Below are 72089 nucleotides of genomic sequence, written 5' to 3' on the forward strand. Positions count from 1 at the left end.
CTATACAGGCAGTTGCTATTATAATTGGTTGGGTTTTTTTTAAAAGAGCAAAGAATAATTCACTAATGGTAGTTATTGGTTCAACTGATCCAAAAGTAGCCCCCTTGATTTTTCCCCCCAGACCTTATATTCTTTGGAATGGTGCAGCAAAACCAGTACGAGCTTACTGTGCTAAAGGTTTTCAAAAAGAAGACGATTTAGATGAGCACGGGGCATTGTATGGAAGTGTTGAATCATTATATGGTACACCTGAAACTAACAGTACATTGTATGTTAACTAACTGGAATTTAAATAAAAACTTTTTGAGAAAAGGCAATTTATTGTGATTTAAAGACAGTTTTTCAAGTGAAATAAACCGTGGCCTAAGCTGCTTCCTTTTTTCTTTTCTCACAGAGCAAGACAACTCTGAACCAAAATTCTAAAAACCCACATACTAATTCACAACATGCTTACCCTTTAAAATGACAATGCTCGCATTTGACAAGATATTCGCAGAGCAACAAATGGATTTATAGAAAGTCCATGGACATAAGCGAACCATGTGCATTACTGTTAGTCCAGGAACTAGAGCGAAAGAGGAAATAGAAAATGCTGGTCACTCTTAGAGGCAGAAGTCTCCATTGTCCAAAAGCATGAAATACGTGTGGCAACAAAGTGGGCATTTAACTAGCAATGAGAACAGTAAGCAAGCATCCTCTGTTACATGGTAGTCCGTCATAGCATTGCCATGGGAAGCAAGAGAGAAAACTCATCTTTGCTCATGTATAAAAGCATAGGGCATGAGATAATCCATTATCTTCTGCCAATTAGCAGAAGATCCTTGTTAAGGCAGAGCAGGAGAGAAGCAAGCAAAATACAAGATGACTCCCTTTTGAGCACAAACACCATGATGTATGGCATGGGGATGGGCTGGAGCTGTTACTTTGTCCAGGAAATTCAAAAAAAGGAAAAATCCTTTTAAAAATTATCTCAAACATTTTTTCTTTTAAATTTAAGCTCCATTGTCATTCTGATTCCAATCCATTCCCTGCACGCTTTTAAAACTCCTCAGTTTTTTTCTTTTCTCTCTCATTCTTTTCTCTTTTTATTGTGAAGTTTCCCACTTGTTTTGTTACATTTCTTTTCTGCCGTCTCTCCACTTTGAGGATGAACTGACAGATGGTTTTCAGAGCCACAGCTTTTTTAAACAAACTATGATGATTAAAATTACTTTATTTTCAACACCACCGAAATGCTGTGATACATCATCTGAAGAGACTGGCAGACCTCTCCCTCGCTTGTCCATTCTTACATTCCCACAGAAGCTGCCAGCCCTGACAGTCAAGACTCAGACAGAAAAATTTACAATTCTAAGCGAGGATAGTTCCTCTGTCAGCCAATCATGTCAATGTCTGCTCCCAGTCGACTATTTTACTATGGTAACAAGCAGGTGGCAAACGGCAAGACATCTTGAACAACCTGCCTCTTCTACTTCCCGGAAGAACCTGCACCACCAGGTGCACGTGGCTATTGACCACGCCCCCTTGGGAAGGCACGAAACTCCTTTGTGTCCCTGGACTGGAGGGGTCTCTGGCCTTTCTGTGAGCCTCCAGAACCCCAAACTTCAAAGATTGTGGTCTGCACCCCCGCATGCCTGCCCTTAGGGCTCAGGTAAGTGGGCCATGCCCTACGGATCTCACCCTACGCCCATTGCTCCTTTTGAGGCACTCTCCTCCCCCAGCTCATAGGGTTCACTAGATGCTGGAAGAGACTCAACCCCATGGGGCTGATTCTGTTCCCCTCATTGTCTTAAATTCCATCATGCCAGCCCTATAACTGATTGCTCCCACAGGCCTTCCAGAATTAGGCTAGCATGCTTTCACCTCTTCAAATTATTTATATAGGCAAGGGCCCTGCAAAACATATTTGCACACCCCTCTAAACACACACACACACACACACACACACACACATCCTAACAGCAGCCTTGTACGGTGATGCAGATAAAACCTGCATGGTACCTACTTCCTCTTCCAGGCGGTGACAGATCCCAAGAACTTCTAGTGTTCTAAGTCCTTCTAAGTCCTTCTAAGACTCAATCTAGCTGTGTGCTTAGGTCTGATCTAGGACATTTGTGGCTGAAACTCAAGGAATCTTCTCAAAGGTTGATAGTAGCACCAAGACACCACATCAAGTAGGGAAAGGGCCACTAGGCCTCTGGTGAGGCCACAGGAAACACTAGGAGCCCCCAGGCCAAGTCTCAAAGTCCACTACAGTCTGACCCAGGAGCTCACCCTGGGTCTCTCCAATGGCAGCCCTTGAGTAACAGCAGCTGACTCCTTCCCCCCCACACCCTTGTTTGTGATGAGAAAGATGCAGTGCTCTAAGGTGGACCAGGCATGAACAGCAAGTGATGGCCCTTACCTTTCTGCAATTCGCATCCCTCAATTTCTCCACTTTATTGTTCTTTATTCGGCAAGAATCATAATCCTATTTTCTCTGCGTGGAAGATAGCACACTTTCTGCTTGTGTGATCCGGACTGTACATACACTGCTCTGAGACAGCCAGTCGTTCTAATTCAGCTTTGCCAAATGGCCTTCCACTGAACGTGTTCCACCAGAGTGAATAAAGTATACCCTATGCAGCAGTGGTCTCTACCACGGGACCATTGCTGGCTGGAAGAAAGCCAGAGAAAGAAAACCTATTACAAAAGCTGCCTGCTGTTTGCACCTATTGAAGTGGAATTGGGGCCATAATTCCCCTTTTGTCTGGCTAGCTCTTTCATTGGGAAATATCACTTTAACAGGCCTTACGACTTTGCAAAGGTAGTGCCCAAGGCTTTGTCAGACAGGATGAGTAGAGAATGTAGAGACCATCGGGAGCTGAACTGTTGTGCATAATAATGGAAAGGCTTCCTTTTTCAAGAACAAGGTGACTGGAGTAACATTACCAACATGGTGACAGAAGTGGTTTCTTTTTTTTTTTCAAAGTTTATTTATTTATTTTGAGAGAGACAGAGGGTGCAAGCTGGAGGAGGGGCGGAGAGAGAGGAGGACAGAGGATCCAAAGCAGGCTTTGCACTGACAGCACAGAGCCTGATGCAGGGGCTCAAAGTCACAAACCGTGAGAGATGACCTGAGCCAAAACCAAAAGTCAGACACTTAACCGACTGAGCCACCCACGCACCCGGACATAAGTTGCTTCTTACTTTGCTGCCTCTCACAAGAAGAACAAGTAACATCTATTCAAGAACAAAACACCATTGAGAGAATTCTAGAACATAAGGGTGAGGCTGAAGTAGCTCCCTGCACCTCAAAGCCCAAGATGACGCCTTAGAAGGGTAAGAGAAATAGCTACATGTTGACTACATCGCCTCTCCCCCAAGACAGGGCAGCACCATGTGCAGAGATCTCCCCTGAGAACCCAGCTTCCCAGCGCTGTGAGTCACTTTGTAGGAGACTCTACCCTAATATCGTACCACAGGGATTGTAGAGGAATCTGTAGGGCCCAGCCCCCAAAATCTGACCATGATGGAGAAGGAAGGTTGGGCTGGCAACAAGCAGCACACAGATCTTGGGAGACCAAGTTCATGCCTGCAGTACCCAAGTAGTAAACTCAACCAGAGGCTTTGTTCATCTACAGAACCAAGTTGGGCCGCACTCTGACCAGGGAACTCTGGGGTGGCGGGGGCAGGGAGGAGGGGTGCAGATCTGTCTGATTCAGATCCTCCAACAAATTTTGTCAGCCACAGAGCTGTGTGGCCCACGTCCAGGCAAGATGCCGAGTCATAGCCCCACCTGCTGTGGAGAGTGCCTTCCAGCCCCATCTGACGAAAAAAGCTGATAAACTCCTGGAGGCTGTGCAGCCCAGTGGCACTGGAGCCAAGAGCCAGGTGGACAGAGCTGATCTCCCCCAGGGCAAAGCCAGTACCAAGTGTGAAGGCTTCCCGGGCTATACGCTGGTGGATGAATTAATTCATAGCCAAGGCTGAAGGTAGCTCCCGGCTCCTCCCAAATAGACAACCTATTTGGGAAATTGACAATGGCCTGGGGTGGCTCCTCCCCTCCCACCCAGGCAAGGGGCTGAGATTTGGCCCCACCAACTGCAGAGAGTGTCTTCTGGACCCATCAAATCAGAAGGGCTGGAGAAAACACCTGAAAGGTGTGCAACCTAGTGGTGCTTGAGTCAAGAGCAGAGCAGACAGAGCCAGTGGTTTGCACCGCAAAGTCAGACAGGCCAGCTTGAGTTAAGACAATGAACAAAGAGCTTTACTGGCTTTAGAGCTGCTTGCACTATGCTTGGGCAGGGAATCTAATTCATAGCCCTACTCATCACTGAACACAGCCTTCAGCCTGTCTGACAAGAAAACTTAACCAAAGCACACACGAAGCCGCAGCCCTACGTACAGTGGCACTTGAACCGAGAGCACAGCCCATGGCTTCCCCCATCTGCACAGCAAAATGGGTGGATTCCCCTGACTGGAGAATTCAGGACACACTCAGGCCGGATTCAGGTCCCCAAACAACAAGCTGTACAAGCTCTGGGCCCTGGCCCACTGCCCTTCCAGGGTAGGGAAGCTCATCCATAGCTTCAGCTACTACTAAAGACAGTACCCAGTCCCAACCATCTAGTAAGCCTGGCCAAAGAATTCCCGCCACTGTGGAGCCATTCTTACAGCCTCACTTGGGTAACGAACCAAGCCAGTAGTCCCATCCAACTATTCTCAGCCAGTGGCACAGCCCCATCTCCATCATCAGAGCTCAAACAGTTGCCTCAGCCAAAAACAGACAATAGCAGGTCTCACCTGCCCAAAGACATCACCAGCAGACACACCCAGAAACCCAAACTGAGCTAACTGGTGAAAAACTGCCTCTGCCAAAGCAAACCTATAAAGTTCAGAAAAGAAGGCCCATGATTCAAATGCACTGATACCAACAAAAGGAAAGAAGGATAATATAAAGATCAGGTAAATATGACACCACCAAAGAAACTGATAAAGCTCTAATAACTGGCCCCAAAGAAATGGGTATCACTGGACCACCTGGATGGCTCAGTCGGTTAAGCGTCCAACTTTGGCTCAGGTCATAATCTCATGGTTTGTGAGTTTGAGCCCTGTGTCAGGCTCTGTGCTGACAGCTCAGAGCCTGGAGCCTGCTTCAGATTCTGTGTTTCCCTCTCTCTTCCTCTGCCCCTCCCTCACTCTCTCTCTCTCAAAAGTAAATAAACATTATTTTTTTTTAATTACAAAAATGAAGGAGGGATAAAGACTTCCCTGAAAAAATAAAAGCTGAGGGAGTTCATTACAACCAACCTGCCTTGCAAGAAATGCTAAAGGGAGCTCTTTGAGTGGAAGTAGAATAATGCTAATTTAACAGCATAAAAATACAAAAAGGTAGTGTAGATTTCACTGGTAATAGTACATAGTCATAGTTAGATTTTGCAATATGGTAATAATGGTGCATAACTCATTACTCTAGTTTAAAAGTTAAATGAATGTAGCAAAACGACCATAAGTACAATAAACTGTTATTAGTTACACAATATAAAAACATGTAAATTATAATAGCAATAGCCTAAATGGGAGGGGGATAAGAGGTAAAAATGTAAAGTATGAAAATTCTATTGAAATTAATTCATTATCAAATTTAAAAAAGGGTGTTAGAAGTGTAAGATATTTTACATAAGCCTCATGGTAACCACAAGGGGAAATCTTGTAATAATTATGCAAAAGGACATGATAAAGATGTTAAAGCATATGGGTACCAAAAGATATCAAAGCATTCGCAGGGGTGCCTGGATGGCTCAGTCAGTTAAGCATCTAACTTTGGCTCAGGTCACGATCTCATGGTCCATGAGTTTGACTCCCACGTTGGGTAAGCATGAGCCCCTTTTTCAGGTGAGCACAAGCCCTGACCTGGGTGAACCCCGCTTCCCCCACCCCTCTCTCCCTCTCACTCGCTCTCTCTCTGCCCCTCCTGGGATTTTCTCCCACTCTCTCTCTGCCCCCCTGCTCACTTGCACCCTCTCTCTCTCCAAAAAAAAAAAAAAAAAAAAAAAAGCATACACAAAGGGATAAGAAACAAGGAACAATGGATCTACAAAGCAACTGGAAAACAATTAACAAAATGACAATAGTAAGTCTTTACCTATCAATAATTATTTTAAATGCAAAAGGATTAAATTCTTCAATCAAAAGACATAGAATAGCTGAATGTATAAAACAAGATCCAATAATATACTGCCTACAAGATACTCACTTTGGCCTTAAAGACACACATACACTGAGAGTAAAGGGATGGAAAAAGACCTTTCAAGTAAAAGGTAACCACAAAAAGCAAGGGTAGCTATACTTGTATCAGACAAAATATACTTTAAAAATAGTTAAAAGAGACAAAGGTCATTATATAACGATGAAGGTGTCGCTACATCAAGACAACATAACAATTGTAAATACTTATATACCCAACATTAGAGCACCTAAACACATAAGGCAAAAACTGACAGAGCTAAAAGAAGGAATAAACAGTAATGCAATAATAGTTGGGGACTTTAATACCCAACTCTCTACAGTATATAGGTCATCCAGACAGAGAATCAATAAGGAAACAGCAGACTGGAACAACACTATAGATCAAATGGACCTAACAGACATTCTATTCAACAATAGCAGTATATATTCTCCCCAAGCACACATAGAACATTTTCTAGGATAGACCATATGTTAGGTCACAAAACAAGTCTTAGCATACTCAAGAAGATTGAAAGGATATCAACTATCTTCTCTGACCACAATGTCATGAAACTAGAAATCAATAACAAGAGGAAAACTGGAAAATTCACAAACTCACGGAAATTAAACAGAACTCTCTTGAGCAACAAATGAACCAAAGAAGAAATCAAAGGGGAAATAAAAATTTTCTTGATACACAGGGTGCCTGGGTGACTTAGACGGTTAAGCATCCAACTCTTTTGGCTCAGGTCATGATCTCATGGTTCAGGAGATGGAATCCCACATTGGGCTCTGCGCTGACAGTGCACTGCCTGCTTGGGATTCTCTCTCTCTCTCTCTCTCTCTCTCTCTCTCTCTGCCCCTCCCCTGCTCATACACTGTTGCTTGCTCTCTCACAATAAATAAATAAACATTTAAACATTTTTTTTTTCTTGGGACAAACAAAAATGGAAATACAACATGCCAGAACTTAATGGGATGCAGCAAAAACAGTTCTAAGAGGAAAGTTCATAGCAATAAACACCTATGAAACAAAGCAAGAAAAATCCCAAATAAAGAATCTAACTCTACACTTTAAAGAACTAGAAAAAGGACAAACTGAGCAGAAAGTTAGCAGAATATAGGAAATAATAATTATAGAAGAAAAAAAGTGAAATAGAGAAGAGAAAAACAATAGAAAATATTAACCAAACTTAGAGTTTGAAAAGAGAAAATTGACAAACCCTGAGCTAGACTAACCAAGAAAAACAGAGAAAATACTTAAATCAACAAAATTATAAATAAAAAAGGAGACATTACAACTGATACCACAGAAATTCTAAGGATAATAAGGGGTATTATGAAGAGGCTGTAAACCAATAAACTGGACAACTTAGAAGAAATGGAAAAATTCTTAAAACATACTACTTACCAAGACTGAATCAGGAATAAGTAGAAAATCTGAATAGAACAGTTGCCAGTAAGCATACTGGGTCAATCATAAAAAATATATATATCTCAACAAAGAAAAGCCCAGGACCAGAGGGCTTCACTTGTGACTTTCACCAAACACTTAAAGAATGAACACCAATCTTTCTGAAACTCTTCCAAAACAGTTAAAGAGGAGGGAAGAATCTCAAACTGCTTTCACAAGGCCAGCATCATCCTGATAACCATAAAAAGGACACTACTAGAAAAGAAAACAACAAACTAATATCCCTGATGAACTGGGATACAAAAATTCCCAATAAAGTGCTAGCAAACCAAATTCACCAGCACATGAAAAGGATTATTCACCATGATCAAGTGGAATTTATCCCTGGGATGCAGGGATAGTTTAAATCAACAGTGTACAAATCAGTGTGATATGTCACATTAATTAAAGAACAGGATCATTTGATCATCTCAATACACACAGAAAGAGCAAACAAAATTCAGCATCCATTCATCATAAAAACTCAACACATTATGCATAGAAGGAACATATGTCAAAATAATAAAGGCCATAAATGGCAAGCCCACAGCTAACATCATACTCAGTGATGAAAAGATGAAAGCTTTTTCTCTAAGATCAGGAATTAGACAATTGTGTCCACTCTCACCACTCCTATTCAACATACTACTGGAAGCCCTAGCTAGAGCAATCAGTTAGGAAAAAGAAATAAAAGGTATCAGAATTGGAAAAGAACAAGTAAAACTATCTGTATTTGTGGACAACATACTTTTACGTATAGAAAATCCTAAAGGCTCAACCAAAAAACTGTGGATCTAATCAATGAATTTGGTAAAGTTGCAGGATACAAAATTAGTAGTGTTTCTATAAACTGATGACAACATTTCTAGGAAAGAAATTAATCCCATTTATAATAAAATACTTAGTAATAAATTTACCTAAGGAGGTAAACTAAAAACTACACAACTTTGAAAAAAGAAATTGAAGGAGACTCAAATAAATGGAAAGGTATTCTGTGCTCGTGGATTGGAAGAATTAGTATTGTTAACATAATCAGTACTACCAAAGCCATCTATAGATTCAATTCAATCCCTATCAAAATTTTTACAGTAGAAAAAACACTCCTAAAATTTATATGGAAACTCAAAAGACTCTAACTAGCCAAAGAAATCTTGAGAAAGACCGAAACAGGAGGTATCATACTTCCTAACTTCAAGCTGTACTATAAGCTATACTCATCAAAACAGGATGGTAATGGCATAAAAAGAGACAGACCACTAGAATAGAGAGCCCAGAAATAAACCCAAGCATATATGGCCAACTAATATTTTTTAATTATTATTTCTGAGAGAGAGAGAGAAAGAGAGAGAGAGAGAGAGAGAGAGAGAGCACAAGTGGGGGAGGGGTAGAGAGAGAGGGAGACACAAAATCTGAAGCAGACTCCAGGCTGTCAGCACAGATCTCAACGTGGGGCTCGAACCCACAAACCATCAGACCATGGCCTGAGCCAAAGTCAGATGCTTAACCAACTGAGCCACCCAGGCACCCCATGGTCAACTAATATTTGACAAAGGAGCCAAGGATACTCAGTAGAGAAAAGAAAGTCTCTTCAATAAATGTTGCTAGATAATTAGATATTCACATATGAAAGGATGAAACTGAACCCATATATTAGAAGGTGGAGGAGGAACAGTAAGTATCTTCCAAATTAAGAAGGCACTTTGAGACCAAAAACCAAAGTAAGCCACTACATACTGTTTACAGAGTTTTTTCAGAGTAACTTACTGCCAGTGGGATCGGTCATCTGTGATGACCCAGGCATTATGGAGTTATTCTCCACAAAGCTCAGACCTTAATCCACAGGTTTTACAGAGGGGCATTATGATGAGGTCGAAGGGTAGTTAACTAAAGCTGTGCCATCTGTGTGCTAAAGGATCTCTACTAGCTATCTAAAGTGATGCCATCTGTGTGCTAGAGCGAAGCTCAAAACAAGCCTTCCTGCCTTCTGGTCAGGACGTACATTAACCTCCAAAGGGCCTGGAACACATAGCCCTGAGGGAGGTCATTGTGCCGAAAAGTACAAGATGGAGGGCCAAAGATGGAGTCAGTATTGTCAGCACTCCTACGCTGTATCTTTTACCACCCACAAAAATTAATTTGAAATAGATTAAAGACCCATTTTTGATTGGATTATTTGTGGTTTTTCTGCTCTTGAGTTGTGTAAGTTTTAGTAATACCGAAAACCATGAAACTCGTAGAAGAAAACATAAGGACAAAACCTTCTTGACATGAGTCTTAGTAATGATTTCTTGGATATGACATCTAAAACACAAGCAACAAAATTAAAAATATATGTGGGGCCAAATCAAACTAAAAAAGCTTCTGCACAGCAAAAGAACCCATCAACAGGGGCACCTGGATGACTTAGTCAGTTAAGCGTCCAGCCCCTGATTTCAGTTCAGGTCATGATCTCATGGTTCATGCGATCGAGCCCTACATCAGGCTCTGCATTGACACTGTAGAGCCTGCTTGGGATTCTTTCTCTCTGCCCTTCCCCTGCTCTCTTGCTCACTTGCTCTCTCTCTCTCTCTCTCAAAATAAATAAATTAACTTGTAAAAAATGAACCCATCAACAAAGTCAAAAGACAAACCTACAGAATGGGAAAAAAAATACATCCAAACCATATATCTGATAAAGAGTTAACATCCAAAACATGTAAAGAATTTATACAACTCAAGAGCAAAAAAAACAAATAATCCAATCAAAAATGGGCAAAGTACCTGAACAGACATTTCTCTAAAGATGATATATAAAAGGCCAATGGGTACATGAAAAGATGCTCAACATCACTGGTCACTAGGGAAATGCAAATTAAAACCCCAATGAGATATCACCTCATCCCTGTTAGAATAGCCATCCGTCAGCAAAAAGATAAGAGATGACAAAAGCTGTAAAGATGTGGAGAAAAGGGAACTGTGTGTACTGTTGGTGAGCATGTAAATTGGTGCAGCCATTGTGGAAAACAGTATGGAGGATCCTCAAAAAATAAAAAATAGAACTACCCCATGATCCAGTAATTCTGAGTATTTATCTGCAGGAAATGAAAACAGTAACTTGAAAAGATATCTGCACCCACATGATCATAGTATTATTCACAATAACCATGACGCAGAAACAACCTAAGTGTCTATCTCTTGATGGATGGCTAAAGAAGTTTGGGTGCATATACACGCAATAAAATATTATTCAACCAAAAAAAACCCCCAAAAACCAAAAACAAGGAAATCCTACCATTTGGGACAACATGGATGGACCTTGAAGGAATTATACTAAGTGAAATAAGTCAAACAGAGAAAGACAAGATCTCACTTATAAGTGAATCTAAAATAAACAGGGGTGCCTGGGTGGCTCAGTCAGTTAAGCATCTGACTTTGGCTCGGGTCATGGTCTCACAGTTCATGGGTCGAGCCCCACATCAGGGTCTGTGCTGTCAATGCAGAGCCTCTGCCTCCCTCTCTCTCTGCCCCTCCCCCACTCATGCGCATCTTCCCTCTCTCTCACAAATAAATAAACATTATTTAAAAAAAAAAAAGCAAACTCTAGAGAAAGAGATCAGACTTGTGGGTACCAGAAGCAGGGATTGGGGGAGGAGGAATTGGAAGCAAGTGGTCAAAAACACAAACTTCTGGGGTGCCTGGGTGGCTCAGTAGGTTAAGTGTCTGACTCTTGATTTCAGCTCAGTTAATGATCTAACAGTTCATGGGATGGAGCCCCACGTGAGGCTCTGCACTGGCAGTGTAGAGCCCGCTTAGGATTCTCTCTCTCCCTCTCTCTCTCTCTGCCCCTCCTCTGCTTGCATGTGTACTCACATGCTCTCTGTCTCTCTCTCAAAAGTAAATAAATATTCTCTTAAAGGGTGCAAACTTCAGGTTGCAACACAAATAAGTACTAGAAGTGTAACAAACACGATGACTAGCTAACACCGTCGTGGGACATAAAGGAAAGCTGTTAAGAGTAAATTCTAACAAGTTCTCTTCACAAGGAGAAAATGGTTTCTTTTATTCTCATTTTCTTTTCTTTTTACTGTATTTATATAAGAAGATAGATGTTTGCTGAACCAAAGTGGTGAATCATTTCACAAAATATATAAATCAAGCCATTAGGCTGTCAGGGAACATAGTCAATAATATTGTAATAACTTTGTATGGTGACTGATGGTAACTACACATCCCACTGATCATTTCATACTGTATATGAGTTGAATTACTATGTTGTACACCTGGGACTAATACAGTATACTTCAGCCATATTTCATTAAAAAAAAGAAAAAACGCCACGTTGCACACCTCAAATTTATACAGTGACGTTGTCATTTATTTCTCAAAAAAAAATGGAAAAAAATTTTTAAGAATACGGTGACTTCTCTAGGAGGTTCGTATAATGATATTTGGCAGAATTGGTGCTCACTGTAGCTTGCATGCCAACTCTGTAAACTAGTATTACCTATACATTTAGAAATGAATAAACTGACATACAGAGCAGGCAGACCACCTACTTTACACAGCTAGCAAGTTAAAAATTCAGAATTTGAATTCAGGTCTTCATACTGTAAGCCCAGAGCCCTTTGGACATCAGCAGTGTCCAAATAATCTTTGCCTTTTCAACTTCTCCTTAGCAATATGCTTAATTTTTCTGCAAACAGTAAATCTCATCACATTCTTACAGGATGAAAGAGTATAATAATTCTTATGATACTACAGTCCAGACATACTATCAGCAGGCACCTAATGAATATTTATTCACTTATATTGGCCCTGTCTTTATTTTAGGATAAGTTAGTGTGGGTAAATTATTTACCAAATTTGGACAATTCAAAGGGACCTTATGTGACTCAAAGTGATACCTTATACACAAAGGGCTACATGTGCGCCCAGGGGTAATTTTGAAGGATCTGATCAGGAAGGCATAGGGCTCCTAGAAAGAGACATTGGAGAGCCAAACACAGCTTGTTTTGGAATTGAGTATCCTTGCCAAGGCTTCATTCAGAAATCATGTGGGGCTGGCTTCCTGCTCATAATCCCAAATGGGCAACTATTGCGCAATACCAGCCTGTCAACAACCCCGGTGCAAGTACCTGAATTCTGCAGCTACTGACAATTCTGGGTCAATGCTTCCAAAACTTCTAATGCAGGAGTGAGAGATGTAGCCAAGACACATCTCTTTATCCTGTAGGAAGAACTGTAAATTAAAGTCATTCTTAAACACTCTCAAATTAAGGCATTTGTTGGCACAATCCATGTAAACTGTTTCCTTCAAGAATAGAGTAGCTGCCTCTGGCTGGAATCATAACATGTATGCAAAGAGACACCTAGTGGACCAACATGTAAGTATACTATTTAGCTTGAGACCAAAGACCAAAACATTATTTGACTTCCCAATTTAACATTCTTTAGGTTTCAATAGAGCATTTTTTTCATCTGCTGGAGTTATAAACCCAGAAATTTAAGTTTTACAAAAGAAGTTTTGTGGTTATTTCTAAATGAAGTGTTTGCTCCTCTATTTGTTTTTTAAATACACTACCGTACTGCGTAAAGTCCTGCGAAGTAATACAAAAATTACAGGGTAGATTGTAATTGGCCAGGCACTTCAGCTCACCTTACCCCGAGCACTTGTGTGAGTATTTTCGTTTCCATCCCTTTCTAGACTTTGTGTGTGAGATTTTCCATTTGTCTTTGGGTTATTTTGTTCTTGCTTTTAAGTAAAGCCAGAGACTTTTTATTTTCCAGCCAGCCTCCTGTGGTCCGCCCAGCTTCCTGTGGCCCGCCCAACTTTGTCGCTTCACACTCTCTTTCTCACTCACACCTCACCTACACGGTTTTGTCCCCACCTCCTCACAGTCAACTTACATGTGCACCTGCCACTCTTCCAGCACCCTAGATAACATCATCTAACCTCAAAAGTAAAAGTCTGTCATCACAAAAACCAAGGGAATCATCTATTTTTTCTTTGCCCCATAGTACTAAAATTTGGTCATGCCCAAAGTTCGGATTAGAAATTGTTTTTCAGTAAATAGGTATGTTTAATTCCAATTGCTATGACCTCAGGGACTCAGATCCATAGGATTTTAGATCTGAAAGAAATAGACTTGTCCTAGGGGGGCAAAATGACATTTATAAAGTCCAGTTACTCTGGCCATGCTGTAAAAACCCATGTTGATAGTCCCAGGAGGATGAAACGCCACGCGAAAAAGAAAAAAAAAAACAAAGAATGCCAAGGCTCTAGATGTGTAGAGGAAAAAGTGATCTTGGAAGTGGATTCTCCTCCCAACCAGTCCAGCTAAAACCAGATGGATCAGAGATGAACTGCCAGACCAAGTCCTTCCCAAATCCTATCATGGGCAAAACAAAGAGGTTCTTACTGCACCGTTTTCAATGAGTAAAATGGTCCTTATTTCCTCCATCACATATTTGATGGTGAAATGTAGAAAACTTTTCCTTTAACATTAGGAATAAACCAAAGATGCTCACGACCAACAACACTGTATTAGCAGGGCTCATTTAAAAATCCTAAGAGTTAAGGGGTACCTGAGTGGCTCAGTTGGTTAAGCATCTGACTTCAGCTCAGGTCATGATCTCAAGACTCATCAGTTCGAGCCCCATGTCAGGCTCTGTGCTGACAGCCCAGAGCCTGGAGCTTATTTCGGATTCTGTGTCTCCCTCTCTCTCTGCCCATCCCCCACTCACATTCTGCCTCTGTCTCCTTCAAAAAATAAATAAACATTAAATTAAAAAAATTGTAAGAATTATAATGATTAAAATTAAAAATTAAGACTCAGTATTCTCAGATGATACGATATTACATGTGGAAAAGAACCTTGCACATGAATTATTAAGACTACAGAGTAGACATAGAAGGTTAATAGATATAAGGCCAATAGGTAAAGCTCAATAAAATTTTCATATGCCAGTGATAAATAGCTTGAAAATAAAATTTTTAAGAAGATACATATACAGCAACATCATCAAATTTCAAATACATTAGAATGAACCTAACAAAAGTTGTGTAATACTTCTATGAAGAAATCTATAAATCTATAAAACATTATTGAAATAAATTAAAGAAGAGCTAAATAGGGGTACCTGCATGGCTCAGTCAGTTAAGCTTATGACTTAAGCTCGGGTCATGATCTCACTATTCATGAGTTCAGGCCCTGCATCGGGCTCTGTGCTGGCAGCTTGGAGCCTGGAGCCTGCTTCAGATTCTGTGTCTCCCTCTCTCTCTGTCCCTCCCATGCTCTTCTCTCTCTCTCTCTCAAAAATAAAATAAAATAAACATTAAAAAAATTTTTTAAAGAATAATTAAATAATTGGAAGGATGTGCCATGTTCATTAATTAGTTTACAATGTTTGAGAATGGAAAGATGACTATGGTTAGTGTTTTTTATTTACTCTTAATTTTACTCTTTTATGGTCATAAGGATATTATCCTACCTTTTATTCTAGTACTTTCTTTGTCTGCCTTTCATATTAGATATACAATCTACTTGCAATTAATTTTTGATTATATTTCAAATAAAAGTAAAGTTTCATTTTTAAAATTAATAACCAGTTGGCTCATTATCATTTACTGACAATACTGTCATTCCCCATTGGCTCCAACCATAAAGGAAAAGCTTCATAAGTGGGAACACACTGAAATTAAGAATTTCCACTCACCCAAAGACAACATTAGGGATTGTAAAAGCAAATGAATGAGAACAGAGTGCAATACGTATAACCCCTACAACCCCATACCAGCACGTGTAAAGAAGTCCTATAAATCAGTAAGAAACAAGCAAAAAAAAACCCAACAAAAAAATGGGAAAGACTTAATAGCCATTTTACAAAAAAGTATATCAATCAGCCAAATACATACGAAAAGGTGTTTAACCTCATTAACAATCAGGCCAATGCACGGTAAAACTACCAAAATAATGAAATTTTAGGACTGACGATACCATGTATCAACATTGTAAAGCCAATGAAAAAACTCTCAAACCCTGCTATTGGGAGTACAAATTGGGGCAACCAACTGGAAAGCTGTTTAGCAATATCTGCCGAAGTTGATCACATGCACGGTCTTGGATCCATAAATTTTACTGTGAGGGGCACACGTGCCAGATGTGCAAGCAGAGGTACGCAAAACACGGATAACAATGCTTCCAGCGGGCTTATGAAAATAGCCAAAATGCTGAAAATGACCCACATGTCCATCAACAGGAAAGTGGATAAGTTGTGTTATAATCATACAATGGAACACTCCTTAGCAATAAGAAGAAAAGAAAAGAAAAAACTACTTCTACACTCAGTCACATAATACTGAGGGAAAGAAGCCAGACACAAAATAATATAATCAGGCAAAACTAGGCCATAGTGTTTAGCAAAGGCCGTAGTGTTTAGCATAGTGTTTAGTGGGCCATAAAATTGTAAGGGAATGTAAGGAAGTAATGAGTGACCACAAATGGCAGGAGAGTGGTTACCTTTGGGGGGATGGCAGAGGTTTATTGGAAGGGGCACAAGAGAGCATTCTAAGCTTCTGACAGTATTCTACTTCTTGACTCAAGTAGTCTAGAATTTATGCTTTGGGAGAAATTACCGAAATATTAAAATTTGTTTGTACACTCCTCTGTATGTATATTTTATTTAACATAATGTATTTTATATCACAAAATAAAAGTCATTTTAAAAACCAAGATCTAACAATATGCATTTAAAAGAAGAAAAACAGAAAACAAAAGGATAGGGAAAGTTAAAAATAAAAATATGGAGACATTGGCGATATCCTGCCTGATATCCAGGCAAACATACACTCAAAGCAAGCTGTGGTAAAGATTTTAATATCTGAAAATAAAAAATTCATGTATACACACACACACACCACACACACACACATATAATATATTTACCAGGCATTGTTAAACATATATACATATGTTTAATAGAAAAAGATGTTACAGACTAATAAAAAAACCAAAAATGGAATATATAACCTTCATAAACATATATTGCCTCAAAATACATCGAGCAACCACAACTCATAGAACTGGAAAAAAGAAGCAAATAATTTGGCAATTATGTAGTTGAAGATTACAGCACAAATCTCTCAGAAATCAGTGGCTTATACAGACAATAGGTAAACAGAAAAGCAGATGTAAATTTCAAATTAGTAAATTTGTAAATTAGCAAATTTCAGATACACAGAACTCTGTACTTGAGGAACAGAATACACACACTCATTTCCCTCATACATGGTATATTATCAAAAACTGACAAACTGATATATTACAACAGAGGTCTTTATAAATTTCACAGAATCGATTTAACACGGATTATGTTCTCTGACTATAACGCATTAATTGTAGAAATTAATAGTGAAAACGTAGCTTTAAGATATCTATATGTCTGCTTTTCTTCGTGGTGCTTTGGAGGTGGTAAGCTGCTTCAGGATGAAGTTGAACATCTCTTTCCCAGCTACTGACTGCCAGAAACTCATTGAAGTTTGCAATGAATGCAAACTTTGTACCTTTTGTGAGAAGCGTATGGCCAAAGAACTTGCTGCTGATGCTCTGGGTGAAGAATGGAAGGATTATGTGGCCTGAATCAGTGGTGACAATGACAAACAAGGCTTCCCCAGAAGTGGGGTATCTTGATCCATGGCTCTGACCTCCTACTGCTGAGTAAGGGGCATTCCTGCTCCAGACCAAGGAAGACTAGAGAAAGAAAAGTGCAAATCTGTCTGGGTTGCATTGTGGATGCCAAGCTCACTGTTCTCAACTTGGTCATTGTATAAAAAGGGAAGGACGATATTCCCGGACTCACTGATACTACTGTGCCTTGTCACCTGGGACCCAAAAGAGCAAGCAGAATCCACACCCTTCTCAATCTCTGTAAAGAAGATGAAGTGGGAGTGGTAGGGTGGCTCAGTCAGTTAAGCGTCCGACTTGGGCTCAGGTCATGATCTCACGGTTCGTGAGTTTGAGCCCCACATCCGGCTCACTGCTCTTCTCACAGAGCCCACTTCAGATCCACTGCCCCCCTCTCTGTTTTCACCCCCATCCCCCGCTCACACTCTTTTTTTTCTCAAAAAATAAATAAACATTAAAAAAAAGACAATGTCTGCAACTATGTTATGAGAAAGCCCCTAAACAAGGAAAGTAAGAAACCTGGAACCAAAGCACTCAAGATTCAGGGTCTTGTTTTTCCACGTGTCCTACAACACAAATGTGGGTGTATTGCTTTTAAGAAATAGCGTACTGAGAAAAATAAAGAAGAGGCTGCAGAATATGCTAAATTTTTGGCCAAGAGAATGAAGGAGGCCAAACAAAAATGCCAGGAACAGATTGCCAGGGAACAGACTGCTGTTCTCTCTGACAGCTTCTACATTCTAAGTCTGACTCTAGTCAAAAATGAGATTTTCTAAGAGCAACAGATAAATAAGATGAGACATCAAATCTCCAAAGAGATAGATAGATAGATAGATAGATAGATAAATAAAATGTCTATGTGTCTGAAAACAAAATCTCACACTACTTCTAAAAACAATTTGAATCAAGAAGGAAATCAAATGGGAAATACTTAGAATTTATCACCACTGAAAACACTACACATCAAAATCTTTAGGAGGCACAACTGAAGCCTTTTTAGAGGAAAGCTGACACCTTAAATGCATTTATCAGAACACAAGAAGGAATGAAAACAAATGAGCTAAGGGCTCAACACATGAAACTAGAAAAACAGCAAAATAGCAAACCAAGGAATAAATAGCAAAAATAAAGGCAGAACTCAATGAAATAGAAAAACATGGAGAAGACCAGTAAAACACAAAGCTAGTTCTTTGGACAAAAAGTAACAGAACTCCAGTGAGACGGATTAAAGGGGTAGAGGGTATTAGATACAAATAAAAACTTTTGAGTGACAGCTATCAACCTGTTAATTATTCAGCCTGAAATTAACTTCAAAAATTTCATTTGGATACAGGCAAACAGTTAAGAAGTCTAATATAGAGAGATTGCCTGACAACCCGTCTTGCAACCTGCTCTCTTGAAAACGATAAAATATTTCTTTGCCCAAACCTAGCTTATTCGTTCATTCATTGGTCAGCAGGAGTAAAAATCTAATTAAAATTGGAAACAAATTATACAGAAAATCAGAAAAAAATTATTTTCCCCATACTTTTATTCCGGGCAAAATTACCTAACATTTAAAACTTATTATAACATATAAGGACAATTATATACACTCAAAATTCAAAATCAAATTAGAAAACCACTGTAGTGTTTCATAGTCTGTGGCTTTCTTCCACCTACTCATCTTATCCCCTTTCAACACAGACCCCATTTCTCAAAGTTCACCAGACGGATCTTTTGTTTGTTTGTTTTTGACATTTATTAACGCTTGCCTGACCAGCTGGAACCGCCTCTTCCCCTCCATATGGCCCCACATCCCCCAAATAGGAGCAAGCATATGGCTTAGGTTTGCCACTCATTCACTCATTTATCGAATACTTCGTGGCTAACTATGTAGCACATGCAGTTTTAGAGCCCAAAGATACAGCACAGAGTAGATAAAAGCCCCTTGCCTTCACGGGGTTTACATTTCGTGGGGTTAGACAATTAACAGGATAAATAAGTAAAATAAATAGTATAATAGATGGAAATAAATGAAGAAAAATAAAATAGACACGAGTATTATAGAGGGATGTAATTTTTTTTTTTTAAATTTAATTTTTTTTCCAATGTTTATTTATTTTTGGGACAGAGAGAGACAGAGCATGAATGGGGGAGGGGCAGAGAGAAAGGGAGACACAGAATTGGAAGCAGGCTCCAGGCTCTGAGCCATCAGCCCAGAGCCCGACGCGGGGCTCGAACTCACGGACCACGAGATCGTGACCTGGCTGAAGTCGGACGCTTAACCGACTGCGCCACCCAGGCGCCCCTAGAGGGATGTAATTTTAAATGCATGGATGGGAACAGTCTCCCTAAATAGGTGACATTTGAGTGAAGACCAGAATGAGATAAGGAAACAACCTGTGGGAATCCAAGAGCGGAGCAACCAGAGCACTGAATTGGGATTGAAAGGGCGTCTGGCATGTGCAAGGCCAGACACAAGGAGGCCAGCGAGGCAGAGGCATAGCGTAAGATGGGGGGAGGGTGGTAGGAGATAGGGGTGTAGGGATTATGGGAGGCCAGTTCCTGTGGATCGTGGGTGGTATTTCAAGCTACCGTTGAAGACTTTGGCTTCTCTTGAAGTGAAACAGGCAAGCTTTACAAAGTTTGATCCAACACACATGTGAACAGCTCTGACTACAGCACCGAGACTGAAAGAAGCAAAGACATAAACCGAGAGGTCAATTAAGAGGCTACTGCGGTAACCCAGGGAAGATAGGAGAATGCCTTGGACCTCAGAGAAGGGAGTAGAGGTGGTAAGAAATAAACGGGCCAAAGTATTTAACACCTTTGCCGCAAGGGCCAATTCAGAAAAGAGTAAATGAACTAAGGTTAGCCAGGAAATCCTGCCTGCAGCGTTGGGAAAGTCGCTTGTCATTTTTTCTGGGATTTGAGCCGTGAGGACCGTGCAAGCCTGGAGTTAGCAGTGGCCATCTTGGTGACCTGGTGGGAAGAATAAATGAGAAGAGAGCTTCCAGAGACGGGGAAAAAAGAAATCTTCCTGCGCCACAAAATGCTGAACCAGACGTTTTTAAGAAGATGTACAGCTGAATATGATGAATATGACTTGTGGAATTTCAGAACTGCAAAGGCATACAAAGAATTCTAAAAGTTTACAGACAGGATAAAATGGTATTATCTACAAAGAAGCAAGAATAAGAATAACATCAGATTTCCAACAGGCAGCATGGAATGTTAAAGGGTATTGGAGCAATGCCTTCTAAGTTCTCAATCAAAATAAATGTGTACATAAAATTCTATAATTCAGACACACAATCAGTCATGAGGGTAAAATAAAGACATTTGCAGACATGTTTATTCCCCGTGTACCCAATATGAAAATATTGCTTGATAAAATACTTTGATAAATGGAAAAAGAAACTTAAGGAGAAAAATGAGATATAAGAAAGGGAAAAAAAACCATGAGATTAAGATTCAGGAAAAGATGAGCATATAACGGAGGGAAAAAGTATAAAATAAATTAAGGACAATCTATTAAGACTGATCTAAAGTATAGTTCCTTACTTCCATACAATATCCCTTGTGCTGATTTTGCAATCAACCCTTACTGCATTTGGAGTCTCATTTAAGTTCTAGTTATGGTTTTATAGAAAAGAAAAAGAAATAACGAAGTATGATTGATAATACAAATGAAGCCTATAGATACATTGACATATGATGGCCATTTTTTCCATAGACATTTTTTTCACGGTTGATTACATCTATACCTTTACTAATTCCTTCTCAATAATCCTTATTTTATTTATTCCTGCCTAGAATTACCACATTAAAAATGTGAAATTAATTACTAAATTAATAAAAAGATGAAAATTACTTACCTACATAGAAAAACATAAAGAATTATGAATGTGACTGATTTCAAAAGGAAAATTGTTTTATAGAGATGCCTAATCCAAAACTCCAGCAGAATTCGTCAAAGAGAAAGTTATTGGTGCTTATTAAATCTAGGTTCTCTCTCCTCCCTCAGGCCCCAGGAGGACCACCGGCCCCAGGTTGTTGGGAAAGGCGGTGCGACTACCTCTGGCCCATGGGCTCTGAGTGGAGGTGATGGGCATCACTTCCAGTTTGGAGAAGAGTATGAGTGCTCCACATTCCTTTTCCCTGTCGTGGCAAACCCTGAAGCCATCTGCTGCCATGGTGGTGCCACAAGGAGATGGGACTTCCATCAGCTCGCCCCTCTAAGAGACCATGTGGAGAAGAAGGGCCTTCCCCTTCTCATGGGACTAGCGTGAATAAGAAATAAAAATTCCTTGTGGTAAGCCACTGAGGCTTCAAGGTTAATTTGCTACCACAGCATAGCCTAGGCGCCCCTGACAAGCACTCCTTGTGCCTTACTAATCATTTACAAAAGTCTTTGCTACATTTTTTAAGTTCTATTTAAATTCCTGGGTAAAGTAAATTGACATATACCCAAGGTTGTCAGTCCCTTTTATGAACACTTTAGTTGGAAAGTGGTTTTCTTAGGGAAGACATTGATATTTCAACGGAGCATAGTAAACAAATGAACTAATAAACAAATGAAATCTCTGGCAACCAGAATACTTTTGTTCCGTAAGTAAGCTTATTCCTCCTCCTTTCTACGCTCACTGTCCATAAACAATAAATGGAGAAGATTTCCTGAGAAAGTGACCCACTAATTTGTGGAAATAACCCCAAAAGACTGTGAGATTTTCAGCTAATAACTTCTCAGTTTGGGAATTGGGTTCTGTCCCTTAGAAAGCTGTATCTTTATTTTTGAACCAAAATATTAAAAAGCACAAATATTATTTAACCAGAAAAAATAATACCACAAATGTTAACCTGTTCTCTTGATAATTTGAAAAGTTTGTAGATTCTGTTTCAATCCTCTATACAAGTATTTTTTCAGCTAGCCAATTCTTTCTTTGTAATCCAGTGTCCCCATTCCTGGTCACATTGGTGTATTTTGTGCAAAAAAAAAAAAAAAAAATTACAAGCCTTCAGAAGAAAACATATGTGGTCATCTATTCCTTAACTGCCAGCGCATAGGAATTTAATATAGAGTTTATTTTAAACTAAGCCAATAAATCCTTGGAGTCCAAGTTGTTTTTCCATTAGAGGTATGAAACTTGGCCCCACATGTTTCTGTTCTGGAAAAAGTCCACTGACGCTCTGAATCACCTGGTAACATAAATTAACATTAAGTAGGTCTTAGAACATAGCCTTCATAGGCACAGCAGGAAAAAAATGAATTGGAAAAAGATAACCTTACATTCAAAATGTATTCACTTCAAACTTCACAATATTCGCTGCCCAGTAGGAATATGTCAAAATAATTAGACAAGCATTCTGTACTTAACAATTCCATGAAAAGTGTTGGTTGGAATGTAACATGGTACAGCTGTTGTGAAAAACAATTTAAAATTTAAAACAGAATTAACATATGATCCACCAATTCCACTTCTGGGTATTTACCCATAAGTATTTTAAAAGCAGGGTCGCAATGAGATATTTATACATCTATGCTCACAGCAACATTATTCACAATAGCTAAAATGTGGAAGCAACCCAAGTGTCTATCAATAGATAAATGGATAAGCAAAATGTGGTATATACACACAAGGGAATATTATTTAGCCTTTTAAAGGAAGGAAATGTTGACATGTGCCAAAGCATGGATGAGCCCTGAGGGCATTAGGCTAAGTGAAATGAGCCAATCACAAAAAGAAAAATACTGTACAATTCCACTTACAGGAAGGACTTCCTAGCACGTCAAAATCTAAAGACAAAAAAATATAATGATGGTTGCCAGGGGCTGAGGGGAAGGGAAAAGAGGGGAAGAGAGTTATTGTTTAACGGGTGTAAAGTTTTAGTTCTACAAGATGAAAAGAGTTGCAGGGATGGATGGTGGTGATGGTTGCATGGTAACGTGAATGTGTTTAATACCACTGAATTTTACACTTAACAATGGCTCACACGGGGGCGTGCCTGGGTGGCTCAGTCAGTTAAGCATCCAACTCTTGGTTTTGGCTCAGGTCATAATCTCTATCCAGCACGGAGGCTACTTGGGATTCTCTCTCCCCCCCACCTCAGCCCCTCCCCTGCTCTCTCTCTCTCTCTCTCTCTCTCTTTTTCTCTCTCTCTCAAAATAAATAAATAAACTTTAAAAATGGCTCACACAGTAAATTTTATGGCTCACACAGTACATTTTATGGTATGGGTATTTTACCACAATTTTAAAAAGTGAAGAAAAATTCTATGAAGAACTAAAAATAATCACGGAACCAGAAATGTAGGCATGTGAAAATGAGAATTAAATGTGAACTGCCTACTCTCATTACACACTTGGACTGAGAATTATGCCTTTACTATATCTGAGTGACTATAAAATCGCTTGATGACGATAGTAAAGATGAAAATTATTACTGTGCTTTTGCATCAAGTTGGAAGACATTGTATTACCCTAGTAGCTGTTCAAGACTTTCTCTTAGGTAAACATCTAGCTTTGCTAGAGAAATAATAATTTTTCTATTATTAATAAGCCCCTTTGTTGTAAAATCTTACGTCCGGAAGTGTTTAAATGCATGCAGAAAGGCCTATGTAAGGCAATGAAAGGAAGATGGAAAATTGGGCCCAGAAAATGAGGAAAAATGGTGTGACGGAAGTGACATCCACAATGTTGGGGTAAGTAGAAATTAATCAACAGTCTGAGCTTTGTCTTCACGTTGGCTTCAGGTAGAACCAAGACAGCATCAAGAAACTTGAAGAGGTTGGTTGCTAGAAACTCATAGAAATCATTGTCAGATGTATTGTACTCTTATGCATCATAAATCTGGGGGATTAGTGACAACTCTGTAAGTATCTCCAAGAGGCACAGATGCCCCAGCTGATGACAGTATCATTCATTCATTACTATCAACTAACATTTGTTGAATGTCTATATACTATCTGTTGTTCCAAGAGCTATAGTCATATTAATTCATTAAATCCTTGCATCAGCTTTATGAGGTACTATTACTGTCTCCGTTCAACATGTGAGGAAAGTGAGGCACATAAATGTTAAGTAAAATGACCAAGGTCACATAGGTCGTGTCAGAGACGAGATCAAACCCAGGCCGTCTGAGTTCAGAGACTATCATTTTCACCACTATACTCTGTCTCTGATTTTGTTCAGAGCAAGAATTTCTATAATCCTTAGCAAAACTGAGATTACCTAATGTGGTCATTGGCTAAGTATCATCATCCATAAGAATTATCAAATTTTACATTACAAGAGACCAGAGAGTTCATCTAACCTGGTCTTTCTACCAACACAGGGTTCCCTCATAACATACCTTTTTCTGATAACAAGCTGGGCTCTTTCCGGTTACCTTTCATAATGAGGAGGCCCCTGATCTAAGGATCAGAAATGTTTTGCTAGAAAAAGTACTTGGTAATTGACAACTTCTAGAGATGGTAAAATCTACCATTTTTTTCAACACCTTCTGGTAACTAGTTTGTAAATCATCAATGAAAAATGTATGCATAAAAAGTATCCCTTAAAATTCCTCAACAAAATATTGAATGATGGCCAATAAAGCATTCTTTACCATAGAAGGCAACGTGAGAGTTTTCTTGACCTGAATCACATAATGTGTCTCGTGAATAAATTCACACAAGTTGAAACAATAAGACTTTATGTGTTTGAAGACATCTAAACAGTAAACATATGCACCAAAACTAATTTTTTGTCAGTGACTTGGACAACAAGAACAATGGGTTTTAACAATTATAGATGGAAAAGAGAGGGAGATTGTCACCAAAATGAATGATGGTGACTAATGGGTCATGGGTAGCAATGTTTCAAAGACAGTTGCAATATAATTGGGAGTGGTAGAAAATATGTACCAGGGTCAATAGTGATCATTCTTGTTATGGTTTGGCTAATAGAACAATAATAGTTAAATTCATTTATTAATATTTTCTGAAAAATTACCAAACTTTCAGTTATATCCATAGAGTCACACACCAAAACAATGTGTCCTTGATAGATAGCTCTGAAAAGAATGCTTCCCATGCATTCCCCAGCAAGTTTAGAATTGTATTTCATCTTTAAAAAGGAATTAAGCCAAACAAGAGATGGATGTCTTAGGAGCAAAGAAATACAATAATTCTTTTAAAATTATTTTATAAATATAAAATCAAAGGAAAAATGAGAACTACACACATATTCAAATAACTAGATCCATTAGTGCCTAGATCCATTAGTGATGAACTTTAAAGGCAAGAACATCTTAAGATTATCTTACTTTTATAATTATTAAATATAAATATTTTACTTGAATCAGTAGTAAATTTAGATCGGTAAATGCCTCATTTTCTAGATCATTCAACTTGCACTTGAGCATCTAAACACATACTTGCTTATAAAGTAGGTTCTTCACACAATTATACATCTATGGTACTTTGGTAGTTATGGTATGTTCCTGACCACCAAGGAGATCAAAAAAGATCATTCCATATATAAATTGCTTTCCTAAAAAATCCTCCCACTGAGGGGCACCTGGGTGGCTCAGTTGGTTAAGCGTCCAACTTTAGCTCAGGTCATGATCTCACACTCTGTGAGTTCAAGGCCCGTGTCGGGCTCTGTGCTGACCGCTCAGAGCCTGGAGCCTGCTTCAGATTCTGTGTCTCCCTCTCTCTCTGCCCCTCCCCTGCTCATGCTCTGTCTCTCTCTGCCTCAAAAATAAATAAAAACATTAAAAAAAATTTTTTTTAAATAAAAAAAAAAACCCTCCCACCGAAAAGCAATTACCACCATGAATCCACTTTCAAGGGAAATCCAGAGGACCAAAGATGAGTGGTTATTCATTAATACTATTAGCTTCCCTCTGCATTAATATCAGGCAAAGCATAAATATTGGCTGTTACAGGAAAATAAACACAGACTATTACAGTTTGGTTCACAAATTAGAATAACAAAGTAGAGTACAGGCCCTTCAGTTCATAAAAGTCACTAAAAGAAAGAATTCGTTTTGAGGAATTTTCAATTACATACCAAAAAGCTGTGAGTGTCCTCGTTCCAGCTCTCTTGCCTCTGATCTGTACAAGAAAAAGACAAGAAAGGGGTCATAATATTTCTGCCTGGACCCAACTGCCTAGGAGGAAGTCAGAATCCTATTACATCCAAGAAGAGGTAACAAAATAATAACTCACTCATCAGAATAACTATCCAAATAAAAAATGAGACAAAAAGTTCCATCTCCCCAAAAAGAACAAGACCTAGGTAGTAAACTAGCAGGAAAATCATTAAACTGAGATCCCCTGGAACTGAATGTTTTCTAAAAGATAAAGTGAAAATAATGTTCAAATCCCTTTGAACACTCCTCAAGATATATTTTTACTTTGCTTTTAAGTATCTTGAAAGATGTGCACATGGATTTAGAACTTCCATCTGTTTTCCTGGAATTCTGTCAGTGGGAAAATGTTTCATATTAGTAATAATCATCCCACTCATTGCCTAAATTGTAAGTTTTTAAAAGTACAGGTTTTTGTAAGACTTCATTTTTTAGAGCAGTTTTAGGTTTACAGTAAAACTGAGAGGAGGGAACAGAGATGTCCCCTATGTCCCCTGCCTGCACATGTACATAGTCTCCCCCATTATTAACATCATTCACCAGAACAGTATATATTTTTTTTACCAAGGATAAACCTACACTGACACATCATAATTAGCTAAAGTCCATAGTTTATCTTACAGTTCACTGTTTGTGTTGTACACTCTATGTTTATAGAAAAATGTACAATACCCTGTATCTATCATTATATCATGTTATAATATCATATGATATAATATTATAGCATTTTCATCACCCTCAAAGTCCTCAGTGCTCTGTGTATTCATTCATTTCTCCCACCCCTACAACCACTGAACTTCTATTGTCTCCATAGTTTTGCCTTTTCCAGAACGTCACATAGCTGTAATCATATAGTTATGTAGCCTTCTCATACGGGCTCCTTTCACCTAGTAATACGCATTAAAGTTTCCTCTGTGTCTTTTCATGGCTCAATAACATATTTCTTTTTAGCACTTACTAATATTCCATTTTCTAAATGTATCAGTTTCTTTATCTCTTCACCTACTGAAGGGCATCTTGGTTGCTTCCAAGTTTTAGCAGTTGTGAATAAGCTGCTGTAAACATCCATGTGCAGATTTTTGTGTGGACATAAGTTTTCAATAGGGAAAATCAATGAAACCAAAAGCTGGTTCTTTGAAAAGATCAATAAAATCAATTAACCTCAAGCCAGGCTAACTGACAAAAAAAATGAGAGAAGACACAAGTTACTAATATCAGAAATGAAAGAGGTGATATGACTACAGCTTCCATGGAAACTGATTAATTGCCTGTTTTCCATTTCATTGACTTTTGCTAATATTATTCTTTCTTTTCTTCTTACTTTGGATTTAATTTGTTCTTCTCAGTTCCCAAAATGGAAACTTAGGTTATTGATTTTAGATCTTTCTTCTTTTCTAATATATGCATTCCATTCTATAAATTTCCTTCAAGCACCACTTTTGCTGCAAGATTCTTCTTTTTTAAGCCTATATATTTATATCTCACAGTACAATGAGATGGTAGAAAAACATGATCTGTAAAGGACAGATATATTTCGGGATGATCTGTTTTTTAATGACTCAAGTGTTTTGAGGATTTAGGTTTTTTAACTTTATAAATTTTCCTCCAAGTTTTCATTTTGAAAAAAAATTTAAACTACAGAAAAGCTGTGGGAATATTTAACAATGAACACCTGGAAAGCCTTCACTAGATTCCAGAGTTATTACCATTTTGCCACATTGGCTTTATTTCTCTGTCTATATATGTAAATATTTTACCAAACCATTTGAGAATTACTTACAAAGATGGTTCATCCCTAAGAACTCTAGCATGGCTATCACCCCAAACCTGTCAGAATGGCTAAAATCAACAACACAAGAAACAATAGGTGTTGTCAAGGATGTGGAGAAAAGGGAACTCTTTTGTACTGTTGATGGGAATGCAAACTGGTGCAGCCACTCTGGAAAACAGTATGAAAGTTCCTCAAAAAGTTAGAAATATAACTACCCTATGAATCAGCAATTGCACTATTGGGTGTTTATCCAAAGAATACTAAATTACTAACCCAAAGGGATACATATACCCCAATGTTTTATGCAGCTTTATCTACAATAGCCAAATTATGGAAACAACCCAAGCGGAAGAGGTGATGTGTGTGTGTGTGTGTGTGTGTGTGTGTGATGAAACAACTCAAGTGGAAGAGGTGGTGTGTGTATGTGTGTGTGTGTGTGTGTGTGTGTGTGATGGAATGTTACTCAGCCATAAAAAAGAATGAAGTCTTGCCATTTGGAATGACATGGATGGAGCTAGAGAGTATTAACTAAGCGAAGTAAGTCAGTCAGAGAAAAACAAATACCATATGATTTCACTCATATGTGGAATTTAAGAAACAAAGCAAACAAACAAAGAGGGGGGAAAAAAGAGAGGGAGGAAGCAAACCAAGAAACAAATCTTAACTCTAGAGAACAAAATGATAGTTACCAAAGGGAGATGGTTGGGGGGATGGGTTAAATAAGTGATGGATATTAAGGAGTGCACTTGTGATGAGATGAGCACCAGGTGATGTAAAGGAAGTGTTGAATCACTATATTGTATACCTGAAACTAACATCACAGTGTATGCTAACGAACTGGAATTTAAATAAAAACTGAAAAGCACAACTTTAGTATGTACCTCCTAAGAACAAATATCCTACCATAACTATAAAATAATAAACACACTTAGGAAGTTTGATGTGATATTATTACCTAATATGCAGTTCATATGTTCCCAGTTGTCTCAGTCTGGGTATTTATTATATTTTATTTTAAATCCAGGATTCAATCAAGGATCACTATTGTATATATTGTCATATGTATATATTTCCTTTGTCTTTGACAATTGACATTTTTGTAGAGTCCACACCAGTTGTTTTTTGTGTAATGTCCCTCAAATTAAGTTTATCTACTTGTCTCCTCACAATTACACTCAGGTGACAATTTTAGCAGAGGCACACATGTGAAGTTGGAATGCTTTTCTTCTTTATATACATTAGAAAAAGTACAAAATAGGTTGGATTAATATTTTCTTTCAATCACTTAATAACACTTCATGATTGCCTCCTGCAAAGTAAATTAGTGTCACAGTTTGCAATTTACAAAACGCTTTGACATGGATTCATTTACTCAATTTGCACAACTCCACCAGGTAGGTATTTTTAATCACCTTTTCTGTTTGAATGAAAATGTATCCAAGTTTATAGAACTACGAAGACTATATCTGTGGCCAAAATTTAAGCATAGTCATACTGTAAATCTCATCCTGAGTAAGAAGCCCTGTGCTTTCATATCAAATAAATCTAGACAATTTTTCTCTTTTACAACCTGCACTCGCCATCGTCCTAACTTTGTACCTTACAGTTCTAGTATGTTAAATTACAAGGCAATGTAATATTATGCCTTATCAAAACATTTTCTAACTATTGTGATTTGAAATTACAATAATCAAGTCAGAAACAATATAAAAGGAGATGAATGTTAGCCGTATTGAATGCCAAGTAATTGGCTTTTGTTCACTTTTATGTCTTTGCATTTGGTGCAACTGGTAATTCACCAGGTCTTCTTTTCTCACCAGAGCAAGACTTTCTTTCTTTCTTTTTCTTTCTTTCTTTCTTTCTTTCTTTCTTTCTTTCTTTCTTTCTTCCTTCCTTCCTTCCTTCCTCCTTCCTTCCTCCCTCCCTCCCTTCTTTCTTTCTTTCTTTCTTTCTTTCTTTTTTGTCAATTCCTTCTGCTTCCCAAAGCATGAAAACAACATTGTCTCATAGCATAGTAATCAGTATTGGGACAAGAACTTCTAAGCATATGAAATTAATTACTTTTTAATTTTCCTTTTACTTTTGGACCACACAGTCCCAATATTGTTTAGTTTAGGATAAAATTAAGAAAAGTTTTTTTTTAAATTTTTTTTTTAGCGTTTATTTATTTTTGAGACAGAGAGAGACAGAGCATGAACAGGGGAGGGGCAGAGAGAGAGGGAGACACAGAACCGGAAGCAGGCTCCAGGCTCTGAGCTGTCAGCACAGAGCCCGACGCGGGGCTCGAACTCACGGACCGCGAGATCGTGACCTGAGCCGAAGTCGGCCGCTCAACAGACTGAGCCAGCCAGGTGCCCCAGTAATACTGAAATTTAAAAAGCAGTATCACTCATGTCCAGGGAAGGTGCCTGGGTGGTATTACACTCAGACCACCAGGCCTATCTGGGTGGTATTTACCCTCAGACATACTATCTAAATCATATGGAGTTTGGAAAGACCTTGAGGAAGCAGGGTGACATTTTCCACTGATGAAAGCCACTTTGCCCCCTCCAAGGAGCCTGAAGCTGAGATGACAGATCAAGGTCCACTTACTCTTTCATCCATGGACAATTTATCAGCACTCAGTGATCTGAATGCCTCATTCCAAAGTAAAAGAGTAATTTCAAATGCCTAAATAGTGGGTGTGATATTATTGTCTTTGTCCAGTGTTCAATTTCATATAGAAGCAGAGACAGAAACCTGAAAATACTTAACGAAGGAATAAATCTCTTTTTTTTTTCAACTTGCACAGAGTTCTGCAAGCATATTATTTTCTTGTGAACTGGCATATTATTCATCTCCTTAAAAGAAAAATCTATATTTTAATCCTAGGAAAAGCATTATTCTCATTCTTCATTTGGATTAGTGTTCTAGGCCAAATACAGTAAAGGAAGTTGCATCTGATAATTATGGCTTCAGTATATAAATTGTAGCCAGACAGAACGAGTGATGAAAATTTCTTCAGCTATACAGTCTTTAATAGAACATGTATCATTCATTTTTTTCCACCAATCCTCAACAGACTATTATCTTCAAATAACAATGAGAGGCTGCCTGCAGTTAATTTAATCACTGTAATTTCCTCCCAAATAAAGACTGATGTCTACTGAAAATTATTCCAATTATGTCTTTGAAAATGAGTTCAAAATTGTTAAAATTACTACTTTCAATACTGTATTAACCTCCACCAAGTGTTATTAGTTATTCTCACGATCTTCCTGGAGCAAAAAATGACATTGCTGCCAGTTTTTTTATTCGGCAAAAATTCAACTTCGAGATGCCACAAATATTTTTAAAACTTTGCTCAAGTTCAATCAGCCTAAGGTTTAATCTAACCTTTTTCTAATACATCCTGGGAAGCAATTTCTCTGCTTAAAAACAAAAACACAGCCAAAATTCATTACATTGGATCACATAAAATCAAATTACATAACCACTTGAAAATAAGTAGGGAGAAGGGATCTCCCAGAAACAATGATGAAGATAAAAATAGGCAACACTTACTGAACGCTGATTATTACTCAATTTGCGCAGGCATGTGCTAAATGCTGTATGATCGTTTCGTTTTCACAACAACCCCAATGAAGCTGGTCCTGGTTTTATTCCCATTTTACAGATGAAGACTTCTGCTCTGGCTGGTGTTTCCTGCTCACAGGTGGCTGCTGTGAGCCCCCAACCTCTGCCAGACCACCCCCCCCACACACACACACCTGTTTCTGACCATTACTTTTAAAAAAAATTTTTTTTTAAATGTTTATTTTTATGTTTATTTTTTGAGAGAGAGAGAGAGCGTGAGCCGAGGAGGGCCAGAGAGAGGGGGAGATACAGAATCGAAAGTTGTCAGCACAGAGTCCGACTTGGGCTGACCGGGAGATCATGACCTGAGCCAAAGTGGGACACTTAACTCACTGAGCCACCCAGGTGCCCCTGTTTCTGACCATTACTTTGACGAGGACTCTCCACAGTGATACATGCCTTCCTTTGGCCACAGCTCTCGCCCTTAGGAATCCACAGACACTCTAGAAGAGAGGGGGGGGGGCTACGGCGGGGCAAGAACAGGGAGGGTCAAGGCCAGAGCAACGCTTCCTGCCACGCGGCCAGACTTCCTCACCCATCTAAGCTTTTACCAGGGTTCCCAAGGCTCTCCCCGTCCAGCTCCTTTTGGGGACCCGGGCTTCAGTCACGTGTGTAATGTCTAAATCTCAACTGCGGAAAAGTTTAGCCCCTCTTCCCCAGGGCTTGGGACCCCGTGCGGTGCACCTGATTCAGCCCGAGTCCTTTCTGAAGCGGTCCAGCTGCTCACCCAGTGCTCTCTGCCTGCGGGAGGCCACCTGCTTTGACGCGCGTGCGCATTAGCAGTGGGCTGGCTGCAGCCTAACCTCGCAGATCTTGCTGGCCGACTCTCACCCGGACACGGTTCAAGATAGTGTTACTTTCAATAATTTGGAATAATTATAAACTATAACAAACAAATATGAATTATTCCAAATTATTAGCTACGCGTAGGAGGCAAAATGCATGACTCTCAAACTTATCCATGTTTGACCCTTGATGTACTGTGAGCTCTGTGATACATTTGATGACGATGAAGTCAAAGCACTGGGAACAAGAAAAGGACGAAGAGGAAGTTGAAGGAAAGGAGGCCGCGGGGGTGAGGAATTTCAAGGGTGTATTATTGGAGGGACTTTGACCGCCAGAAAGCGGCATGAGGCCGGGAAGGGAGCTGCCCCAGAAGGGGGACATAAAGAAGGCAGGAGAATTCTAAGAACAAAATTCACTTCAGACTTTTGCCACTCCCTACTCTGCTTCTCCCAGAGGCCAAAATCACATCTTTTAACCTTAGTCCACCCCCAAAGTTCTGCCACCTTCCCTAGGCACTCCCCTGAGTAGAGACTCATCGGTGTCAACTTCCTCCAGGGAGGAAAATTCTTCTGTACCTCTCTCTGACCAAACTGTGTGTGTATTCCACATAAAATGCTGTTTGCCTGGATATCAGTGTCCTGGGTTTCGGGTAAAGGCAATGAACACACTAAAGAGAAAGAGACTGACAGGAGCCGCCCACGCCCAACTTCCTGTGGTGGGCGGGAGGAGTAGCTGCAGGAGTAGCCTGCAGATGCTAAATGTTTATTACACAGTACATCTTTCCCCTTCTCTTCTCTTCCCTATTGGTCTAAAGTCACTACATTTCTAGCTGTTTGGTCCTTCTTGCCTAGAGTTGCCTCTTGATCATCACCATGGCTTGGTTAAACCCATAGTTGATATGCACATCTGACAATGGTGCCTTCTGTTGAGTGTTGTCGGAAAGCACATTTTCAGGACCCGTGTTCAGCATGTCCTTACCACAAGGTTGGCTCTGCCAGTAATTACAGCATCTATTCCACTTCTTAGAAATAAAACTTTTGATACCAGAAAAAAAAAATTGTCTGCCTTGTTATAAACTTTAAAACGCAATAGAAAAGTTACTAAAAAACGAAAATCACCTATAATCTCAAAGCCCAGAGACCCCCATTCTTAATGTGTATTTCCTGCCCCATTTTCTTTCCATTCATTTGGAAAATTTATAATGCAACCAGAGGTATTCTGTACATATAGCTCTGTGTCTACAAGGCCTAATCGTAGAGCTCGGCATGGATGTGGATTACAGCTAATATTTGAGCTGCTTGACAACACACATTTAGAACCTTTAATCACAGCAGAGGCCGTGACATTCCACTAACTTTGTCAGGCATGTATGAGATTTTTAGGCAGCACCCTAATGAGCCGTAATGTTCTGAAGAGCATTCTTTTCTTATCTCAGTTGTTGAGCAGGAGATCCTAGGGTGCAGAATAATCTGAAAGTCCACATGTACCTTTTCAGTGTTTGAAAACCAGCACATAAAGCACAAAAGTGCCTTTGAGAACAAGATCAGTAACATTTTTAAGGCTCAATGGTCGGAGCAACCTCAAATATTTCATGGTTTAAAGGTGTTGTTTGCTTTTAGGGAAAGAGCCACATAAACAGCAGAATGCAAAGATTGTTTACCTCAAATTCACTGTTAAAGGAAAGCATAAGATTCAGGATCATCCGGCCCAATTTTAGAGAACCTTAAAATAATTTCCTTAAAAAAATTTAAGGACACATTAGAAAATATATTGGCGTGATATTTCACATACACACCACCTTAACAATTTCTCAAGTTGTCCCTCAAGTGTCTTTTTAGAATTGGTTTGTAGAAAACTTAATAATAACTCAAGCTAAATTTAAGCCAGCCGCTTAACTTTAACTTCCCAAACACTTCATGAGTTATTATATAATCAATTATATAATCTCAAATCAAGAGGACATTTTTATTTGTTGAGAATGTGCCAAGTTAATTCAACTGAAAAATGATGCAAACCCAAAAGAAAGCAAAGGAAGTGGAGAGTAGCCTTCCTTTAAAAAATGAAAAACTGTTAAGGGTCTCCTCTCCTTTCAATGGAGTACGACCAACTCCTATTTAGATCACCACCATCAACATTTCTCCTTTTCTCTTCTCTCCCTCCCTCCATTCTCTCTCTCTCTCTCCCTCTCTCTCTCTCTCTCTCTCTCACACACACACACACACAATATCAAAGGAATAAAGGACACCTGTATTTCTATTTGTTGGGGTACTTCACCCAGAAGCTCTCAGCAAATATCACAGAAAGGTTGTGACTCATCCATGACTTAAAATGCTGTCATCAATGGTTAGCCTCCTGAAACTCTGAATAGTCAGTCCCCAGCAAGTGCTTCATGAAGTTGGGTATGTGCTCTGTGCCCAACCACGTGACAGTTCTGTGTGGGCAAAGGAAGAGCCTCGGAAAGGGCTGCTGAGTGCCTGGGCAGGATGGATGTCTCTGCACTTGTTGGTTTCACCTTGGACTCCAGAGCATACTTGTCTCCAAAGAAAGAGTTCTATGACTTAAAAAAAAACTCTTTAGAAATTGTGACTCTATATCCTTCCTCTAATTGATTTTATCTAATTTATTTTTCCAAAATTCAGACATTCTATGCCTAAATAATCTATAAGATCCATCATTGGATTAGTACACAGAAAATGAAAACCCATTTTTAGAATTGTTATAAACCATTTGAAGCTAACACGGACATATTACCACATCCAGTCCACCACCTCATCGCTCATTTTCTGAGCCCTTATGTACAAAGGAGGAAACTTTTCCCACTACTGTATATGGTGTTCACATCTCCTTCCAGAAGGAAAGGACAGATTCTCTCCATCTCCATTAAAAATAAAATGCAGGTTTGGCCTCTTTGTGGATAAAGACCAAAAAAGAGGAAATTTTAGGTTAAATCATTATACTAAGAGGATTCTCACTTATTCTGAATCTCTGAACATTTTTATTTTCAATTTATTTGAATGTAGGCATTGAGAGAAATGGATTTGTTTTCTTTAACCAACAAGCAAAGTAGATACATCCCATCTAAAATATATTCAAACAAATAAACACTGTACTTCCCTTGGGCTTTGAAGAAGCAGACATTTCATGTACCTTAGCAATTTATTCTGCGTTTTGATGAAATCAACAGACACTCCCCTTCCATAGGTAATACAATTATAATTATTATATTCAAAAACAACAGCTTTTATGGTTGCCAGCCAGGAGTGTTAAACCCTAGCTGGCTTTGGAGAAGTTACCTTGGTACTTGAACCCTGAAAAGAAGAGCTACAGACCAACTATTCTAAACCCAAAGTAAATTTCTTTGTTACACTTAACTCCACATTTAACTGGCTTGCAATCAGTAAATCTATAAGTTAACTCAGCCACTTTCCAAAGCATATATTTTACAGCCAGTTACCTTGGGGCATTTGCCAGAAAGTTATATTAATCAGTTAAAATATTCCATGTGTGCTATACTGCATTTTATAGTTGAAATGAGCGTACGGTCCTATCAGGTTTAAATTTTCCGTCATAAAAATCACTGTAGTCATATTGTGGTCCATGTGTCTGTGGCCTTAAATACCCTTGTATCTATGAATGGAAACAGATCCCAAACTGTTCCAAGTAGCCTTTTCTCATGCTGCTCTTAGGCTGAGCAATGTTCTGAGGTATTTGTCTTATTGGAACCTACGGTAAGATTATTCTGCAATTGGGAATGGAGTCTTTCCAGAAGAGAGTATACATTCCCAGTGTCAAACTACTTGGAAAGATTTGGACTCTGAGACACGGTAAGAAAATGTCCCTCTTCTTTTCTGTCTTGGCCTTGCTCTCGTGAGCCTATACCCTAAGGAATCTTACTAGAGGACTCTATGGAGGTGCTATAAAGATGGATGCAGCCTCATGGAGGCAGTCTTTTGAGTGGGGTGAGAGAGAGGAAAGTGAAAAAACTTTCATGAGGGTGAGCTGTGGCCTACCAGTGCTGAGAGCAGGCATTTCTAGAGATGGACATACTCGTTTTGTAGTTAATGGGATATACTTATGTTGCTCATACTCTCTTCCATGTATAGTTATTACTAGTAGTTCACGTACGGTGATAACTTCCAGGAACACTCAACTTCCCACTGGCCAATTCCCCTGGCATGGTGACATGCTGGCTCAGGGCCAGAGGTCATATTACAGTATAAACAAGTCCCATGTCTCCCTGTGTCTGTGGAAGGTGGAGACAAATAAGGCTTCTAATGCACAGAACCAGAAACAAGTTTATGGGAGTTCTTCCAAATTGTAAAGCTCACAGTTGAAAGAAACATAAGACAGAAATCCTAAAACTTCCATTCCCAGTAATCAACTGGGAAGCCAGAGGCTTTCTAAACAATCAATCAAAAACAAAAAAACAAAAACAAAACAGAACAATTCTGATCAACTCATGCTAGATGACAGACTGGATTTTCTATGTTCTATGTTCTATTTTCTATGTTCTCTAGACAAAATGTCTTTACAAAATCATTACATGAAGAAGCAGCCAAATATCCCACAGCCAAACACGTAGGAGAATGTGTTTTAAGATATGTCAGATAGGTAATTTTAAAATTATCTTATTTTTCTGAGTAATATCTTGCTTTTGGTATTTTGTCAGCTTTTGAAAATCTGAAATTTATTCTCATTTCTGTCTGTCTCTTAAATATTAAGTTTCTCACAACTCTCTCTTTGTAATTTTGTATTATTTCTCCCACAGAAGACTCTCCAAGTTGTATACGATTCAGGCCCCACACAGTCTGGCTCCATCCCGCAATCCGATTCCTCACAGGAGAGCTTGGTCTCAGATGGACTCTGGCAAATGACGAGGTGGTGGTGGAGGAGGTTGGGGAGGGGCCTGGAAGCTGTACCCACATTTGGGTGGTCATCTCCTTAGAGGGTATATAGATGCCATCGTGGTCGTCAGAGATTTGTGATGTCCTCCAAGGAGCATGAGAATTTCAGGCACAAGATTTGAGGCTGTCTCTGATCCAGGCATCCCTCCAACCTTGAAATATTAGCATTGTATGTTGTGTTGTTAAACGTGCCTGCAGGTTTCTTGTTCTCCAAGCTGGGGAAGCATTTGGTTAATCTGCAGCATAGAAGAGCTGCATTCCCCTGCTTGCCAAGAGCCTTAAATCCAACTGGCTGGTTCTCAATCCATGTCAAACACTCAGTTACAATAAGCAGCACTTATATAATATGCCTAAAGGCATATCCATTACTCTATATCCCAGAGTTATTTACTACTCAAAGTGCTGAGGCTTTAAGAGGTCTGTGATTCCTTAAAATGGTAGGCAGAATTTAATAATGTGTGTCTGTTTTTGTAGCTCTCATCAGACTCTCAAATTGGTCTGTGACATGTAAAAATGAATAATCTGCATTTCAAGAATAAGTACCTCCAAGGGGGTGGTACCAAAAAAAAGTAATAATGATACTTTATACCTCCAAAATGGTGTTAAAAACTATACTAGATTAAAAAAATTTTTTTTCTGTTTTAGAGAGAGAGAAAGAGCATGTGAGTGAGTGGGGGAGAGGGGCAGAGGGAGAGAGAGAGAGACAAAGAGAGAGAGAATCTCAAGCAGGCCCCATGCCCAGCAAGGAGCCCAATGAGAGGCTCGATCCCACAACTCTGGGATCATGACCTGAACAGAAATCAAGAGGTGGACGCTCAACCAACTGGGCCACTCAGGCACCCCTACACTAGATATTTTTTTTTTTAATTTTTTTTTAACCTTTATTTATTTTTGAGACAGAGAGAGACAGAGCATGAACGGGGGAGGGGCAGAGAGAGAGGGAGACACAGAATCAGAAGCAGGCTCCAGGCTCTGAGCCATCAGCCCAGAGCCCGACGCGGGGCTCGAACTCACGGACCGCGAGATCGTGACCTGAGCCGAAGTCGGACACTTAACCGACTGAGCCACCCAGGCGCCCCTACACTAGCTATTTTTCAATCCATTTCTATATTAAGCTGGGCCAGCAGAAACATATGTCATTGATTTACACTGAGAAATGATAAGAGATGCCCAAAGAAATAAAGGAAGCTTTTAAAAGTACTATTAATTTCATTACACACTGTATCATCACTATGGACTGAATTGAGTTTCCCTCAAAATTCATAGTTTAAAGCTCTAAGCCCCCAGTATGAAGATGTTTTGAGATGGGCCTTTCAGAGGTAATTGGGTCACAAGCATGTAGACCTCATTATGGGCTTAGTCCTCTTAGAGAAGAAGAGACAAGAGAGCACACTCTCTCCTCCCTAGGAAGACAAAGCAGCAAGATGGCCATCTGCAAGCTGGGTAGAGAGGTGTCACCAGAACCTGACCATCTGGGCACCCTGATCTAGGACGTCCCACCTCCAGAACTGTGAGAAATAAATGTCTGTTGTTTAGACGATTTAGTCTATGGTTTTTCGCTATAGCCGCTCAAGCTGACTATGACAGTCATTATGAGACAAGGTCTATGGAAGAAATTTCTCTCTAGTTTCAGTAGCCAAAAAGTGGGGCATCTCATTTTATTTTACAGGAGATGTGATCATGAGTCTATAACTAATTGTCTCTTACCCTTTGAATTGCTTATCATGGAACTTAGAATCAATATGTCATTGTACTCTAGTACAAAGATCTAGAGCCTTCCCACATACACTTTCCCGCATTAACTTCCCTGGGAGACACCTCTTACTTTTCACACAAACTTTTCTTCTGTTCGTTCTTTCTCATCCACTTACTGGTAATCGTATTCTATTTTTGCTGTATGCATTTATGGAAGTTGCCTCAAATCCTTTAACAAACAAGGCAGATTATAAGGAAGAATATGATTGAACAAATGAATGAAGACATTTCCATTTGGGAAGTAAAAAAAAACCAAATGCTCATTACTGCATTTGGAATTATATACAAATATTTACTTGAAGAGACTTAATTTATCTCAGCCATGCTCATGAACCTATGAAAAGGATTGATGTGGTCCAGGGGTTTTTATCTTAGGGCTTGTAGACCTTCCAGAGGATCCGTGGACAGAATCCAGGGAGTCTATACACTTAGATGGGGAAACTGATCTTCATTTTCACTGATCCCTCAGTGAAATTTAACATTTCCTTCAAATATAAATATTGGCAACAAACCACGGAAGTATTAGCAGTATCTGTGAATTTGTTTCCTGTAGAAATCCCAGGTGTCCCCATCTCCCATGTGGGTTGTTGCAGCTCTCTGAAAATATCACTTACACTCATCATCACCTTCAAATGTCACTAGACTTGCTGTTAGATCACGTTAATTAATGCATTGGTAAAGAAACACATATTATTACTATATCACAATTTTTTTTGTAATTATATTTTTAGACATTTGGTTTCCTTGTAACTCTTTGTATTTTGCTTCATACATTTAAATACAGTACTCTGAGAAGGGGTCCATAGGCCTCCTAAGACGACCAAGGGTGTCCAGGGTGTAAAAGAATTTAAAACTGACAAACACAAACTGTATTTAGGTAGCATCTTTACAGAATGTGTGCAGATACCTCACTGAGATCTGTGCCATAATTAGGGAATGCTGGTTTCCCTTGATTGGAAAACAGCGACATCATTTTTTCAGTAAAAGGGAATAGTAGAAGTTGCCTGGGTCTTCCTATTCCCTTGACAAGATAAGGTCAGAGTCAGCCCCCTTTTTTTTTAGGTCTGCACTTGCAACTTCTGAAAAAACATTTACCAGCTCTGTGAAACTTTGGGTCAGCATTTCAGTTGCCAAGAGAGAAAAAAAACAATTGATTTAACATTTAAAACCTCTACTAAGAAGCAGTACCTTTGACTCAATCATGTAAAGACTCATTATCTACTTTGCAAATTACCTGAGGCCCTTCCTTTCATTTTTTTTTCCTCCCTTGCACGTCAACCTTCTTTTGAATTTTTACCAGACACCTTGGCACTTTTAGCACAATTGGAATCGGGCAAGAATAAGGAAGTAAAACAAAAGGCTGTCAGTAGGATTACTTAACACACACTTCGGAATTATTTTTAGTTACTGTTGTGACATTCACAATGAGGTACAAAGAAGTATGCGTGTCTGTGTGGGTTTGTTGAGGGGAAGGGTATACATGTGGTAAGACCACCCCCAAAAGGCCATGGGCCAAGGCCTTTGCCCCCACTTCCCATGTCCATGGATCTAAGATCATTAAGGGATTATGGACCAATTAGGGAAATTCCCCCTCCCCACCACACTGCAACTCCATCAGGAACCCAGAGTAAGGAGGTATGGTGGACCTGGGGGACAGTGGACTTTCTTCCTCTCTCCTCTGGGCCACCAGAAGGATATTATCCATGGGCCACCTGCCCTATTCCAGTGAAAGATGTAGTTGGAAATTGGAGTTTATAAATAAATAAGGCACCCGATTATCTAAAATCCTCTGAGTATATGTGTAACTGATCAGTTTTTCAGACGGCTGACTTCTTATCCTTTCCAGCAACACCTTTTTCATGTTAGTTATCTTAGACAACTGGATGTATTATAAATGTACTGTATACCCCCTACAAACTTGGAAAAGTAGCCTGAAATTAGCTTAATCTTATACTAATGACTCCGGGTCAACACTGAGAACATCTGCTTTCTTACATGAGCATATTACAAGGGTAATTTCCTTAGCATTTCCAGGATCTATACAGGGGTCTTTGACCATTATCTGAACTGATGCTGAGATCTTTGCATTCTTGAAGCTGCTTCTTCTATTTTTGTCTAATGCTTTCTTGTCAGACATTACTTTTACCCTCAAAGTAGATTTGGAAACCAGATACGCTATAATGAATAGATAGAGGGCTTGAGCATTTTGAATTGAATAAAAAGTACAATACATGAGATGTGTTTGTTGTTTATGACATCTATTTGAGTATTCACAGAGTTTCACTTATTTGCTGATTCCTTGATGAGAGCTAGATGTGTGAGATTGTAGCATAACTTCCAAATAAGTGAGATTCAATACTACTTGCTTTTCTGTGAAAATCACCCAGAGAGGTCTCATTGTTCCAGATACTTGTCTCTATACGAACTCAAAACAAAGCTTATCCTGGTTTCCGACTGACAGCAAGCTTCTGTTGTTGAGTTAGCATCCTGAATTCAGTAACTGAAATATTTACAGCCCTTGACAACCCAAACCACCAGGTCCCAGTGTCTGAAATCTCTGAGTCATATACACATTTTCACAGAGGCAGCAAAACCAAGTGTTCCCACTTCCTCTTTCACCTGAGCCTTTATTTGTCTCATTTAGTTGTAACCACACAATGTGCTGGAAATGCTGTGGACATATATTGAGATCCTGCTTCTGCCTCCAACTAGCTACGGAGCTTTGTGGAAACCAGTTTTTCTCAAGTCGCAGTGTTTTCATCTGTAAAGTGAATCTAATATAACTTGGGACCCACGGTGCTTGTGAGGATGAAATGACATAATTTCCAAACATTTACCCAGGTAGTGTCAGGCATTTAAGTATATGCGTAGGCATTATTTGTTTCCTATCCTTTGCCATGTTCCTTTACTTTCCCGTTTATTGACTTTGTGGCACCCAGATAGATAGATGGCCTTCAAAATACATAGTTCTTATCTTCAGTAACTCTTCCTGAGTCCCCATCAGATTTTGAATACAGCTGTATGAGAGCGCTTTTCACAGTGTCTTATGAACATGTGCATGAACACGCCTGTCAGCCCTCAGACCAGGAGTTTCTAGAAGGGAGGGTTGGCATCCCATGCACCATTGTATTCCCAACTCTTAGCCCATTACCTAGGACATCTGCAAACATTTAATAGATAAGTAAAAGCATGAATCACTATTTAGATATCTTGACTAAAAGTTTGCATATATTAGGAGATTCCTAATCTGGTTTCATAAAATTTGGATCAGAAGCCAGAGGTCCTGAAAAACGGGAAGCGAAGATGACCAAATCCATAGACGTGACCTACCCATGGCTTTCCACTGACCTCCTACCACCACACCTGGTTCATAACATTAACCTGGGAAATTTCCAACCATATCTTCAATTTAGGAAAGGAAACAAATCTTCATCTGCATTTCTAGACAGTCAGTCTGCTATGCCTAAAATAGTCTGTCTATTTTAAATCATAGGAAAATAAGTGAGAAGGCTGGTGCCTCCGGCTGTCCACTCAGCTCTCTCTATATCAATGTTTATTCAGCCAGGTGTCTTTCTTAGGAAAGGAAAAAAAAGCTGCAGCTAAACAGCCTGGTTCATCACACTTGCCTTGCAGTTTAGACCTCCCTTCTCCTTCAACCCCGTGGTAATTTTCTCCTGTGCATTCCTCGCCAGGAATGTTTCCATTTCCATGATAATCACTAGGCTCACCTATCTTTATGCTTCTCTCTAAATTTCTGCCTTCTGCCTCTTTCTGCGAGTGTCCATCCTGTATATACTTATCAGAATAATCTTTCACAAAAATGACATCTCACTGGTTTAAAAAAATCAGTAACAGTTCTCTACCTGTAGCTTTCCTTTGCAACCAATGAAATCACCCCCAACTTCCTTCTTCCCCCTTGTGAAGGACTCTTATGGTCTACCTGACTCTTGTGATCTAATTCCAGGAAACTCTCCATGGAAGTAAAATTAGCCCCATCAGTGCTTGTTTTCTCATATTTTATAATATTTTAGTACATACTGTATCTTTATTGAGAACCCCCTTCCTCACCTTCTCAATTCCTTAAAATTCCTTCAATTCCTTAAAACCATAACATTTTAGAGTAAAAAAATAAAAGGCCTTCAGTTACTGTCCAACAGTGCAGCGCAATCCCCCACCTTTTTTTTTTTTTTGAAGTCAAGAAACTAACACCCAAAGATGGTTTGTGACATCCATCTGTCAGAAAGCTCTCAGGATCAACACACCAAACTTTATCAGCTCTTCTGAGGAAAGCACTTACATGGCAAGAAAGAGGCAGGGGGATGAATACTATGGGACACCCACCAGCTCTACTCTAAGCACTTTCACATGTGCTTATGTGATCTCCACAATGAACCCATTTTATGTGAGACAAATCTGAAGCTCGGAAAGGTCAAACAGTGAGGGGAGGAAGATGATGGTAGAGTAGGCTCATCTCACCCCAAGAATACAAGGTAACTTTCACATCATCCTAAAGACCCCGGAAATTGACCTGCAGACTGACAGAACAAGCTCCACAACTAACAGGAGAGAAGAGGCCACATCAAAGAAGGGAGGGAGTGTGGATACATGGTTTAGGGGAAAAATGGATTGCAGGTGCTGTGGAGGGGAGGGAGCCATGATCATGAGGAAGGGCACGAGAGAGAGAGAAAGAGAGAGAGAGAGAAGGACACAGGGAAATGCACAAGGAAAACATTTCCTCAAAGCCATTGGCTTAGAAAACGAGACAGACTAAATTTCATGAGTTCTTGCAATCAGTGAGGCTTAAAGCCTGGAGTTTTAAAGGTCAGGAGGCTTGGTTGGCATACAGCCCAGAAGGCACTGCACTGCTGGAGAGAGGCCAGGCAAAAAACCCAGGGGCAGACAGCATGGAAAGGGCAGATCTGAAGAAGGCCTGGGTACACAGGAGGAGAATATTCACTCTTCTCCAAGTTTGTCCCTAAGAAGCAATGTTTGTGAAGGTGACTTTCTGGGAACAAAGGAAATAGATGGCACCATTTCTCTTTCTGGCCCCTCAGTGTAAACATAGACCCACCTCCAAGAAGCAGTACAGCACCAACCCTGGCTGCCTAACTTGCTTACACCATGCCCAAGCCCCCTGTACTCTGGTAGGACTGCCCTCCTCAGACAAGCTGGCTTCAGTCCGCGTGCAGCAGGCTTCTCCCCCATAAGACCAGCACAAACCTCTGCCTACACCACATATCCCAACCAGAGAGTTCTGCAGGGCCTCAGTTCTGGTGGAGTTGCTATCAGGTCTCATTTCACAAGCAGACCACAGCACACCTAATTAAAACTCACCACATTCAGGTCAGGGACCAAACACTGCCCTCAGCAGGCAAAGAGAGCCTCTGCAGACAACTGGCCTGAAGGAGAGAGGAGCCAAAACACAATAGCAGAGTGCATGTAGCACACACCAGAGATACTCCCTGAAGCACCAAGCCCTGGGAACTACTTGACCTCTTCTTCATAAGGCCATTACTTTCCGGAGCAGGAGAGATAATTGGCTTTTCTAACACACAGTAGAAGGTAGAGACTTAGACAAAATGTCAAGATGGAGCAATTTATCCCAAATGAAAGAACAAGATAAGGCCATTGTCAGAGACCTAAGCAAAACAAATATAAATAACATGCCTGATGGAGAACTTAAAGCAATAATCATAAGAATACTCACTGGGCTTGAGAAAAGAATAGAAGACATCAATGAGACCCTTACCACAGTGATAGAAGAGTTAAAAGAGATTCAGTCAACGATGGAGGATGCAATAAACAAGACTGGAAGCATGCTTGATGCAATGAACAGTAGGCTGGATAAAGCAGAGGAATGAATTTGTGACCTAGAAGACAAAATAATGAAAAATAATGATGCTGAACAAAAGAGAGAAAGAAGAACTATGCGACACAAGAATAGACTTAGGGAACTCAGTGACTCCATCAAACATAATGACATTCGTATTACAGGAATCCCAGAAGAGGAGAGAGTAAAGGGGGAAGAATATTTATTTCAAGAAATAATAGCAGAAAGCTTCCCTAATCTGGAGGAGGAAACAGATATCCAGATCCAGGAGGCACAGAGAACACCCATCAAAATCAACAAAGCAGCCCAACACCAAGTCATATTGCAATTAAATTTGCAAAATTTAATGATAAAAAAAAATTCTTAAAAGCAGAAAGACAAAAGAAGTCCTTAACTTATAAGGGAAAAGCCATAAGACTAGCTGGAGATTTCTCAACAGAAACTTGATAAACCAGAAGGGAGTGGCATGATATATTCAAAGTGCTAAAGGGGAAAAAGCTGCAACCAAGAATACTCTATCCAACAAAGCTATCATTCAGAATAGAAGGAGAGATAAAGAGTTTTCCAGACAAATAAAAACTAAAGGAGTTCATGACCACTAAACCAGACCTGCAAGAAATATTAAAGGGGACTCTTTTGTTTTGGTTTGGTGTTTTGTTTTGTTTTGTTTTGTTTTGTTTTGTTTTGTTTTGTTTTGTTTTTAAAGGGAACTCTTTGAATGCAAGGGAGAGACCAAAAATGACAAAGACAAAAAAAGAGAAAATTTCCAGAAGCAATGACAAAACAAGTAATAAAATGGCACTGAACACCTATCAATAATTACTTTGAATGTAATTGAACTAAATGCTCCAGTCAAAAGACTTAGGTTCAGAATAAATTGAAAACAATGCCCATCAATATGCTGCCTACAAGAGATTCATTTTAGACCTAAAGACACTTGCAGATTGAAAGTGAGGGCAGGAGCACCTGGTGGTTCAGTTAAGCAATCAACTCTTGATTTTGGCTCAGGTCATGGTCTCTCAATTAGTGAGATCAAGTCCCACAACTGGCTCTGTGCTAAAGTGGTAGGATGGAGATACGTCTATCATGCAAGTGGATGTCAAAAGAAATCCTGAGTAGCAATACTTAGATCAGACAAACTAGACTTCAAAACAAAGACTGTACAAAGAGAGTAAGAAGGGCATTATATTATCATAAGGAGACAACTCAACAAGAAGATCTAACAATTGTAAATATTTATGCACATAAAATGAGAACACCAAAATACATTAAAAAAGTAATAAACATAAAGGAACTAATTGTTAATAAAACAATAGTAGTAGGGAACGTTAACATCCCAATCACAACAATAGAATAATGAAATAATAAAGATTAGAGCAGAGTTAAATGATATAAAAACTAAAATAAACTATCGAACAGATCAATGAAACCAGAGCTTGTTCTTTGAAAAAAAACTAATAAAATTGATAAACCTCTGGCCATATTTATCAAAAAGAAAATAGAAAGGTCCAAAATAAATAAAATCACCAATGCAAAAGGAAAAATAACAACCAACACCACAGAAATACAAACAATTATAAAAGTATATTATAAAAAGTTATGTGCCAACAAATTAGACGACATGGAAGAAATGGATAAATTCCTACAAACATGTAAACATATAAACTATATGCTCAAAATCACTCATCATCAGGGAAATACAAATCAATATTATAAGATATCACCTCACACCTGTCAGAATGGCTAAAATCAACAATACAAGAAACAACAGGTGTTGGCAAGGACGTAGAGAAAGGGGAACCCTCTTGCACTGGGAATGGGAATGCAAACTCATACAGCCACTGTGGAAACCAGTATAGAGTTTCCTCAAAAAGTTAAAAATATAACTATCCTAAGGTCCAGCAATTGTATATGTCCATCAACTGATGAATGGATAAGGAAGATGTGTGTGTGTGTGTGTATATATATATATATATATATATACCCATGTGTATATATACCACATCTTCCTTATCCATTCATCAGTTGATGGACATGTAAAATATAGATATAGATAATATACACATGATAGATATAGATAATATATATATCTATATATACATATAGATCATATATAACATGCAAAATATAGATATAGATGTGGTATATATACACATGTGTGTATGTATACACACACACACACACACACACACACAGGAATATTACTCAGCCATAAAAAAGAATGAAATCTTTCCATTGGCAAGATGGATGGAGGTAGAGTGCATTATGCTAAGCAAAATAAGTCAGTCAGAGAAAGACAAATACCAGGGCGCCTGGGTGGCTCAGTTGGTTAAGCACCTGACTCTTGGTTTCAGCTCAAGTCATGATCTCATGATTCATGGGTTGGAGTCCCTCGTGGGGCTCTGTGCTGACAGTGCAGGGCCTGCTTAGGATTCTCTCTCTCTCTGTCCCTCTCTCTCTCTCTAAGGAAATAAATAAACATTTTTAAAAAGAGAGAAAGACAAATACCACATGATTTCACTCATGTGGCATTTAAGAAACAAAACAAATGAACAAAGAAAAATAAAGACCAAAAAAAAGACTCTTAAATATAATTAACAAACTGGTTGCCAGAGCAGAGGTGGCTAGGGGGATGGGTGAAGTAGGTTAAGGGGATTAGGAGTACACTTATTGTGAGGAGCACTGAATCATGTGTAGAACTGTTGAATCACTTCATCGTACACCTGAAATTAATATAACACTGTATGCTAATTGTACTTGAATTTAAACAAAAGAAGTAAGGATGGTGATGTGGAAAGAAGTAAGAACAGAGTGAGAAGGGGCCAAATATATGATAAATGTGCTTTATTCCTTTGTGAAAAAAATAATTTTTTTGAGAGAGAGAGAAAGAGAGAGAGTATGCACACATGTGAGCCAGGGAGGGGCAGAGGGAGAAAGAGAGAATCCCAAGTGGGCTCCACCCTCTGCACAGAGCCCATCGCAGGGCTTGATCCTATGACCCTGGGATCACGACCTGAGCTGAAATCAAGAGGCAGGTGCTCAACCAACTGAGCCACCCAGGCACCCCTCCTTTCTGAAATATATTAATGATTGTCCAACATCTAAAATGTTACCTCTTAATTCATTTTTTAAAAAACTGAACCAGAAATCAGCCTCACACTTCATATTAATTTCAGATTTCCTGAGAAAAGACAGCAAAAGAATTATAAATACACCGGCCATATTGCAATACAGAGGATGGTAATGTGCACTTTTAATTTCCACATTATCCAGAAGGCTGTAATATTTTGAATGCTTTAATGTGTTGTCAGTCTTACAGGATGAGAATTCTTCTGAGCTTAAGATTAGTTGTGCTATATGCAACCCAGGAACACAGGCCATTAAAAATGGGTGATACAGTCCTTCATGGCTCTCATTTTAGAAGTGTAAACATGTACATTTATTTTTTTTAAATAAGGAAATCCCTTACAAGTATGTCAAACCATCTTAGATGAGGAAAGTTTTGTAAAGGGACATATGGGGAAGAAGATTAATGCATGCTAAAACATACTGTCTCTTCCAAGTGGTATGATTTTCAAAAAGAATAACTAACATTTATTAAATATTATGTGCCTAGGGTTCTCTTCCTATTCTCCAAAAATCTGTCAAGTAACCCTCCCTCAGCTCTCTGACTCCATCAAAATACCCAGAACTCCGAGCTCTTATTGATACCAAAAATTTGTATTTATTGGTGTGTTCTATGGAAAACAGTATGGAGGTTCCTCATAAAATTAAAAATACACCTACCTTATGATTCAGTAATCCTACACTGGGTATTTATCTGAGCGGAATGAGACATTAACTAGAAAAGATTTCTGTACCACTATGTTCATTGCAACATTATTTACAATAGCCAAGACCTAAGTGTCCATTGACTGATGAATGGATAAAGAAAATATGGTGCACACACATGCACACACATTCATGTGCGTGCACACACACACACACACACACACACAAATGGAATATTAGCCAATCATAAAAAAGAAGAAAATCCTGTCATATATGACAACAAAAATAGGCTTCAAAGGCATTTTGCTAAGTGAAATTAAGTAAGACACAGAAAGACAAATACAATATGATCTCATTTATGTATGTAATCTTTAAAAAGGAACAAAAACAAAAACCAAAACCAAGCTCACAGATAAGGAGAACAGGTGGGTGGTTGCCAGTGCTGGTGGGGGGAGAGGTGGCAAGATGGGTGAAAGTGGTCAAAAGATAACAAACTTCCATTTATACTATGAATAAGTTCTTGGAATGTGATGTACAGCATGGTGACCATAAGTAATAATCCTGTACTGAATATTTGACAGTTGCTAAGAGAGTAGATCTTAAAAGGTTTCATCACAAGAAAAAAAATTTGTAACTCTGTGTGGTGATAAATGTTAGCCAGATTTACTGCGGAGATCGTTTTGCAATATATATACCAAAACAGGTGTAGTTATACACCTGAAACTAATACACTATTATGTCCATTATACGCCAGTACTAAAAATGAAGATAAAAAATCGACCACCTTTAGAATTTTTATTTTAATCTTTCGCTACCGGTTTATGGGTCTTCCTTGAATGCATTGAAAATATGATGAAGCTGCTGACCCTCTCCTGGAAAATGCAAAATAAAAACAATACAAGATTAATGTCTGCTTCCCCCCACACACACACACACACTGTGTGTTGACAGGAATCATATTTGTTTTGCTTCATCAGTTAATCCCCATTATGTAACAGGAGCTCAGGACATGTGCCTAATGACTTCTTGACTGACAGAAGAAAACAACAGTTTTCAATTGATCCTTCCTTCTTCCATCTCTCACTCAGCCATCTCACCTTCTATGTCCCAGAGGAGTGAGGACCATTCTTTATTCTTGCTGCCTTTCTTGTCCTATATGAAGACCAATCCCTACACCGTGTTTGGGGGCCACCCCCTCCCAGTCCTTCAAAGAAAGCACATTTATCGCCCCTTCTATCTCTTGTATCTTCAGAGAATCCCTTTCTCCTTTCTTTCCTCTCAGTGCACAAGTTTTAAATCCCTCCTACCTCTAAAAAAAAATCCCTCCTGCGAAAGCCCTACTCTTAGTCACTGTTTGTTTTTTAACCTCCACTCAAGGTGCTTGAGAGAAATTTCCTTTTACCACTCTAGTTCTCACCAGGCACTTGGTTCTCAAACCCTGCAAGTGAACCTCAGGCACAGCTGTATCAGAATACTCACATCAAAACTGGCAGGCATTTTTTTTGCTGCGTTCAGTGGGCACTTTTCAACTTTCTTGCTCGCCTTTCTTACTAACCTCCCCACAGCACAGGATGCTGTCTCAATATTTTCCTCTGTTGGCTCTCAGGACTCCCACTCTTTTTTCTACCTCCCTGTCATCTCTCCTCAGACTCCTTATTCTCCCTTGTCTTCTCTCATCTCTTAAATATTGGTGGTCCCGAGGGCCCTGTTCATGTGCTTTCCTTCTCATATTACATTTTTATTTAACTGTCACCAATGCCAATGGATTACAAATCCATATTTCAAGCTAGAGCCCCATTCCAAGCTCCTCAGATGTCTATTAGATTGCCCATTGGCACCCCACATTCCCAAGTACTATATAGTTTCCTAAATGCGCAAAACGAGGAATTTACCATCTTTCTTTTTTTTTTAATTTTTAACGTTTTATTTTATTTTTTGAGAGACAAGGAAAGACACAGTACAATCAGAGGAGCGGCAGAGTGAGAGGGAGACCCAGAATCCAAAGCAGACTCCAGGCTCCGAGCTGTCAGCACAGAGCCTGATGTGAGGCTTGAACCCATGAGTGCAAAATCATGACCTGAGCCAAAGCTGGACCCAGGTATCCCGAACTTATCATCTTTCTTTTAAAAATGTGCTCTCCATCCTCACCTTGATGAATGGCACTACCCATCTCCTCTGTCCTCCAGTCTAATATCTACTTATATTCTCTATTTTCACATTATCAATAAATGAAGTACTGTATTAACTTATAAATATAAAAAATAACTTATTATTCAACTACATCATGAAAAATTATATCTAAAGTATTTTTAAGTTATATTTTTATTTACTTTATGACAACAAATCAATGCTACACATATGTCTTAGAGAACTTAAGAAATAGATGGAAAGTATTTCTGATTAATGTTACATAAATTAGGCTTCCAAGATGTTTTAAGGGGCTTGAGAAGTCAATTCTAGTGAACACTTGAAACGTTTTCCTTTGTTATTTGTCTATACTATTGTATCAATTAAGCAAAGATATTTTTAGCTCACTCTAGTACCTGTTAGCCCTATCTTTGTTCCAATGAATAAGGCTTTTCTGAATCATTATTTAAGCAAATACATTCCAAAATGATGTGTAACTGGACCCATGCACACATAAAAGAGGCAGAAAGCCCTAAGGAGCTGAAACTTCGTCTTCTGTTCCTGTTTCTGACTCTGCTCCACAGATGGGCCTCTGCCATGTCACCCTGACATTTCCTCTGACTTTAAGAAGGAAGCTTACCTCACTCCGTGGCTTATAATCATGTCACTTACACTTGAGTCCTCTTTCTAGTTGACCTGATTTTATTTTTATCATAAAAACATATAGATGCAGAAACTGAGCAGAGTCAAGGGAACCTGCTTAAGGTGATGATGGCAGAAAAATTAAAATCAGACATTATGATCCTGTGCCCAACAGATCTTCCAAAAGAATGCCCAGCAGACTGAAAAGGTGAATGAGATGCTAGGATATATGTAAGTTTGATCCAAACAGTAGAAATGAAGGAATATACAAATATACATATCTGTATATGACCAACTAAGATACTAAGGACAAACCAATTAAAGATCAAAACTATCTACCTGGAAAACATTTCCATATCTCACTTTCTTAAACCTCTTCTTTCTCTCACGTTTCTTTCCTAGGATCCTAAGAATTCTTTGACCCCTCCCCACAGTAAAACAACACTCAGAAATACATTGATTGTTGTGGTTCTAACCGAATTCTCCACACACACGGGTCATCTCACTAGCTGATCTCATGTCTTGACATGAAAAATACAACATTCTGAAAAGTTCTCAGTTTTGTAAAACACAAACTGAGATAAGATCAGGACCATGAAAGAAGTCCTTGAAAATACCTTTTCTAACAGTCTCAGGGATAAACTCTCATACAAGTGGGTTCCTTTTCCTTCAAGGCCCCATCTACTTTGTAATTATACCTATATTAGCACAATTATTTCATTAGCATCTGTCTCCACATCGGACTGAAAGCCTCCGGAGAACAGGTGGAGTGAATGTTTTTGCTTGCCCTGGTACCCTAAGCACTCAATTGTCTTTGTGTTCAACAAATATTTGTAGGGCACCTCTGTGGGACATAGGACAAATCATTCATGTGTGTATGACATTTACATAGGGAGAGAGAGGGCCCACAAAAAGTATAAAGTATTAGAAAGTTGGAGATCTTTTAAATACCACAAAGCCAAGGGATTTCTCTAATAATAGCTTTTTGTTAACATGAATAAGATGAATTACAAGTAGCCCAGATCCCGAGTGCAGAGATCAATGGGAAGATCTTTACTTCAAACATGGTTATAATATAAGGCATAAGGCAGAGTGAAGAAAAAGGGTCAGAGGCTTAAGTTAATCTTCTTTGTGGCAAGGATTGCAGATGGGAATGGCTGGTATCCACCACACTGATGGTGACAGTGTCCTAAGTCTCGTATTTTCTCTCTCAGTGCTGTGGATCTACACCAAGCTCAGGAGCTAATAATCCAGGCCCACCAGGGCCTCTGTATGTAGCCATGGAATGTCTGTCTTCAGATAGGGAACACAGAGTCAAGCTAAAGTCTTTAACATAAATATTTGTTGGGAAGGTAAAGAAAATCAAGACACAGAAACATAGAATCAAGATTAAATGTGTAAATTCTTAACTCGCACTTCAGGTAGCACTCAGTAAAATACTGGTTGGGTTGCCCCAATGTTGGACTCTCCTGCTTCAAGGGAAGCACCACCCACTGGCTCTTTGGCAGGTCCCTTCCTTCTTTTTCAGATGCCTCCACATTTGGACAAGAATTGTGACCTCAGTCAAGTAAAACAACAGATTGTTAAGTGACACAAAGGTGTCTCTAGAGGAAGAAAGAAATAATTTTGTAAGTATATATTTGCATTTTAGACACTTGGGTACAAACACAATCCTCTCTTCCCCCAACTCACCCTCTGTGAAAATTCCTGCATAATCTCTAACAAAATAATTTTTTTCTTTAAGAAGCTACATTTTATTCATTGTTTTTAAAGTAATCTCTACACCCAATGTGGGGTCAAACTCACAACCCTGAGATCAAGAGTCACATGCTCTATTGACTGTACCAGCCAGGTGCCCTGCTACACTTTATTTCAAAATAATTTTTATTTTATTAAAATGAGGGTAGAAAAACAAATAATCCAGTGAAGAAATGAGCAGAAGACATGAATAGACATTTTTCCAAAGAAGACATCCAGATGGCAAACAGATACGTGAAAAGATGCTCAATGTCACCCCTCATCAGGGAAACACAAATCGAAACCGCACTCAGATACCACATCATGCCAGTCAGAGTGGCCAAAATGAACAAATCAGGAGACTATAGATGCTGGCGAGGACGTGGAGAAACGGGAACCCTCTCGCACTGCTGGTGGGAATGCAAACTGGTGCAGCTGCTCTGGAAAACAGTGTGGAGGTTCCTCAAAAAATTAAAAATAGACATACCCTATGACCCAGCAGTAGCACTGCTAGGAATTTACTCAAGGGATACAGGAGTACTGATGCATAGGGGCACTTGTACCCCAATGTTTATAGCAGCACTCTCAACAATACCCAAATTGTGGAAAGAGCTTAAATGTCCATCAACTGATGAATGGATAAAGAAGATGTGGTTTAGGGGCGCCTGGGTGGCGCAGCCGGTTAAGCGTCCGACTTCAGCCAGGTCACGATCTCGCGGTCCGTGAGTTCGAGCCCCGCGTCGGGCTCTGGGCTGATGGCTCAGAGCCTGGAGCCTGTTTCCGATTCTGTGTCTCCCTCTCTCTCTGCCCCTACCCCGTTCATGCTCTGTCTCTCTCTGTCCCAAAAATAAATAAACGTTGAAAAAAAAAATTAAAAAAAAAAAAGAAGATGTGGTTTATATATACAATGGAATACTACTTGGCAATGAGGAAGAATGAAATCTGGCCATTTGCAGCAATGTGGATGGAACTGGAGGGTATTATGCTAAGTGAAATAAGTCAGTCAGAGAAAGACAGGTATCATATGTTTTCACTCATATGTGGATCTTGAGAAACTTAACAGAAGACCATGGGGGAGGGGAAGGGGAAAAAAAGTTACAGAGAGGGAGGGAGACAAACCATAAGAGACTCTTAAATACTGAGAACAAACTGAGGGTTGATGGGAGGTTGGGGGAGAGGGGGAAGTGGGTGATGGGCACTGAGGAGGGCACTCGTTGGGCTAAGCACTGGATGTTGTATGGAAACCAATTTGACAATATATTATATTAAAAAATAAAATTAAATAAATAAATAAATAAATAAATAAATAAAATGAGGGTGGCTTACATGTCAAAAGTGATATGTTTATTGGCTTTCAAATAAAATTCTACTTTATCATCTTTTTGAAAGAGTAAGGATGACCCCAAATATTTTCAGGAGATATGTATGTACATAATCAAATATATATCTTCTAACCCTACAGCTAGGACGAATTCTACTTGCCAACAAGATCAAGAGAGGGGAGGACTATGAGGGGGTATAATAATGTGTTGGTGGATAATTACTATAAATTCCTCCATACATGATTCACCAATTTCAAAAACTAGGATACATTTAAATATTAATACAAAACCATATTGGAGATACATTTGATATTTCAGAATGAACTTTGGATTTAATGATGTGTCTACTCATAATTATAAGGAAGATCTAATAAAAAGTAGACCATATCTGATTTATTTTTTTTTATAACCCTGGAGCTAAATATACTGTTTTCCAATTAAGTATGTCAAATAAGTAAAAAAAAAAAAAAATGATATTGCCACTACTTGGAAATGTCAGAAGGTAGCATTTCATTTAGAGATGCATATGTGGTACAGTAATGTAATATTAACAAAAAGATAAAATAATATTTTGTGTGTATAGTATACCACATGTAAGGGCAGAGGGAGGAAGACACAGAATCTAAAGCAGGCTCCAGGCTCTGAGCTGTCAGCACAGAGCCTGATGCAGGGCCCGAACCCACAAACCATGAGATCATAACCTGAGCCAAAGTCAGACACTCAACCGACTGAGCCACGCAGGTGCCCCAAAGAATATTATAAACAAGCATCCTACATGCACACAAACACAAAATGCCTTTAAAATATCTGCTATATATAAAACACAAAATATATCCCAGGACTACTAGTTTGTTTTCACTTTTAAAAACCAATCAATATAATTCTGCACACTGACAAAAGAGAAGAATCATACAACGTAGTCGATTCATAAAAAACATTTAACAAAATTCAGCACTCCTTCACAATAAAATACTGTCAGCAAATTAATAATAGAGGAATTTCTTCAATATGAAAAATGACATACATACAAAGCTACAGTTAATACCATACTTAATGGTGAAACGCTGACCACTTACCAATTAAGATCAAGAACAACACCAGGATACTCACTCTTACCATTTCTACTCAGAATTGTTCTGGTAGGTTTAGTCAGTATAATAATGTAGGAAGCATAAACAGAAAGTATAAATCTTAAAAAAGAAGAAATAAAAAGAAATAAAACTGCCTCCATTCACAAACAGCATGGTTGTATACACAGAAAAATCCAAAGAAATCTACAAGACAACTCTTCTATAACTAAGTGAATTAGCAAGGCCTCAGGAAACATAGCCAACATACAAAAACAATAGTATTTCTATTTAACAGTAATGAAAAATGGAAAATTATATTTAAAAAATAATACTCTTCATGAAGCACCAAAAAGCAAAAAAAAAAAAAAAAAAGGATAAATATAGCAAAACATATCTAACTCTTCTACACTAAAAACTACAAAACATGGCTAAGAATGGGGCACCTGGGTGGCTCAGTAGGTTAAGAGTCTGTCTTCAGCTCAGGTCATGATCTCACAGTTTATGGGTTCAAATCCCACATTGGTCTCTGTGCTGACAGCTCGAGCCTACTTCAGATTCTGTGTCCCCCTCCCTCTTAACCCTTTCCCCACACTCTCTCTCCCTCTCTCTTAAAAATAAGTAAATATTCAAAACATGGCTAAGAAAAACGAAAAGAGATCTATAATAAAGCTATGGCAATTGAGAGAGCATGATGCTGGTATAAGAATATACACATTGACCATGGGACAGAAAAGGGGGCTGAGAAATAGAGACACTTTTGTAGTCAATCAACTGTCAACAAAAGCACCAGAGCAAATCAATGCAGAAAGAAAAGCCATTTCATTAATACTCCCGGAACAAGTGGATATCTTTATAAAAAAATTAACTTTGGTTCGTACCTCATAGACCTAAATATAAATGTTAGCACTATAAAGTTTGCAGAAGAAAATACAAAGAAGTATTTTCAAAATCTTGAGGTAGGCCAAGCTTTCTTATCCAGGATGCAGAAAGTATAAAAGAAAATATTAAAAATGTCTGCTCATTAAAGTTGACACTAATAAAATAAGCAAGCTACGAATGAGAGGAAGTATTCACAAAATGTCTATCAGGCAAAGGACCCATATCAAGAATATATGAAGAATTTTTCCAACTCATTAATACAATGACATATAGACCAATTAAAACTGTGCAATGGCTTGAATGGACACTTCACAAAAGATCTACAAATGGCCAAGAAGCACATGGACTAGTGCTCAACTTACTGAATCATTAGGAAAACGCCTCAAACCTAGAAGAGAAACAAGCTATAAGACAACTAATGACAATTGAAAGATGTTGGCAAGATGGGACTCAACCAGAACTCTCAGACGTTACTGATGAGTGAGTAAAAAGCTACAACATTCTTTTGAAATATTTGGCAGTTTCGTCATAAAGCTAAGCACAACAGAACCCTATGACCACCAACTCTACTCTTTAGTATTTACTCAAGAGAAAGGAAAGCATACATCTGCACCAAGATTTGTATATGAATATTCACAGTGACTTTATTTATAATAAAGTCTCCAGCTGGAAAAAACCCCAATGTCCAAAAACAGGAAAAGAAGTAAACAAATTACAATATATTTATACGATACAATAGCAAGAAACAGCAAGAAACAGAAATGAACTATTACTGACACATGCAACAGCATAAATTAATCTCGCACACATCATGCTAAACAAAAGAAGCCAGATCCATGAGTACATGCAGGTGATGCCATTGATTGATATGAAGTTCTGGAACAGACAAAACTAATTAGAACAATGTGGCTGGAGAGACAAGAGAGGTGGGATTTACTGTAATCGAGCAAGAAGAGAAACATTCCGTATCTTGGTAATGGTGTGAGTTACATGGATCTGTGCCTTTGTTAAAACTTCTAGAACTACAGGGGTGCCTGGGTGGCTTAGTCGGTTAAGCGTCTGACTTTAGCTCAGGTCATGATCTCACTGTTCATGAGTTCGAATCCTGTGTTGGACTATGTGCTGACAGCTCAGAGCCCGGAGCCTGCTTCGGATTCTGTGTCTCCTTCTCTCTCTCTGCTCCTACCCCTCTTGTGCTCTCTATATATATCTCTCTCAGAAATAATAAATGAATAAACTTAAAAAAAAAATAACTCCAAGAACTAACTATAACACTTACTAGTTGTGCATTTCCCTCTATGGAGACTACACTCCAATAAAATAATTTAAAGCACAGAAGGTAATTAGACAATATTATTTTGATGAAGTGAAAATTAAACGTGAAAACAAATAAAGCAATAAAATAGAGCAAATTCATTTCACTTTCTCCCCTTGAGGAGTATAAGCTCCAGGCTGTGGATGAGACCGAGACGGAAGGCATATTTCCATCTGACTAGAATCACAGTGTGCTTCTAGTTTTAAAGATACATAGTTTCCATGAAACATGCTCCTGATGTAAATAGTTAGCCTTCCACATTTGGCCCATAAACCAAAGCTATCCTCATCATCCAAAACCTGCAAGGATACCGGGATCAGTCACAACACTAGATGTGTTAGTAGAACTAGGTATTTCTGTCTCCAACAGGATGCCTTCCAGAAAGACGGTCAGGGTAAGTCTGAATACATATGATTTTTACCTTACGTGCTGACTTGAGAATCTAATTAGAATAAGCTATGATTTCACAGTAATTGTTCCTATGTAAGTTGGTAAGTAATATAAATGCAGATTAAGACTATAGATTCATAATTCTATGAATTCATAGATCATGAATATAGATTCACATGCATAACTGAATTCCTATCATATGATTCTTACTGTTCTGGTTATAATTAATTGTACTGATTGTACTTGAAGTGCATTAAAAATTCTCCCTAATCCTTTCTTTTCCCTCCCCCTACCAAAAAACATGAACTATTTATAAAACTTTCAGAGTCTCTTCATTTGGTTTTACTTATCTGAACTCATAAGCCATGCATGGTAAATTTCAGACCTATAATTTGTGGCTTCCTGCTTCCAAGATTACTCCAGAGCCGTTCTCATGTGACTGTTTTTCTAGTTAAATATTTACACATATTCACAGGGTACACAGGCAGTTCATATTTGACATGATTTAACAGCATCTACATCTGTTTCTCATCAGAACATGACTGGAAAATGTGCCTACTAAACATTTTTGTAATACAGTTGTCCAAAACATTGTTTCTACTCTCATCTTGAGACATTTCTATGTAAAGAAAACAAGATAAAATGGCCCTTCTCAGGCACTGTTTCCTTCTCGATTCCCTTCCTCTGGCTTCAGGATCCTCTCTTGGTATCAATCATTACTTTCCAAGCCTAACCATATGGGTCGTGTCTTATTTTTATCAGTATGTGAAAGGCACAAAATTAAATGGAGATATGAAGGGGAAAATAATCTATTTACATTAAAAAAAACAAAACAAAACACCAAAAGCAACAATTGGCTTTGGCTATGGTACTCCAAGTTTAGCAAGATTACATTTGAATAAAGTTCCTGCTGATATAAAAATGCTTGAAGTCTGTTTCATGTTTCCAGAGTACAACTTCAAGCATGGTCTTTCCAAATACAAAACAAAAGGAAGAAGAACAAAAAGAACAAGAGGAGGAGGGGAAGGAGGAGGAGCGAGAGGAGGAGAAGGGGCAGGAGGAGGAGGAGAGGGAGGAGGAGGAGGAGGAGGGGAAGAGGAAGAAGGAAAGAAAATTCTTGGCTTTCAAGAGGTAATCATTTCTAAGTCCCCCAAATTTTAAACCACAACGCAAACATCTGCTCAAATTCTTCCCCTGTCTGCTTAACAAAGTGCATCATATTTTAAATTCATGCATTTTCCCAAAGATATAAAGCATGGTTAAATTATGAGAGTATTCTTAGAACACTAATTTAGGATAAATTGATCTTGTCTGAATTTCATTCTGTTGCTTTGGATTTTCATCCACATATCTGTTTTCTTATCTCTATTCATATATTGTGATCAGACGCAACAGCAAAGTAAAATGAAAACAAAAATTCCTGAGTGAATTATAAATCCTAGAATGTGACTAGAGTTCTTACGTATCAAAGAAGCTAAAATATAAGGAATGATTATTTTCCACTATTTTGAGTTTTATTTTTCCAATCTGTGTCTAATTCAAGAGCGTCATTTTTTCTTTTCTCTTCCCTGATTATATTTTGGCCACTTCACAGCTCATTACACTCTGGAAAGAAAGAGATTGGATAAAATAAAATGAGATGAAACTCAAATGAGTGCAATTGGCCTCACCAGCCCTGAGGAAAAGCTTTATTTTAAGGAAGCCTAGAAAACCTGGCTCTGATAAAGCTTTTTGTGCTCTGAGAATGTAAATTATCTTCAATATTCTTAATTCCTGTCATACTGATTACAAAACATAAGAATAGATTTTTAGACATCCTATTTGTAGACATTCTATTTTATTAAATAATATGAAAAGTTGCTCAAATCCAGATATCACACTGTACATTCAGAGAAGTACTTGCTAGAATACTACATCTTTTCTCAAACAAATATATGCACACACACACACACACACGCATGCAGGTACACGTACACAAATGAGTATTAATTTTGGATTGCTGTTCCAATATTTCAAATACTTATGATAGTAAGTACTTATGATACTTATGATAATATTTCAATACTTATGATAGTTCTAGAAGAAGGTTAGTAATTACAATATGTGGATAAACACAACCTTCAGATGACACAATAAAATTTTGCCTCATGAACTTTCACTATGTAGTAGATAAACATTTCAGGAAAGGGGATAGTATGTACCTTTAAATTTCTTTCTCAGCATGCCTGGTGGCTCAGTCAGTTGGTTAAGTATCTGGCTCTTAATTTTGGCTCAGGTCATGATCACACTAACTGTGAGATCCAGCCCTGGGTCTGGCTCTGTGCTGACAGCATGGATTGTCTCTCTCCCTCTCTCTGCCTCTCCCCCACCCTCATGCACACACTATCTCTCTCAAAATAAATAAACATTACACATGAATGAATGAATGAATGAATGAATACATAAATAAATAAATAAATAAATAAATAAATAAATAAATAAATTTTTCAACTTTTGGAAAAGTAAAACATAATGAGCATCCAAAACCCCAAGGAACTTTAAAAAACTTTTCAGAAGGTAGAGGAGGGAATAATTCTCAATCCTTTTTGTGATGACAGCACAATCCTGATAGCAAAACCTGACACAGATATTATAAGAAAATTATAGACCAGCATTTTTCATGGACATAGATGTAAAAGTTTATAAAAAAAATATTGGCGGGGCGCCTGGGTGGCGCAGTCGGTTAAGCGTCCGACTTCAGCCAGGTCACGATCTCGCGGTCCGTGAGTTCGAGCCCCGCGTCAGGCTCTGGGCTGATGGCTCAGAGCCTGGAGCCTGTTTCTGATTCTGTGTCTCCCTCTCTCTCTGCCCCTCCCCCGTTCATGCTCTGTCTCTCTCTGTCCCAAAAATAAATAAACGTTGAAAAAAAATATTGGCAGTTGAATCCAGCAATATATAGAAATGATATTATATCATAACTATGGGGAGTTGATCCCAGACTTAACATTCGAATATCAATATAAATGACCATATTTTCAAAATACAGAGAGTAAACCAAAGATCATCTCAATAGATGCAGAAAATGTGTTTGTCAAAATTCAAAACCCATTTGTGATTAAAAAACGAAAGACCTCCAAGTATGCAAGTAATAGAAGGGAACACCATCTAATAAAATGCCATCTATGAAAAAAACTTGCAGCTAACATCATATTTATGGTAAAATATTAAATACTCCCCTATGGTTAGGAACAAAGCAAAGGATTTCTCATCTTGCTACTTCTGTCTATCCTTGTGTGGGTAGTGATAAGTGGTATAATAAGGTAAGAAGAAAAAAATAATAAAAGACTTAGAGATTTAGAAGAGAAAAGACAAAACTGCTTCCTAAAGAAAATCTTAAGGAAAATCAAAACATTGCTTAGAAAATCCTAAGAAATCCACGTAGAAAATCCTAATAAATATTCTTTAAAAAAAAAATCTTAAAAGTAATCATTGAATTTACCATGGTCACAGGATAAAAGATTAATATAAAAATTATATTTCTGTGTAGTAGCAAAAAATTGGGAAATAACATTTGAAAAACAATTCCCTTTACAATATCATCAGAGAATAATTTGGGATAATTTTTAACAAAAGCATGTAAAGTCTTTAAACTAAAGACTACTGTGACTTGCTGAGAGAAGATCTAAAGAAGACCTAAATAGAGAGATATACTATGTTCATGGATAAGACTCAATATTGTTCAGATGTCAATTCTCACCAAATTGGCTGGTATGGTCATTCACTCCCAATCAAAATCCCAGCAAGATATTTCTGTAGAAATTGACAAGCTGATTCTAAATTTTTTGTAGAAATGAAAATGCCTATAGTAGCAAAAATAATTTTGAAAAAGAAAAAGAAAGATGGAGGATTCATAGTACTTCTTAATTTCAAAACTTACTACAAAGCTAGAGAATCCCGACAATATGGCATTGGTACAAGAAAAGACAAATAGATCACTAATATGAAATAGAGAATCCAGAAATAAACTCACATCAGTCAATTTATTTTCAACAAAGAAACAAAAATAATTCAATAGGGAAATGGAAGGTGTTTTCTCTTTTCCTTTTCTTTTTCTTCCTTAAACATATCTGGAAATTTGTATACTCACTCATATGGGAAAAAGTAAATATCAACTTCTACTCATTCCGCAAACAAAACTTAATGTGAAATGCCTTATGTATCAAAAGTAAAAGCCAAAACAATACTGTTTCTGGATGAAAACAGAGGATAATATCTTTACAGCCTCAGGGTAAGGAAAGATTTCTTAGATGTGACACAAACAGGGAAAAAACATAAAATAGTTTGATAAATTAGATGAAATAAAAAAATAAAAACTGTTGTTCATCAAGATATCATAAGATAAAAAAGCAACTTATAGGCCAGGACAAAATATTCATAATACATATATGTAACAGAAAGACTGTAGCCTGAATATATAAAAAGTCTTACAAATAGAAAAAAAAAAAAGAACAGTCCAATTAAAAAATAGAAAATAAATTTGAACAAGCCCTTCACAAAAAAGATATATAAATAGCTAATAAATACATGAGAATGTGCTTAATATTTCATCAAAGAAACACAAATTTTACTTTAACAGAATAACTAAAATCAACAGGGCTAACAACACTGAATACGGAGAATATGTAGAATAACCATGATATGACAAACACTATGGGAAATGTTTGACTACACCTACCCTCCTAATTCCACTCCAGGTAATTACTCAAAGAAAAAAGAGTAAATGTCCTTAAAGCTATTCATAGCAACTTAACTCTAATAGCAAAAAGTTTGAAAAAATCAAATATTCATCAACAAAATAATGGATAAATGCATTACCTTATATCCAAACAATGTACTTATATCCAGCAATAAAAAAAAAAAAAATGAACTGCTGACACACAAAACAACATGAAGCATCTTAGAGACACATAAGAGTACCTACTATATGATTCCATCTACATGAAGTTCAACATCAAAGGAAAACTAATCTAGAGTGATAAAAATCAGAACAGTGGTTGCCTATATAGTGGGTGGAAATTTACAGGAAGGAAATTCAGGAAACCTTCTGGAATAATGGAAAAGTTCTAATTTCTGACTGGAGGTTATATAGATATATACATTCATAAAATCTAAAATTGCATGCTTAATAAGGAAGTTCTCAAAAAACAAAAGGATAGAGATGGGTCAAAGGGACATATTATCCAATCAGAAAAGAACTCAATTGCCAAGACCAGAACAATTTAAACAACAAAATAAATAACATATTATTGAATTCTAACTGAAAATATAACAGACGTATTCATGAGTCCTTGCTGATATAAATAAAAGATTGAATAATAAATAAAGAAGAGGAGACAAATCCTTATGACAGAATTCCAAAGAATACACATAGATACCTTTCCTCCAAGAAGTGAAGCTAAATTTGCTTCCAAAGAAGAGAGTATGAAAAAAGAAAAGTAGTAACTCCTGATATGGTGCATCACCCTCCTTGTGCATATGAAAAACTCAAATTAATGTACATTGAGTCAGAATTAAGTGGAAAACAAATTACTTTCCTGAAACTTGATTCCTTTATTTATTTTTTTTAATTTTTTAATCTTTATTTCTTTAAATTTTTTTTAATGTTTATTTATTTTTGAGACAGAGAGAGACAGAGGATGAACGGGGGAGGGCCAGAGAGAGAGGGAGACACAGAATCTGAAGCAGGCTCCAGGCTCTGAGCTGTCAGCACAGAGCCCAACGCGGGGCTCGAACTCACGAACCGTGAGATCGTGACCTGAGCCAAAGTCGGATGCTTAACCGACTGAGCCACCCAGGCGCCCCTATTTATTTTTGAGAGAGACACAGAGTGTGAGCAGGGGAGGAGCAGAGAGAGAGGGAGATACGGAATCTGAAGCAGGCTCCAGGCCCCGAGCTGTCAGCACAGAGCCTGACGTGGGGCTTGAACTCACGAACCGTGAGATCGTGACCTGAGCTGAAGTCAGATGCTCAACCGACTGAGCCACCCAGGTGCCCCCAAACTTGATTCCTTTAAAAGTTCAATACTCTTTTCCCCATGGCATATAATCCAGAGGTTATCAAACTATCTACAGTTTGAGGGTGCCTGGCTAAGTGTCTGACTGTTGATCTTGGCTCAAGTCAAGATCTCATGGTTAGTGGATTCAAGCCCCACATCACGCTCTGTGCAGGCAGCATAGAGCCTGCTTGGGAATCTCTCTGTCCCTCTCTCTCTCTGTCCCTCCTGTGCTTCTGTGCATGCCTCCTCCCTCCCCCTCTCTCTTTCTCTCTCAAAAATAAGTAAATAAACTTAAAAAAGAAACCGAAAAAATGAACTAATTACAGTTTGAAGGGGCCAGTTTTTCTTTTTAATTCTAATCCATTGCAGACTGATACTTCTATAAAAGGCAAATTAATTACCAGAAAAATAAAATTTTTAAAAGGCACACAAGCCACAAGAACTCAAAATTTCATTAGATTTAATAAACACAAAATTGCTGTGCTAAGTTGGTAGAAAATTTCTAAAGTTACTCTCAATTTCTGAATGTATTTCATCATGGATCAGTAATTTTGTGAACTGGCACTGGTCCACAGACCACATTATTTTTTAAGTTTATTTATTTATTTGTGTGTGTGTGTACAAGCAGGGGAGAGGCAGAGAGAGAGGGAGAGAGAACCCCAAGCAAGCTCCACACTGTCAGCTCAGAGCCCGACGTGGGGCTTGAACCCACAAACCATGAGATCATGTCCTGAGCCAAAACCAAGAGTCAGACATTTAACCAGCTGAGCCACCCAGGCGCCCCCCACAGACCACATTTGGAGAAGGAATTATACAGTTTGCAATGTAAGAAAGAGAAGGATTCATTAATTCACTTCATTCATTCATTCATTCATTCAATAAATACATGTCAAATGCTTACCATGTGTCGAGTACCGCCACAGGCAATAGGGAATCAGTGTGAATATGACCTACAACATCCCTAATCTCTTGAAGTTTATAATCTGGAAAAAAAAAGAAAGATATATTTTTTTTAAAAAACCTAATAATTAAATCACCTGGGGAAAATATCAGAAAGTAGTATCAGGGACAAAGGGATAGAAAAGTGTGATAGTGTCTGGGTGGCTCTTTTGGATTGAGGATCAGGGAGAACTTCTCTAAGAGGCTGACACTTGACTAAGATCTAAATGATTAAAAAAGATTTGGCCGTGTTAAGTTCAAACGGAAGAGTATCACAGGCAGAGGAAACAAGTGGTGCAAAACTCCTCCTAAGTACTTCCATTTCCGGCAAGATGGAGTGACAGATACAGGATTCACCCTCCTTCCTGAAACAACAACAAAAATTGGACAAACTATATGAAACAATGGCTTTCATGACATTGGAAGTCAGGAAATGTGGGACAGTGGTCCCTGAGAGATAGGAAACCAGTGAGGTAAGCCTCATGATCACTTCAGTTTAGGGCACGGAGAAAGCTTTCAGTCCCAGAGAAGTCGGGGGAACACTAGGCAGAGTGCAGAGGTCCTTCTGAGTTGAGAAAACTTTGCTGGGAACACCAAGGCAATCAGAGTTCACAGGGCAGAGGAATAGAGAAAAGATAGCTATACAGAAAAAAGACTTCAAGAGATTTGCAGAGGATCTCCATTAAGTATTCACAAGGAGTAATAGTTAATAAGCCAACAAAGGACATGAAATAAAATTGTAAAAAATGTACAATTAATCACAAAGAAGACAGAATAAGGGCACCTGGATGACTCAGTTAGTTGAGTGTCTGATTCTTGATTTCAGCTTAAGTCATGATTCCAGCATGGTAGGATCAAGCCCCACTTTGGGCTCCATGCTAAGTGTGGGGCCTGCTTAGATTCTTAGATTCTTAGAGTCTCTCTCTCTCCCTCTCTCTCGCTCTCTCTCTCCCCCCAACCCTCTGCCCCTGACCCCTCCTCACGCTATCTCTAAAACAAACAAACAAAAAGAACAAAAAACAAAGAAGACAGAATTAAAGGAAAGAGGACAAAAAAATCAACATGACAAATAGAAAGCAAATAGCAATATGCTACGTTTAAAACCAACTGCATAAATAATCACATTTAATGTAAATGCTCTAACACTCCATTAAAAGATGGAGATTGTCAAATTGGATATAAATAAGCAATATCCAACTGCGACCTACAAGAAATGTATCAAAAATGAAGACGCAAATAGGTTAAGAGAAAGGATAGAAAAATTATAAACCATGGTAACAATCAAAAGAAAGCTATGTTAATATCAGACAAATTGTACCTAGGGCAAAGTACATTAGCTGGGACATAAAGGGGCATTTCATAATGCCAAAGGGGTTGATTCATCAAGAAGATCCAAAAGTCCTACGTGTTTGGGTTTTTTTAAGTTTATTTACTTATTTTGAAAGTGAGAACCAGGAGGGGCAGAGAGAGAGAGGGAGAGAGAGAATCCCAAGCAGGCTCCACACTGTCCACAGAGCCTGATGAGGGACTCGAATTGACACACCAATCATGAGCTGAGCCAAAATCAAGAGTCTGGTTAACCAGCTGAGCCACCCAGGCACCCTAAAGCCCTACAAGTTTAAACAGATAGTAACAGAGCTTCAAAATACATGTAGCAAAAATTGATAAAAACTGCCAGAAAAAAAATAGAAAACTCACCATTACAGTCAGAGATTTCAGCGCCTTTCTCTGCTGCCACCAGTGATACATTTGTTACAACTAACATCTCATTATCATCCAAAATCCATAGTTTACATGACTGTTCACTTTTGGTGCTGTACATTCTATGGGTTTTGAAAAATCTATAATGGCACGTATCCACCAGTAGAGTAACATACAGAATATTTTCATTGCCCTGAAAGTCCTCTCCTTAACCCCACCCCATCAACCTCTGATTTTTTACTGTCTTCATAGTTTTGCATTTTCCAGAATGTCATACAGTTAAAATCATACAGTAGTAGCCTTTTCAAAACTGGCTTCTTTAACTTAGAAGATTCATTTAAGGTTCCTCCATGCGTTTTCATGGCTGGATAGCTCATATCCATTTAGCACTTAATAACATTCCATTGACTGGATAGGCCACAGTTTGTTTATCCATTCCCCTAGTAAGGAAATCTTGGTTATTTCCAAGTTTTGGCAACTGTGAACGAAGTTTCTATAAATATCTGTTGTGCAGATTTTTGTGCGGACATAAGTTGTCAAGTCCTTTGGATAAATACCACAGAGTGCAATTGAAGGATAGTATGGTAAGGATAGGTTTTGTTCTGTAAGAAACCGCCAAACTCCCTTCCAAAATAGCGGTGCTCTCTTTCAGTCGCATCATCCACGCATGAGAGTTCCTGTTGCTCCACTCCCCCACTGGCATTTGGTGTTGTCGGTGGTCTGGGTTTGGGCCATTCTAATGGGTTGTTTTAATTTGCATTTTCCTGAACAACAGTAAGATGCTAGGCATCTTTCATATGCTTATTTGTCTTCTGTATCTTTGAGGAGGTGTATACGCAAATATTTTGCCCATTTTTTAATTGTGTTGTTTGTTTTCTTTTTGTTGAGTTTTAAGCATTCCTTGTATATTTTGGATAGCAGTCCTTTATCAGATATGCCTTTTGCAAATATTTTCCCAAGTCTGTGGCTTGTCTTCTCATTCTCCGGCAATGATTATATATTTTAATGCAGCATCTATTTAACACTAGCTGTGCCTTTGGTTCACCAAGTCTAGCCAGGTATATATTGAAAAATAAGATAAAAATAAAAATATTGCCAGGAACACAAAATAACAAAATACACTAATACATACTGTCATCCAAGCATTTGCTTCTATATTTTCTCTATGCTGAGAAAATATTAAAAATCCACTTAGACTTAGAAAATTGACAAAATGAATTCTGTTGATGTTATTCTTCAGTGAGTCAGATTTTTCCGTGTGATTGTAGGCACCCTTCGAGTTCACGGAGTGAAGAGTAACAGAAAGATAATGAGAAGGGAAATAGAATTATATCATTTGATATTTTGCTCCCAGCAATCATTACTGTTACAGCATTTTAAAATTGTGGAGACTTTTAAGTTTTCCTTTAGGGAAATGGTTGTTGGTTTTAATTGTTGAAAGTAATGTGAGGGATCATTCCCACATACGCAGCTGAAGTTGTTAAACTGAAAGGAATGAAAATTTCCAGTCTTTTATCAGGTGAAAAATGTCCAGATCCTGCCTATCAGGTCATCTTCCCCACTCTTCCCTATCTACTTTCGTAAGTTTGGAATTTTCCATAATAATAAAGGTAAATTTTTTTTGAGAGAGAAAGAGCATGGGCAGGTGAGGGGCAGAGAGATGGGGAGAGAGAGAATCCCAAGCAGGCTCTGCACTGTGAGCGTGGACCCAATGTGGGGCTCAGTCTCACGACTGAGAGATCATGGCCAAGACTGAGAGTAGGACACTCAACCAAGTGAGCCACCCAGGTACCCCCAAAGTTAGATTATTTTTAATGAATGCTTAAATATATTGAAATTTATTAATGTGGCTTATTCAACTGATGAACCATGTGGAAAACATCTAACAAAGCTTTCATCAAAGAAAATTTGAGGTAAGCCAAAGATTTAAATATATAAGATAAAGTAATAAAACTATGAGAAGTAAATATAGGGTAATTTCTTCCTTTTTGGAGAGGAGAACGCTTTCCTAAGCAATACACAAAACCCAAATTCCAGAAAGATTAGTGAGTTAAGACTGTATAAAAAAATGGTTTTTTCTGCACAGAAAAAAATACCAAACAAAGTCAAAATACAAATGATCAACTGGGAAAAATATTTCAACACATATGACAATGAGCTCATTTCCTTCATATATAAAGACCTCTTACAAATCAGTTATAAAAGGCCATTAAACCAACAGAAAAAATGACAAAGAACTTAGAGGCAGTTCATAGAAAAGAAACACAAATGGTTTATAACATGAAATCATCAAGAAATGAAAAGTAAAATGTCAGTGTTATACAGTTTTCATTTATTGGAAGCAATTCTTAAAATCTATGTCATTAAGATAGATATTTAAGTGAAAAAAAATAAGATATAGACCAATCTATACAGTGTGCCTCTACCTGTTTAAAAACAACTATATTTATAAATATGTGTGTAGGGGCGCTTCAGTGGCTCAGTCAGTTGAGCTTCTGACCCTTGATTTTGGCCCAGGTCGGGATCCTGGGGTCATGGGAGTGAGCCTGACCATGGCCTCCACACTGAGCATGGAGCCTACCTAAGATTCTGTCTCTCTCCCCTTGCCCCTCTCCCACTTGCATGTCATCTCTCTCTAAAAAAAGTAAAAAATAAATATATGTGCGTATATACGTATATATGTATGCATGCTTAGATTTGCATAGAACATTCTAGAAGAACATTATGCAAACTGGTTATTGTGGTTTCTTCCATGGTGGGAGTCTGGAAATTTTGGATGAAAAATAAATATAAGTTTTCAACCTGTGTTTTTCCATAATGTTTAAAAATTTTTTTTGAGGGGAGGGCACAAGTGAGCAAGGGACAGAGAAAGAGAGGGAGAGAGAGAGGGAGAAGCAGGGCTCACTGAAGTGAGGCATGAGCTCATCCTAAGCCGGGCTCAAACTCACGAACCATGAGATCATGACCTGAGCCGAAGTCAGATGCTTAACCAACTGAGCCACCAAGGCGCCCAAGTAATGTTTAAATTTTTAAATGAATGTCTGCATCACCTTATCAGTGAAGTATAATTAATAAAACAAACTAAATTATTTTATTCAACAAGCATTTTCTGAGCATCTGTTTTATACCACTCACTCTTTTAAGCACTGGGAGTACAGGTAGTGGACAAAAACGTGAGTCTCTGTCCTCAGAGCTCTAATGTGCTCCTGGGGGGGAAATAATAAAAGTCTCTGTTGAATTCTGTTCAGTCTAGTAATTTTGACCACAATTTCATGAACATTTCCTTTGGACGTCCCTTTGAAAGGGCGGACCTACCCCAGCCGACTCCATCTTATTCTGTGCCCTTCACCTTGACCACGCCTCCTCCCCTTGAGTAACCTCCCGCTCACCTGCCTAACAGGACTCCGACCCTTCCCCAGCCAATCGGCTGAGGCCATAGCCATTACCTCACCAACTGCCCCTAGGCCCCAATAAAACCTTTTGTCCTTTTGAAACTGGCTCCCCCCGCTCCCCCCCCCCCCCCTGCCGGTATCTCACTGCTGCGTGGGTGTAGGTAGGGGATTGAGCTCCAGCTAGCTCGAATGAAGGCTCTTTGCTTTTGCATCAGACTCGGCTCCCTGGCGGTCTTTGGGGATCACGAATTCTGGGCATAACACCTTGTTTTATTTAAGTGAATATACTCAATTTCATATAACATAGTTACTATAGTTTCTTATTGATACAATTGTCATTGTCATAATTTGGATAGACTTTGCTGACTTAGGAGAAGCAAGACAAGGTTCATCCTTTATGCCTCCACAGGTATTCATAATGTTTAAGAATTTTGTGCTCCTTGCAACAAAACATTGCTCATTCTCTATCTTTGTTTTACAGTTTACATATTGAGAGTTAAGAAACTTCTCACTCCCTTGCCACTTAATTTGTTTTTTTAAGGATTTAAATCTAATTTATGCCCTGCGGATTCAGAACAAAGACAATTCCAATGTCACTTACTATTCTCATTTCCATTGCCTCTCCATATCTTTTCCCCTAGATATAAACAATTAGGCCAACAAAAATGTAAAATTACGGCTGTCAAGACTGTTTCACTTGTTTAAAAAGTGCATATTTTGGTTAAATGATGGAGTCAGTAAAAGACAATGTTTCTAAAGCACGTTTAATGAACCCTAAGATTGTTCTGTTCTGCCAGGGAGGTAGTTCCTTGGCCAATAATTTGGGGAAAGCTGCTTATTAAATTTCCCTACAACTAAACATTTTCTCCTCGTTGGGGATTTATAACACATGTCAGCATATCAGTGGCCCTAAAAAAAAAATCCCTCAGTGAAGAAGTTTGCCTAATTTTTGAGCCTCTCTGTCTTCCTCTCTTCTCTCTGCCACAAGTTAGCAATGTGACCTCAAGAAAGACTCAGATTCTCTCCAGCCTCACGGTTCCTATGTCTAAAATCCAAGTGTTGATGCCAGGTGATGTGTGAGGTTCCCATTCTACTTTATCATTCTAGATTCTTGGTTTCACCTGAGAAAAATTAAGCAACTTAGACATTCAGTGCTGTTGAATTATTCAAAACACTGTCAAGTAAAAAACTATCAGCTATTAGGGAATTCCAATGTATACTTTAAGATTGATTAATGTGATAGGGAGTGATACTCAACCTAAAACACAGACTGGTGCATCATAAATAGCAAGCCAAAATAGTTTAAAGCTCTTTTCAAGGCTACTAAGCATAACCTCAGAAGACGACATAAAGACATACTCTTAGACACCGAGCGGCACAAAAAAGTATTCATTTAGGATCTAATTTTTTCTGGGAAACAAAAAAAGTTTAAAGTTACCTTTTTGAAAAAACAACTAAGAGTAATATTTATGAGTAACTATTCACATGAACAACTTTGTCATGACTTCCTAGATCAGTCCTACAAAAAAGAAAATAGGATTCTCTACTCATTTGAGTGCCAAATAGTTCCATGCTAGCGTTGTGTTATGAAAGGTCAAATGCCTCCAAAGACTGAAGAAACAAATGATAAAAAGAATAGATTTCCGGACAAGTCTAGGCTAGTTAAGT

At 38.5% G+C, this 72089-nt stretch overlaps 1 pseudogene; it reads left to right on the plus strand.

The window, feature by feature from the left end:
• The first annotated feature begins 17098 nt into the window (after window positions 1-17098).
• LOC122490120 lies at window positions 17099-18224 on the plus strand (annotated as a pseudogene).
• The last annotated feature ends 53865 nt before the right edge of the window (window positions 18225-72089 follow it).

The sequence above is a fragment of the Prionailurus bengalensis genome, chromosome B2 (assembly GCF_016509475.1).
Source record: "Prionailurus bengalensis isolate Pbe53 chromosome B2, Fcat_Pben_1.1_paternal_pri, whole genome shotgun sequence".
NCBI lineage: Eukaryota > Metazoa > Chordata > Mammalia > Carnivora > Felidae > Prionailurus > Prionailurus bengalensis.